Genomic DNA, 71,612 nt, shown 5'->3' on the forward strand with positions numbered 1-71,612 from the left:
ACTTGTTCTCAAATGCTAAGAGTTAAGAACAAGGCAACATAAAAAGTGTTAAGTGTTAAAGTCCTTCGTCCTTCGAAGCATTATGTCCCCTTCGGGAAATAATGAGTCTGGGACGAAGGTCATAAGAGAAATACCTTCGCAAACATAACAGATAATGACGAAGGACTTATATAAAGCATGAAATATAATATAAGCATCATCGCAGAATCATTTCTATTTTATTAACATGGAAAAATAGAAATGATTTCAAATTACAAATGTACCTTCGGTCCTGAGAGAAGGTAGAAAGTACAGGCGTGACGCAAAAGCAAATGCCAAGTCAGCGTGAACAGTACGGGAGTACTGTTCATCTATTTATAGACGCGGGACGCAGCCCACGTAAAATTACATCCATGTCCATTACATTTGTTAACGGCTTATGGAAATCTGTCGAGGCCCCCGAAGTCTTTTCATCTTTAAGTCGGTTCCCCCTTCTGCCATCGCGCCGAAGCTTCCCTGCGCACAGCTTCGGCTACACTCGACCTTCGTCTGGTTCAGGCTTCGTCCTGGCCGTGCTCCATATTCATAATTCTGGATCCGAAAATACCTGTTCACATAATCCACTCGGAAAACATTGTCAAATCATGTTTTTGAGGACCTTCGGAGGACGAAGGACCCCAACAGTATCGCAGGAGCATTTAATGCAAGGATCGCCTGACACCTTATCATGATGCACGCTCTTCAGTCGATAGAGCCGAAGTGACCGCAGTCACTTCGCCGCTCCACTGACCGACCTGACAAGAAAACAGTGCCGCCTGCGTCGCTCTGACTGTTGTGCCACTCAACAGAGTGAGGCTGACAACAGCTAAGTCCAGCCTCGGGCGCCATAGGAAGCTCCGCCTCGCCCAACCCCAGGGCTCGGGCTCAACCTCGATGTTGGACGACGAACTCCGCCTCGCCCGACCCTAAGGCTCGGACTCAACCCCGACGCTGGATGACGAACTCCGCCTCGCCCGACCCCAGGGCTCGGACGCAGCCTCGGCTCTGGAAGACGATGAACTCCGCCTCGCCCGACCCAGGGCTCGGACACAGCCTCGGCCTCGGAAGACGGTCTCCGCCTCGCCCGACCCAAGGCTCAGACTCGACCTCGACCTCGGAAGACGGTCTCCGCCTCGCCCGACCCAGGGCTCGGACTCAACCTCGACCTCGAAAGACGGACTCGACCTCGACCTCGGAGGAGCCTTCGCCTCGCCCGACCTTGGGCTTGGACCCGCCACGTCTCAAGGAAGGCCATCATTACCCTACCCCTAGCTAGCTCAGGCTACAGGGAACAAGACCGGCGTCCCATCCGGCTCGCCCCGGTAAACAAGTAATGATGACGCCCCACGTGCTCCATGACAACGGCAACTCTCAGCCTCTTACGGAAGCAAGGAGACGTCAGCAAGGACTTGACAGCCCCGACAGCTGTCCTTCCGCAGGGCTCCAGCTCTCCTCCGACGGCCACGACATTACATGAACAGGGTGCCAAAACCTCTCCGACTGCCACGACGGCATGTACTTAGGGCTCTAGCTCCTCTCTGCTAGACACGTTAGCACACTGCTACACCCCCCATTGTACACCTAGACCCTCTCATTACGCCTATAAAAGGAAGGTCCAGGGCTCTCGTACGAGAAGGTTGGTCACACAGGAGAACGGGCCGGCGCATAAGGCTCTCGCTCTCTCCCACGCGAACGCTTGTAACCCCCTACTGCAAGCGCACCCGACCTGGGTGTAGGACAACACGAAGGCCGCGGGTTTCCCCTTTGCCTGTTTCTTCCAACCTTCGTGCTCCGTCTCGCGCCGACCCATCTGGGCTGGGACACGCGGCGACAATTTACTCGTCGGTCCAGGGACCCCCCCCCCGGGTCGAAACGCCGACACTATGCTACTCACCATTCTTTTAGGTTGTTCCAAATGGATGTGAAGAGCGCTTTCCTCAATAGGCCAATCAAGGAGGAGGTGTACGTGGAGCAACCCCCTGGCTTTGAGGATGAATAGTACCCCAACCACGTGTGTAAGCTCTCTAAACGCTCTATGGACTTAAGCAAGCCCCAAGAGCATGGTATGAATGTCTTAGAGACTTTTTAATTGCTAATGCTTTCAAGGTTGGGAAAGCCGATCCAACTCTTTTTACCAAGACTTGTGATGGTGACCTTTTGTGTGCCAAATTTATGTCGATGACATTATATTTGGTTCTACTAACCAAAAGTCTTGTGAAGAGTTTAGCAGGGTGATGACTCAAAAGTTTGAGATGTCGATGATGGGCGAGTTAAGCTATTTTCTTGGGTTCCAAGTGAAGCAACTCAAGGATGGCACTTTCATCTCCCAAACGAAGTACATGCAAGACTTGATCAAGCGGTTTGGGATGAAGGACGCCAAGCCCGCAAAGACTCCAATGGGAACCGACGGACACACCGACCTCAACAAAGGAGGTAAGTCCGTTGATCAAAAGGCATACCGGTCTATGATAGGGTCTTTACTTTATTTATGTGCTAGTAGACCGGATATTATGCTTAGTGTATGCATGTGTGCTAGATTTCAATCCAATCCAAGGGAGTGTCACTTAGTGGCTGTGAAGCGAATTCTTAGATATTTAGTAGCTACGCCTTGCTTCGGGATCTGGTATCCAAAGGGGTCTACCTTTGACTTGATTGGATACTCAGACTCCGATTATGCTGGATGTAAGGTCGATAGGAAGAGTAAATCAGGGACGTGCCAATTCTTAGGAAGGTCCCTGGTGTCGTGGAGTTCTAAGAAACAAACCTTTGTTGCCCTATCCACCGCTGAGGCCGACTGGCCAAGTATGTTGCCGCAGGATAGTGTTGCACGCAACTACTTTGGATGAGGCAAACCCTCAGAGACTTTGGCTACATTCTGAGCAAAGTCCCACTCCTGTGTGATAATGAGAGTGCTATCCGCATGGCGGATAATCCTGTTGAACACAGCCGCACAAAGCACATTGACATCTGGCATCACTTTTTGAGAGACCACCAGCAAAAGGGAGATATCGAAGTGTTTTATGTTAGCACCGAGAACCAGCTAGCCGATATCTTTACCAAGCCTCTAGATGAGTCGACCTTTTGCAAGTTGCGTAGTGAGCTAAATGTCTTAGATTCGCGGAACCTGGATTGATTCATAGCAACATGTGTTTTATGCCTTGATCATGTTCTTTAATGCATTTTGTTGTTTATTTATGGTGCTCAAGTTGTACAAGCACTCCCCGGACCTCACAAGTCCATTTGCAAGTGATGCACATATTTAGGGGGAGATGTGCTACAACTTGACCCTTTGAGACTAACTGTGTGCTTGAGTTTGCTTAATTTAGTCTCAAAGGAGGTTTGAAAGGGAAAAGGTGGACTTGGACCATGCAAGACTTCCACTGCACTCTGATGAAAGAGTAACTAATTCCAAGTTCATCTTTGTACTCCTATTGCCTTTTTACTCTTAGTTGAAGATTTTGGTGAGGCAATGGGGTTAAAGGGCCAAAATTGATCCCGTTTTGGTGCTTGATGCCAAAGGGGGAGAAAATAAGGCCAAAGCAAGAAATGGATCAGCTACCACTTGAGAATTTTGAAAATAGTAGAGCTAGAGCTTTTGTTTGTCTCTTATTGTCAAAACATTGATCTCTTGTGAGGAGAAGGCTTGATTATGGGAAAAAGGGGGAGTTTTTGAATCTTTGATCAATTTCTCTTGAAATATCTCTCTTTATGTTTCAACAAGTGTGTTTGACTTAGGGATAGGAAATTGAGTTTGATTTGCAAAAACAAACCAAGTGGTGGCAAAGAATGATCCATATATGCCAAATTTGAATCAAAACAATTTTGAGTTCTCATTTGTATTAATGTTGCACTTCCTTTAGTTGCTTTCTGTTGTGTTGGCATAAATCACCAAAAAGGGGGAGATTGAAAGGGAAATGTGCCCTTGGGCCATTTCTAAGTATTTTGGTGATTGAGTGCCAACACAAGTGGACTTATGTTAATCTAGGCAAAGTGATGCACAAAGTGCAAATCAAGTAAAAAGGTATGTTTCTAAGACTTAGTACATTGTTTTGGAGACTAATGTATTGTGTCTAAGTGCTGGAAACAGGAGAAATCAAGTTGGAAAAGAGATGGCTTTGTTCAGCCAAAGACAGCTCGGTCTGCGTGCACCGGACTGTCTGGTGGTGCACCGGACAGTGTCCGGTGCGCCAGGCCGGCGACTGTCAACTGGCTGGTCTCGGGAAGCAATTAACGGCGTACGGCTATAAATCACCGGACTGTCCGGTGGAGCACCGGACTGTCCGATGAGCCAACAGTTAGCCGGGCCAACGGTCGGCCGCGGAATCCGCGCGCGACGCGTGGCAGAGCCAACAGTCAGAAGGGGGCACCGGACTGTCCGGTGTGCACCGGACAGTGTCCGGTGCGCCAACGGCTCCAATACTCCAACGGTCAGCTTCGCCAAAGAAGGAAAGAAATCCGCACCGGACAGTGTCCGGTGGTGCACCGGACTGTCCGGTGCGCCAGGCGACAGAAGGCAAGAATTGCCTTCCTGGAATGCTCTCAACGGCTCCTAGCTGCCTTGGGGCTATAAAAGGGACCCCTAGGCGCATGGAGGAGTACACCAAGCATTCTCTAAGCATTCCTAAGCACCAAGACTTCAATTCCGCGCATTCGATTCTTTATGATAGCAACTAGAGCTCCATTTGAGTAGAGAACTCTTTGAGTTGTGTTGAGAGCTCTTGTTGTGACTTGTGTGCGTATTGTCACTCTGATTTTGTGTCTTGTGTGCGTTGCTCATCCCTCCCTTGCTCCGTGCTTCTTTGTGAACATCAAAGTGTAAGGGCGAGAGGCTCCAAGTTGTGGAGATTCCTCACGAGCGGGATAAAGTAAACAAAGCAAAACACCGTGGTATTCAAGTGGGTCTTTGGACCGCTTGAGAGGGGTTGATTGCAACCCTCGTCCGTTGGGACGCCACAATGTGGAGTAGGCAAGTGTTGAACTTGGCCGAACCACGGGATAAACCACTGTGTTTATCTGTGATTGATCTTCTTGTGGTTATCGTGTCTTGCAAGAACTTCCCTCTAGCCACTTGGCTTTATTGTGCTAACTTCTAATCAAGTTTTGTCCATTAAGTTTCAAGTTTTACAGGATCACCTATTCACCCTCCCTCTAGGTGCTCTCAATTACCAAGTGAGTTAGTGTATATTTTGGACCCAAATTCCCCATCCATAACTAAGGTAACTAGATTTGTTGTATTTCTTGTTTTTAGATACGCGTATCTATTTTCCTGCATCTAGTTTTTACCTTTCATACTTAGTATTACAATTGGTATTTATTTTTTATTAAAAATACATGCATACTAGGTCTATCATATGGTGGGATTGCTCACTTTCAATTCATATTTTTAGCAAACCTACATGGTTTAAAATGTTTAGTTAAGCACGACACATAGCTTATTTAACACTCCTAAGAAAAATGACACATCAATTGATATTTTCATATGACATATACTACAAGTGGTATAATACTTTAATTATGCCTCAATTGGTATCATTTAACTTATATGCGCAAAAGCTCGGATTATAGATAATTTACCCCTCTTGATATCAAATCAAAGTGCATGTCTTCTAAAGTATTCAAAACTTGTATGCACACTTTCAGGGGGATGTTACTATATAATATAAGTCTTTGAGACTAATACCTGTTTTCAAGTCTATTATATGCAGTAGTCTCATTGAAAGGAAAATAGAGTCCCCCTCCCCGGAGATAGACAATAAGTTTCCACTACAAAATCTACAAGAATTTTTATGTCTTTCAAGCCTGCCATTGGTCTTCAATAGGATTTCAATTGGTATATTTGAGACTACATTGGGTATCACTTACATGTCTTCTCCAATATTTGATTAGACTTTATTACAAATCCTATACTTCCCATGTTGCTATAAATGCATATATTTTTAAATCATATTTTGTTACCTATGCATAAGGGAAGTTAGTCTATTTAAATCATGTCTTGCACCTCTGTTTCTCACATGCTTTTTCCTAAGTAGAAGATCTCTGTCAGGGCGAGTATTTTTCTTCGTCTCTAAATGGGGAGAAGTTTCTTCCAAAAAGGAGAACATTCATTTAGGGGGTAATATTTTTTACTGCTTCAATCTGAAAGGGAAATGTACCCTTGGGACATTTCTATAAGATTTTGGTGATTAAGTGCTCCACACAAATGCTTTGAGTAATATTTGTGCCAAAGACTTAAGAAGTGCAAATCAAGAGTAAAGGTATGTTTCTAAGACTTAGTACATTGTTTTGGAGACTAATGTATTGTGTCTAAGGGCTAGAAACAGGAAAAGACCAATTTGGAAAAGACTTGGCTGAGCAGCCAAGACTCTGCGCAGTCTGGGTGCACCGGACAGTGTCCGGTGCGCCAGGCTGGCTCTAGCGAACTGGCTGCTCTTGGGTTTCGTCGGCGGCGTACGGCTATAAATCACCGGACTGTCCGGTGAGCCAATAGTCGGCCGGGCCAACGGTCGGCCGTGTAATCCGCGCGCGACGCGTGGCAGAGCCAACGGTCAGAAGGGGGCACCGGACTGTCCGGTGTGCACCAGACAGTGTCTGGTGCGCCAACGGCTCCGAATCTCCAACGGTCGGCTTCGCCAAAGAAGGAAAGAAATCCGCACCGGACAGAGTCTGGTGGTGCACCGGACTGTCCAGTGCGCCAGGCGATAGAAGGCAAGAATTGCCTTCCTGGAATGCTCTCAACGGCTCCTAGCTGCCTTGGGGCTATAAAAGGGACCCCTAGGCGCATGGAGGAGTACACCAAGCATTCTCTAAGCATTCCTAAGCACCAAGACTCCAATTCCGCGCATTTGATTCTTTGTGATAGCAACTAGAGCTCCATTTGAGTAGAAAACTCTTTGGGTTGTGTTGTGAGCTCGAGTTGTGACTTGTGTGCATGTTGTGCTCTAATTTTGTGTCTTGTGTGCGTTGCTCATCCCATCCTTACTTCCGTGCTTCTTTGTGAACATCAAAGTGTAAGGGCGAGAGGCTCCAAGTTGTGGAGATTCCTCGCAAGCGGGATATAGTGAAACAAAGCAAAACATTGTGGTATTCAAGTGAGTCTTTGGACTGCTTGAGAGGGGTTGAGTGCAACCCTTGTCCGTTGGGACGCCACAACGTGGAGTAGGCAAGTGTTGGACTTGGCCGAACCACGGGATAAACCATTGTGCCATCTCTGTGTTGATCTCCTTGTGGTTATTGTGTTTTGCAAGAACTTCTCTCTAGCCACTTGGCTTTATTGTGCTAACGCCTAATCAAGTTCTGTGGGATTAAGTTTCAAGTTTTTACAGGATCACCTATTCACCCCCCCCCCCTCTAGGTGCTCTCAATTGGTATCAGAGTCATTCTCTTCACGTAAGGGACTAATCGCCCAAAAAGATGGATCCTAAAGGTAAGGGGATGGTGGTCAATGATAAGGAGAAGGAGTCCTTCGTCAATGATCCAAAAGATGACAAGCCTACTGACTCGGGCTCGAGCCACAAAAGAAAAGACGGGAAGAAGAATAAAACAAGGCGCATCAAGGAGATCGTCTACTACGACGACAGCGACGAGTCCTCTTCTTCCCAAAAAGATGACGACAACTACGAGAAAAAGAAAACGGTCAATTCAAACTTTTCTTTTGATTATTCTCGTATTCCGCAAAGTACAAATGCTCATTTACTCTCCATTCCACTTGGTAAACCTCCTCACTTTGATGGAGAGGACTACGGATTTTGGAGTCACAAAATGCGTAGTCACTTGTTCTCTCTCCATCCAAGCATATGGGAGATAGCAGAGAGTGGAATGCAATTTGACAGTACTGATAGTCCCATATTTATCAATGAGCAAATTCACAAAAATGCACAAGCTACTACTGTTCTTCTAGCATCATTGTGCAGGTATGAATACCATAAGGTGAGCGGCTTGGATAACGCCAAGCAGATCTGGGACACCCTCAAGATCTCGCATGAGGGGAACGACGTCACCATGCTCACCAAGATGGAGTTGGTGGAGGGCGAACTTGGGAGATTCACAATGATCAGGGGCGAGGAGCCAACCCAAACGTACAACCGGCTCAAGACCCTCGTCAACAAAATAAGGAGCTATGGAAGCACACGATGGACGGACCACGACGTCGTCCGCCTAATGCTAAGGTCTTTCACTGTCCTTGATCCACATCTTGTAAACAATATTCGTGAGAATCCTAGGTACACCAAGATGACGCCCGAGGAAATACTTGGGAAGTTTGTAAGCGGGCGGATGATGATCAAGGAAGCAAGATACGTTGATGATGCGTTGAATGGCCCAATCCACGAGCCTCAAACCGTTGCTCTCAAAGCAACGAGGAGCAAGGAAGTGCTACCTAGCAAGGTGGCACAAGTTGAGGCTGTGGGGCTCAATGAGGAAGAGATGGCCCTCATTATAAAGCGTTTCAAGACGGCGCTAAGAGGTCGCAAGGAGCATCCCAACAAGAACAAGGCGAAGGGGAAGCGCTTATGCTTCAAATGTGGTAAGATTGGTCATTTTATCGCTAATTGTCCCGATAATGATAGTGACCAGGAACAAGAGAAGAAGAGGGAAAAGAAGAAGGCCTACAAGAAGGCTAAGGGCGAGGCACACCTTGGAAAGGAGTGGGACTCGGATTGTTCGTCATCCGACTCCGACAACGAAGGACTCGCCGCCTCGGCCTTCAACAAATCGTCCCTCTTCCCCAACGAGCATCACACTTGCCTCATGGCAAAGGAGAAGAAGGTAAACACTCGAAAGACTACTTATGCTTCTTCTAGTGATGATGAATCTAGCGATGATGAAATAGATTATGCTAGTTTGTTCAAGGGCTTAGATAGAACTAAGATTGATAAGATTCATGAATTAATTGATGCCTTGAATGATAAGAATAGATTGTTAGAAAAGCAAGAGGATCTTTTGTATGAAGAACATGATAAATTTGTAGAGGCACAAAAATCTCTTGCTTTAGAAGTTAAAAGGAATGAAATGCTTTCTTGTGAACTATCTACTTGCCATGAGACCATTTCTAGTTTAAAAAGTGTTAATGATGATTTAAATGCTAAACTAGAAGTAGCAAATAGATCTAACTCTTGTGTAGAACATGTTGTGATTTGCAATAGGTGTAAAGATTTTAATGTTGATGCTTGTAGTGAACACCTAGTCTCTATTACAAAGTTAAATGATGAAGTGGCTAGTCTTAATGCCCAACTTAAGACTAGCAAGGATGAATTTTACAAACTAAAATTTGCAAGGGATGCCTACACTATTGGCAGACACCCCTCAATTAAGGATGGGCTTGGCTTCAAGAGGGAAGCCAAGAACTTAACAAGTCATAAGGCTCCCATTCCCGCCAAGGAGAAAGGGAAGGCTCCTATGACTAATAGTAGTCAAAAGAATCATGCTTTCATTTATGGTGATAGGAGTTGTAATGATTCAAATGCCATGTTTGCTTCAAGTTCTTCCTATGTGTATGGTAGAGATATGCCTAGGAGAAATGTCATTCACCATATGCCTAGGAGAAATGTTGCTAATGTTCCTAGGAAAACTAATGAACCTTCTACAATTTATTATGCTTGCAATGCTTCCTTTGCAATTTGTAGAAAGGGTAAGAAGGTGATTGCTAGAAAATTAGGGGCAAAATGCAAGGGAGATAAAACTTGCATTTGGGTCCCTAAGACCATTGTTACTAACCTTGTAGGACCCAACAAGAGTTGGGTACCTAAGACCTAAGCCTAAATTGCCTTGCAGGTTTAGGCATCCGGGGGATCAAGCTGGATTATCGACAGCGGATGCACAAACCACATGACGGGGGAGAAGAAGATGTTCACCTCCTACGTCAAGAACAAGGATTCCCAAGACTCAATCATATTCGGTGACGGGAATCAAGGCAAAGTCAAAGGACTAGGGAAGATTGCCATTTCATCCGAGCACTCTATTTCTAATGTGTTTTTAGTCGAGTCGCTTGGATATAACTTATTGTCTGTGAGTCAGCTGTGTAATATGGGATATAATTACTTATTCACAAATGTAGATGTGTCCGTCTTTAGAAGGAGTGATGGTTCATTAGCTTTTAAGGGTGTATTAGACAACAAACTCTATTTAGTTGATTTTGCAAAAGAGGAGGCCGGTCTAGATGCATGCTTAATTGCTAAGACTAGCATGGGCTGGCTGTGGCATCGCCGTTTAGCACATGTGGGGATGAAGAACCTTCACAAACTTCTAAAGGGAGAACACGTGATAGGTCTAACAAATGTTACTTTCGAAAAAGATAGACCTTGTGCAGCTTGTCAAGCAGGTAAACAGGTGGGAAGCTCTCATCATACCAAGAACGTGATGACCACATCAAGACCCTAGAGTTACTTCATATGGATCTCTTCGTACCCGTCGCCTATCTAAGCATAGGAGGAAGTAAGTATGGTCTTGTTATAGTTGATGATTTTCCTCGCTTCACTTGGGTATTCTTTTTGCAGGATAAATCTGAGACCCAAGGGATCCTCAAGCGCTTCCTAGGGAGAGCTCAAAATGAGTTTGAGCTCAAGGTGAAGAAGATAAGGAGCGACAACGGGTCCGAGTTCAAGAACCTTCAAGTGGAGGAGTACCTTGAGGAGGAAGGGATCAAGCACGAGTTCTCCGCTCCCTACACACCACAACAAAATGGTGTGGTATAGAGGAAGAACAGGACGCTCATAGACATGGCGAGGACAATGCTTGGAGAATTCAAGACACCCGAGCGGTTTTGGTCGGAAGCCGTGAACACGGCTTGCCACGCCATAAATCGGGTGTATCTTCATCGCCTCCTCAAGAAGACTTCGTATGAGCTTCTAACCGGTAACAAACCTAATGTTTCGTACTTTCGTGTATTTGGGAGCAAATGTTATATTCTTGTGAAGAAAGGTAGAAATTCTAAGTTTGCTCCCAAAGCTGTAGAAGGGTTTTTGTTAGGTTATGACTCAAATACAAAGGCGTATAGGGTCTTCAACAAATCATCGGGTTTGGTTGAAGTCTCTAGCGACGTTGTATTTGATGAGACTAATGGCTCTCCAAGAGAGCAAGTTGTTGATCTTGATGATGTAGATGAAGAAGATATTCCAACGGCCGCAATACGCACCATAGCAATTGGAGAAGTGCGGCCACAGGAACAAAAGGATCAAGATCAACCTTCTTCCTCAACAATGGTGCATCCCTCAACTCAAGATGATGAACAGGTTCATCAAGAGGAGGCGTGTGATCAAGGGGGCACAAGATGATCATGTAATGGAGGAAGAAGCAAAACATTGTGGGAACCAAGTGGGTGTTTCGCAACAAACAAGACGAGCACGGGGTGGTGACAAGGAACAAGGCACGACTTGTGGCAAAAGGTTATGCCCAAGTCGCAGGTTTGGACTTTGAGGAGACTTTTGCTCCCGTGGCTAGGCTAGAGTCAATTCGCATATTGTTAGCCTATGCTACTCACCATTCTTTCAGGTTGTTCCAAATGGATGTGAAGAGCGCTTTCTTCAACGGGCCAATAAAGGAGGAGGTGTACGTGGAGCAACCCCCTGGCTTTGAGAATGAACGGTACCCCGACCACGTGTGTAAGCTCTCTAAGGTGCTCTATGGACTTAAGCAAGCCCCAAGAGCATGGTATGAATGCCTTAGAGACTTTTTAATTGCTAACGCTTTCAAGGTTGGGAAAGTCGATCCAACTCTTTTTACTAAGACATGTGATGGTGACTTATTTGTGTGCCAAATTTATGTCGATGACATAATATTTGGTTCTACTAACCAAAAGTCTTGTGAAGAGTTTAGCAGGGTGATGACGCAGAAATTCGAGATGTCGATGATGGGCGAGTTGAGCTACTTGCTTGGATTCCAAGTGAAGCAACTCAAGGATGGCACCTTCATCTCACAAACGAAGTATACACAAGACTTGCTCAAGAGGTTTGGGATGAAGGACGCCAAGCCCGCAAAGACTCCAATGGGAACCGACGGACACGTCGACCTCAACAAAGGAGGTAAGTCCGTTGATCAAAAGGCATACCGGTCTATGATAGGGTCTTTACTTTATTTATGTGCTAGTAGACCGGATATTATGCTTAGTGTATGCATGTGTGCTAGATTTCAATCCGATCCAAGGGAGTGTCACTTAGTGGCCGTGAAGCGAATTCTTAGATATTTAGTCGCTACGCCTTGCTTCGGGATATGGTATCCAAAGGGGTCTACCTTTGACTTGATTGGATATTCAGACTCCGATTATGCTGGATGTAAGGTCGATAGGAAAAGTACATCAGGGACGTGCCAATTCTTAGGAAGGTCCCTGGTGTCATGGAGCTCTAAGAAACAAACTTCTGTTGCCCTATCCACCGCTGAGGCCGAGTATGTTGCCGCAGGACAGTGTTGCGCGCAACTACTTTGGATGAGGCAAACCCTCAGGGACTTTGGCTACAATCTGAGCAAAGTCCCACTCCTATGTGATAATGAGAGTGCTATCCGCATGGCGGATAATCCTGTTGAACACAGCCGCACTAAGCACATAGACATTCGGCATCACTTTTTGAGAGACCACCAGCAAAAGGGAGATATTGAAGTGTTTTATGTTAGCACCGAGAACCAGCTAGCCGATATCTTTACCAAGCCTCTAGATGAGTCGACCTTTTGCAGGCTACGTAGTGAGCTAAATGTCTTAGATTCGCGGAACCTGGATTGATCTATAGCATACATGTGTTTTATGCCTTTGATCATGTTCCTTATGCATTTTGTTGTTTATGTATGGTGCTCGAGTTGTACAAGCACTCCCTGGACCTCATAAGTCCATTTTAGTGATGCACATATTTAGGGGGAGTTGTGCTACAACTTGATCCTTTGAGACTAACCATGTGCTTGAGTGTTCTTCATTTAGTCTCAAAGGTGGATTGAAAGGGAATGTTGGACTTGGACCATGAAAGACTTCCACTGCACTCCGATGAAAGAGTAAATAACTCCAAGTTCATCTTCATGCTCTTATTGCCTTTTTACTCTTAATTGAAGATTTTGGTGAGGCAATGGGGTTCTAGGGCCAAGATTGATCCCGTTTTGGTGCTTGATGCCAAAGGGGGAGAAAATAAGGCCAAAGCAATAAATGGATCAGCTACCACTTGAGAATTTTGAAAATAGTAGAATAGAGCTTTTGGTCTGTCAAAAATCTCTTATTGTCTCTTTTGTCAAAAGTTGGCCTCTTGTGGGGAGAATGGTTGAAAGGGGAAGTTTTTGAAATCTTTGATCAATTTCTCTTTGAACAACTCTTTTTATGTCTCAACAAGCGTGTTTGACTTAGAGATAGGAAATTGAGTTTAATTTGCAAAAACAAAACCAAGTGGTGGCAAAGAATGATCCAAATATGCCAAATTTGAGTCAAAACAAATTTGTGTTCTCATTTGCACTGATGTTGCACTTCTTTAGTTGCTTTTTGTTGTGTTGGCATTAATCACCAAAAAGGGGGAGATTGAAAGGGAAATGTACCCTTGGGACATTTCTATAAGATTTTGGTGATTAAGTGCTCCACACAAATGCTTTGAGTAATATTTGTGCCAAAGACTTAAGAAGTGCAAATAAAGAGTAAAGGTATGTTTCTAAGACTTAGTACATTGTTTTGGAGACTAATGTATTGTGTCTACGGGCTAGAAACAGGAAAAGACCAATTTGGAAAAGACTTGGCTGAGCAGCCAAGACTCTGCGCAGTCTGGGTGCACCGGACTGTCCGGTGGTGCACCGGACAGTGTCCGATGCGCCAGGCTGGCTCTGGCGAACTGGCTGCTCTCGGGTTTCGTCGGCAGCGTACGGCTATAAATCACCGGACTGTCCGGTGAGCCAACAGTCGGCGGGGCCAACGGTCGGCCGTGTAATCCGTGCACGACGCGTGGCAGAGCCAACGGTCAGAAGGGGGCAGCGGACTGTCCGGTGTGCACCGGGCAGTGTCCGGTGCGCCAACGGCTCCGAATCTCCAACGGTCGGCTTCGCCAAAGAAGGAAAGAAATCCGCACCGGACAGTGTCCAGTGGTGCACCGGACAGTGTCTGGTGCGCCAGGCGACAGAAGGCAAGAATTGCCTTCCTGGAATGCTCTCAACGGCTCCTAGCTGCCTTGGGGCTATAAAAGGGACCCCTAGGCGCATGGAGGAGTACACCAAGCATTCTCTAAGCATTCCTAAGCACCAAGACTCCAATTCCGCGCATTTGATTCTTTGTGGTAGCAACTAGAGCTCTATTTGAGTAGAAAACTCTTTGGGTTGTGTTGTGAGCTCGAGTTGTGACTTGTGTGCGTGTTGTGCTTTGATTTTGTGTCTTGTGTGCGTTGCTCATCCCATCCTTACTTCCGTGCTTTTTGTGAACATCAAAGTGTAAGGGCGAGAGGCTCCAAGTTGTGGAGATTCCTCGCAAGCGGGATATAGTGAAACAAAGCAAAACACCGTGGTATTCAAGTGAGTCTTTGGACTGCTTGAGAGGGGTTGAGTGCAACCCTTGTCCGTTGGGACGCCACAACGTGGAGTAGGCAAGTGTTGGACTTGGCCGAACCACGGGATAAACCACTGTGCCATCTCTGTGTTGATCTCCTTGTGGTTATTGTGTTTTGCAAGAACTTCTCTCTAGCCACTTGGCTTTATTGTGCTAACACCTAATCAAGTTCTGTGGGATTAAGTTTCAAGTTTTTACAGGATCACCTATTCACCCCCCCTCTAGGTGCTCTCGCAATCGGTATCATTAATAAATCTTCTATGAGGGCAAGTTTTATTTGCTTCCTATATGCTTTTAATGTCTTCCTTTTCAGTGGTTGATGCCAAAGGGGAGAAGTTGTAGGGACCAAAGCAATAAAAAAGATACCAAACACCACCAAATTAAAATTTTCACCCTTCAAGTGGTTTTGGCTCTTTGGTCTAAAATAGGAAGAAAGTGAATTATGGGGTTAGGGGGAGACTTAAGTCCATAATTTCACTTCGTGGGGACAAACATGCATCCTAGCAGGTATTTTGCATATTTTCATTCAAATGTTTGTTATATTTGCTTGCTTTGGTTGTGTTGTCATCAATCACCAAAAAGAGGGAGATTGTAAGGAAAATGGACCCTAGACCATTTGGCTCAATAGGTTTTGGTGTTTGATGATCAACATAACCTGTGGACTAATGTGTTTGCTAGTGTTTATGATTGCAGTTCATAGGATGCTAAAGTTACTTGGACTAAGGCATTGAGGAAAGCAACACCTCAAAAGAAGACACTATGAAGATCACAAGTGAAGATCAACAAGTATCAAGCAAAGTCCAAGAAACGAAGAATACTGTTGCGACGACGGACTGTCCAGCTGAGAGCACCAGACTGTCTGGTGCCACACGCCAGACTGTCCGGTGCACCAGGGAACTGTAGCCCAACGGCTAGTTCCTGGTGGCACTGGTGGAGAGAAGCCATCGGACAGTCCGGTGTAGGGCTAGACGAAAAACTCGTGGCTCGATAACTCGCTCGACTTGACTCATTAGTGGCTCGACTCGACTCGGCTCGTTTGAAATGAGTTACGAGTTGAGCCAACATTTTAGCTCGGTTCTTAACGAGTCAAACTCGAGCTGGCTCGCGAGTTACTCGCGAGCCTAACGAGTTGTATAGCTGGCTTGTGGCCTAGCGATGCCTAATTACACAGCAACATAGACACATGCTCAAATCGTTGCGACCCATACCAAATGTCCAGTCCCAAACCAATTGTCCAGGCGGCAGGTGCCCAGGCCACAAGCCCAGCCCAACTCCCGTACGGATGGAGTCTCCACCAGGGCACCAGATGACCAGTCACTAGACGTTGGTCAAGCCGCCAAGGGCCAACTCGGGTTCGGCAACTCCCAGTACTAAATCGAAAACCTAGACTGTTAATGCTGACGCCGTCACTCAAGCTCATGCGTCACTGGTCACGCTGCAGTCGCCACTCGACAGTCCACCATCGCCGCCAGCCTGCCATAGCACCATCCGTCCCCGGCTAGGCGTCCACGGTCCATAACTCCAATGGCTTGCCGTGCAAGCTCAGCAGCGCGCTCCACCGCATGCAGAGGCCACAGCGGGCATCCCCTCCTCCTCCAGTTCGGTGACTTCAGTCTCCCGTCGTCGGCTTGTCGCCATGTAGGCCCAAGATCCGGAGCCAGAGGTGCACAAAGGGGAAGGGCGATTGCCAGGACTGCAACCTCGATGTTGGAACTTGCTCTCGGTAGCAAGGAGGCCAACAAGGATGAACGGTGGTGACAACAGGGATACGTGCTCGTGGGCAAATAGCTCTGTTCATGTCTAGCCTCTCACGGGCACTGTGCGGGGGTATTTATAGGTATCTGAGTGCCCAGCGCCTTGTGTTAAGGACGCATGTGCTCTCGGACACCTGGTTTATCCCCAGAATATTCCCATAAAGCAGGGTTACAAGCTGTACTTACAAGAATGCCTTTACAAACTAGGCCCGTAACACAAAGGCGGTCACGCGGGGCCCGTTACAATGGGCCAGATCACACGTGGGCCTCAGAGCAGGACGAGGTCGGGCTGCGGGGAGACGTCACCGCAGGCCTTCGTCTGGTGCTGAATGAAGCGAAGGGTGTCCCTGCCCGTTTTGTCTTCGTCAAACCAGCGACTGCAGCGAGAGGCGACGAGCGAAGGGTGGCGTCTCTGCCTTCGCCCCAACATTTGCCCTCCGAGGGACCAGTTCGACAAAGTCACCTGGTGCCGAAGACGTCGCTAGATGGCGGAGACGCTGCCCTCGCTCGAAGTGGTTCCGCGGGGGTTTTCGATGTGACCGTTGATGGACGGCGTACTGTTGGATTGCGGGTTTCCCGAAGCGCCGCGCCCTGTCGGATTGTGGGTTTCCCGAAGAGCCGCGCCCTGCCTATAAAAGGGGGCAGGGGTCGGTGCTTTTTGAACTTTGCCTTCCGCGCACCGCGAAAACCCTAGCCGCCCGCCGACTTGCTGTTCGTCTGCCCGCCGTGCTCTTGATCGCCGGAGATCTGGCTCGAGTGAAGCAGACCGCCCGCCGCCGCCGACGGTACGTAGCAATGTCGTCCTCTTCTTCCTCCGCCGACACCACGCCGCCGGCGGCCGCCTCGTCTGAGGAGACGTTGAGTAGCTTGGTGGTGGAGGAGTTGCGCGCCGGCGACTCTGTTGATTTTGGTGTGTCACGGATGACGTCAGCCCGCGTTGAAGATATGCAGCGGTTGGGCTACTTTGGCGGCGGAGTTGCTCGTGCTCCGGGGACGGAGGAAGTCCCCGAGCCGAAGGGTGAGTTGGTCGTTTTCGAGGCGTTCTTCGCCGCCGGTCTCCGCTTGCCTGCGCACCGGTTTGTTGGCGAAGTCCTGCGTAGATTCAATGTTCAAATACATCAGCTGACACCGAATACCATGGTGGCGCTGGCGAAGTATGTCTGGGCGACGACTTCGTACGGCGGTCAGCCGTCTGTTGAAGTTTTTGCGAAGAATTATTGTTTGCATTGGCAGAAGAGGATGGTTGGGGACGGAGTTGCCCAGTTCGGGTCATGCACATTCACGCCGAAGACCGGCAAGACCACAATGCCAGTAGTGGAGTTGGTTCCGTGCGCCCGTAACAAGTGGGGCAGTTGGAATGAATTTTGGTTTTACGTTGCTGAGGGTACTGTCGAAGGCCATGAGGGACTCCCCGTGTCTGAGATGTGCTCTCATTATTATTCTGCGTATCCGCCTTTTAAAGTGGCAGAAGAGGATGCAGACGAAGGGGCCCTCCGATGCGCCGCCGGTCAGAGCAGTGGGCGTGATTTAGTTGAAGAGTTCGTGGCGTACGGGGTCTGGCCCTTGGCGCACGGCTGGGCGCTGGGCGAAGTGTGCCCTCGCCAGATGCCTTTTCACGGTGGAAGGGTGGTGCGAAGTCCTGCCTTCGCACTGAACTTGCGAAATCGTGACCCGACCGCCTTTGTGCGTGAAGCGGAGGACTTGGCGGTGCGGCTCGTGGGACGTTACGTGCCGAGGACTGAAGGCCAGCGCAGCTTTGATATCCGCGGGTCAAATGAGCGCTTGAACAGGGTCTTCGAATTAAATCAATTGCCGTACGACGGCTATCCTGGTCAAGACGAAGCGGACCGCCGTGGGAAGAAACCGGCGGTGGAGACTGGAGGCGACCCTGTGCTGGCGGCCGCCCCCTCCTCAAAAAAGAGAAAATTAGGTACTGCGATGGGGGGACTTGGGGTGTCTGATAGTTTTGCTAGAGAGTTAATGAGGACGTGTGCGGCCCCGGGGGAAAGGATGTCTTCGCCCGAGCTCCGGGAGTCTTCGGCTCGGATGCTGAGGGTTACCGGGGGTTGCTGGCCGAAAAATGTTCCTATCCCCTGCGCGGCTGAGGAGGACTGTTTTACATCTCGTATGGTTCATCGGTGGAGAGTTTTTCCTTACGGGCGAAATATCGGTGCTGTTGTGTGGACAGTGATGGACAAGGATCGCCAAGGGGCGGCGCAAAAACGCCAGGCGACTGTCAGGATTCACGAAGCTCGGCCGAAAAGGCAGCGGGGAACTGCGAAGGCTGTGGCCTCCGGCGGAGGTAAGCCGCCGCTGGCGGCGAAGGCGGGCGCCTCTGCACCTAGCAAGGCGCCGGAGGCAACGGCGGGCGCCGGAGGCTCCAAGGCAGCGAAGGTGGTGCCCCCGGCCAGCGGAGTGGCGGAGGCTTCGAAGGCGGCCCGAGCGCTGCCGCTGGCGGGCAAACGTGTTCCCGACTTCGGCACCGACATTACTATGGATGACTATCTTGGTGGTAAGTCGCTGGCCTATTATTGTTATTGTTATTATTTTTTTCTTCTTCTTTTTTTTTATTCGAAGATGTGTTGCAGGGTCGGACGAGGGCCAGCTTGCTATGGTTGCGCCTGGCGCGGAGATCGCGACGGCGGCCATAGTGCCGAAGGCGAGGGGCGAGGCCCTTGACGCCGGAGGCGAGGTGTCGGCCCTCGCCGTGGTCAGGGGCGAGGCGGGCGCAGCGACCCGCCGGCTGAAGGGAGTGACGGAGGCGCTGAGTCAGGCGACGGAGGCGCTGAGTCAGGTCCGTTGAGCTATACTCTCTCCCCCACCTCTTTTGGGGTAACGGCCTTACGTACTGCGTCGCGGCCCTGCAGGTGGCTGACTTCGCCAGCCGTACTGCGTCGGGGGCCCTCACGGCGGCTGTGTCTGCCGAAGTCGAGAGACTTCGGACACAACATGCTGACGCTGTCCGTGAGAAGTCGGCCTCCGACAGCAAGTGCCGTAAGCTGACGGACAGGGTGGCCGCCCTGGAGAGGGAGAAGGCTGACCTCCGGCGCCAACTGGCGGCGGAGAGGAGGGAAGCTAACGAGGCCGTCGCCAAGGGGCAGGCTGCGCAGGCGGAGGCCAAGCTAGCGCGGGCGGAGGGCAATCTTGCCAAGGAGCTCGCCGGACATCTGCAAGAGCGGCTCACCGCCCTGGAGAGCCGCGCTAAGGAGGCCGAGGCCGCAGTGCATGCGGAGGCCGAACGGACGCGCACGCAGCTTATGGATACATATCGTGAGCTGGGTGCGCGGACCGGCGGCTTCGAAGTGCCGGACCGAGAGCCCGGCCTTCGCTGTCTGCAGTGGGTGCAGGAGGAGCTGCTGGAACTTCCAGCCGTCGTGGGGGGGTTGATGTCGTACGCCTCCCTGGTCACCTGCGAGGGGGTGATGAACGCGCTCTCTCGCGAAGGGTGCCGGCACTTCGAGGCCTTCGACCAGGCGGATGAAGATTTTGATCGAGATATCTATAAGGTAGAAGACCCCGTAGTGAAGGAATCCGCCGGGGCCCTCTATGACCGGATGTGGGGTCTGTACGGTCGTGAGGTGGTCAGGGAGCGGGCCGAGGCTGCGAGGGCTCAGGTAACGTCGTTTGTTTGGCGTTTGCTGTATGCGGGCTGTGCGTGTGTTCGCTGAATTTTTGTGTGTGTTGTCTTAGGCGGAGCGTGGCGAGCGGGTGGACGACTTCGGGGCACTGAACAGCGCGCTGCCTGGCCCGGAGCCGACCCCTGCGGAGGCCGCGACTGGAGTCGCCCTGGAAACAACCCTGGAGACTGCGGAAGACGCGCCGGGCGTCCCCACCTCTGCTGTGGCCGGCGAAGGCCTGCCCCCAAAGGTGGCCGAAGGCGCGCCTGACGCCCCCGCAGCTGCTGCGCCGAGCGCTGAAGATTCCGCGGCGGTGGTGGCGGAAGCAGCGGCGGAGGCGACAGCGGAGGCTCCCGCAGCGGCAGGGCCTTCGCAGGTGGCGTAGTGGGTGTTTAGGGTTGGGGACTTTTTGGATGTTGTACTGAATTTTGGTTGCTGCGCAGGTTCAAGAGTTTGGGCCTGCGCACGCAACCGCTACTACTGAGTTTTTGGCGGCTTCGACCGCGGAAGGTGGAAATGAATATGGTGGGTCTGTATCTGAGTTTTTTGATTTTACTGACTCTGGGAGCTCGGTTGAGTGGAGTGAGGAGTCGTCGGAGGAGGACTTGGATTATTTTGCGGCCTTGGACGTGGCTGCGGCGGAGGCTTCGCCACACGCTGCGGACGCGCCAGACGTGCCGGGTCCTAGCACCGGGCGCCGACGACGAAGGGCGGTCGCAAAGCGTAGGGTTAGCGCGGAGGAAAGGGCTCGGCTTCGCGTGAGTAGGGTTGGTCGGCAGGAACTGTTGTCTTTGCCGGCCGCCGCGAGCACAGGGGAAGGGGAACTGCGAAGTCTTTTTGCGGGTGAGGAGCTTAGGATAATGTTATTTAATTATAGGGAGATGGGGATTATTCCTAAGGTGGAGCCGATGTAGAGTGTGGTGCCCTCGCTTGTATATGTGTAAAGGGTTGTAAGATGAAGTTGTGTGCCCTCGCGTGCCTGTGCCTGCGAGGGCGCTGCGTACTTTGTGTGACATGGTTGGCTATGCTGTGCTGGTGTGATTATAGTCGGTCTTAGCGCGGATGGTTTGATGCTGTCGCTTCTGCTTTTGTTGTACTAGTTTGACCGCGCCCTGAGGCGGCTTCTGCGCGGAGTCTTCGCGAGAGACATCGGAATTTCTCGCACTTGTTGTGCTAAGTCCGGCTGCACCCTTAGGCGACTTCTGCGCGGAGTCTTCGCGAGAGACATCGGAATTTCTCGCACTTGTTGTGCTAAGTCCGGCTGCACCCTTAGGCGACTTCTGCGCGGATAGTCTTCGCGATAGACGTCGGAATTTTTCGCACTTGTTGTGCTAAGTCCGGCTGCACCCTTAGGCGACTTCTGCGCGGATGGTTTTCGCGATAGACGTCGGAATTTTTCGCACTTGTTGTGCTAAGTCCGGCTGCACCCTTAGGCGACTTCTGCGCGGATAGTCTTCGCGAGAGACATCGGAATTTTTTCGCACTTGTTGTGCTAAGTCCGGCTGCACCCTTAGGCGACTTCTGCGCGGATAGTCTTCGCGAGAGACATCGGAATTTTTTCGCACTTGTTGTGCTAAGTCCGGCTGCACCCTTAGGCGACTTCTGCGCGGATAGTCTTCGCGATAGACATCGGAATTTTTTCGCACTTGTTGTGCTAAGTCCGGCTGCACCCTTAGGCGACTTCTGCGCGGATAGTCTTCGCGATAGACATCAGAATTTTTTCGCACTTGTTGTGCTAGTCCGGCTGCACCCTTAGGCGACTTCTGCGCGGACTTGTCGCACGCGAGGGTGGCTAGCGCTTAGCCTCGCGGTGACTTCGAATTGGTCGAATGCCGAAGACCGGTGTCGCGGTCTTCTTTCGACACATGTTTTTGCGGGGGATTTTTCTCACATATATTGCATGGCTCCGCCTCGTTAAAAACCTCACCCCCCGGGAGGAAAAGAGTGCGGGCCGGTACAAGAGTGTTTGTGGTGAATTACAAGGGCGAAATCAGCCCTAAGTGGATCAAACAAAAAATTTGCGAAGGTTGTCGATGTTCCAGGAGTGCTCCAGGTCCTCGCCATTTGGCGTTGTGAGCCTGTAGGCGCTGGGGGAAGCTTTTGTTTTGACTATGAAGGGGCCCTCCCACTTGGGCTCCAACTTGCCCTTGGACTCCGTCCGAGCTGTTCGGATGAGTACGAGGTCCCCCTCGCTGAACTCCCTCGGGATGACTGCGTGGTCGCGCCATGCTTTGGTCTGGGCTTGGTATTTGTTTAGGGCCTGTAGGGCGAAGACCCGGTCTCCGTCAATGAGATCTTTTGAGGTTGGCTCGTCCACGTCAGGGACGGCTGACGGAACTGTACGCGGGGACCCATGCTTTATTTCTTGCGGGGTCATTGCCTCCGATCCGTATAGAAGGCGGAAAGGAGTGAACCCGGTCGCCCTGCACTCAGTTGTGTTTAGCGCCCAGACTGCCTTCGGTAAGAAATCGGTCCATCTGCCTTTTTTTCATCGAGGAGCATCTTCTTGACAGCTGTGAAGATTTTCCCATTGGCACGCTCCACGACCCCGTTGGACTGCGGATGATAGACTGAAGCGAAGGCAAGCTTGGTGCCGATGGAGAAACAAAAATCCTTGAAATCTTGGCTGTCAAACTGCTTGCCGTTGTCAACTGTTAGCTCGGACGGTACTCCGAAGCGGCAAACAATGTTCTGCCAAAAGAATTTTTGGGCAGTCTTTGATGTGATTGTGGAAACAGCCCTCGCTTCAATCCATTTGGTGAAGTATTCGACGGCTACGAAGGCGAACTTAAGGTTCCCCTGAGCGGTGGGCAGGGGCCCGACAATGTCCAGGCCCCAGCGTTGGAGAGGCCATGTATGGGCGATCAGCTTTGTATATTGCGAGGGGTTGCCTGACCGAGGAGAGAACTTCTGGCAGGCTTCGCAGGACCTTGTGACTCGATTTGCGGCGCAGATCATTGCAGGCCAGTAAAACCCTTGTCGGATCACCTTGGCTGCCAGGGCCCTTGGCCCTGCGTGCGAGCCGCACGTGCCACTGTGGACTTCGCGTAGGATCTGCATGCCTTCGGTTTCGGTGACGCATTTGAGCATTGGCTGACTGACCCCTTTCTTGTATAGTTGGCCCTCGATCAGAGCGAAGTCCCAGCTTCGATGTCTGAGGCGCTTTGCCTCACTGACGTCGGCTGGATGATAGTACCCCTGTAGGAACAGGGTTATTGGTGCCCTCCAGTCTTCGGTCATGATTAGGTTGACTATACGGTGGCCTTCGCTATCATTAGTTATCTGGAGCCCTTCGGGGCTCCGGACGGCTGGCGTGTCGATGGTGTGGAAAAACACGTCGGAGGGCAGGGGCTCGCCCCTGGCGGCGGCCTTGGCTAAGGCATCGGCCTCCTCGTTCCTGGCCCTATCCACATGCTGCAGGGTGAATCCCTTGAATTGTTTCTCGAGACTTCGGATAGCCGCGAGGTATTGCATGAGGGCAGGGTCTTTTGCTGCATAGTCTTTCTCGACCTGTCCGGCAACTATCTTGGAGTCTGTCTTGATGATACATGTGGTGACTCCGAGGGCCCTTAGCTTGCGGAGGCCGAGGATAACCGCTTCATACTCTGCTATATTGTTTGTACATTTGTCGGATTCCAGAGCGAAGTTGAGGCGTGCTGCATATCTGTGTTTGACTCCGGCTGGAGAGGTGACGACTGCAGCGACGCCTGCCCCCGCATGGCACCATGCGCCGTCGCAATGGATGGTCCAGATCTTCTCTGTGGACGGGTCCGGCTGTGTTGCTGGCCCAGTCCAGTCGACGATGAAGTCTGCCAGGACTTGCGACTTGATGGCTGTCCTGGGCTCGAAGCTGATGTGGTAGCCGGAGAGTTCGGCTGCCCACTTGGCAATCCTCACTGATGCCTCCGGGTTTCTGAATAGTTCGCCGAGCCCCCTGTCTGAGGTGACTCGGACCTTGAATGCTTCAAAGTAATGGCGCAGTTTGCGCGAGGACATAACAACTGCGTAGGCGATCTTCTCCAGCTCTGTCATGTTGCATTTGGACGGTGTCAGGACTTCGAAGACATAGTAAACAGGGCACTGTCTGACTGCGCCTTCGACTGTCTGCTCCTGCACTAGTGCCGCGCTGACCGCGTGCGGCGAAGCCGTGACATAGAGCAATAGGGGGAGCGAGGAGTCGGGGCTGGTGAGGATGGCCAGCTCCGACAGGTACTGTTTTAGTGAGGCGAAGGCCGCTGCTTGCTCCGGTCCCCAGGCGAAGTCTTTCGCGCCGCAGAGTGTTTTGAGGAAGGGGAGACTTCGCTCGGCGGACCTGGAGATGAATCTGTTGAGAGCGGCCAGTCTGCCTGTCAGACGCTGGACGTCCCTGGCGGACTGTGGGGGCGACATGCCGACGATGGCCTGGATCTTGGTTGGGTTGGCCTCGATGCCGCGGTGCGACACCAGGTAGCCCAATATCTTGCCCTGACGAACACCGAAGACGCATTTTTCCGGGTTTAAGCGGAGTCGTGCATCTCGCATGTTCGCGAATGTCTCGGCCAGGTCGGCGAGATGGTCCTCCTTATTCTTGCTGGCGACGACGATGTCGTCCACATATGTAAATATATTTCTGCCGACCTGCCCTTCGAGTACTGTTTTGGTGAGTCTGGAGAAGGTGGACCCGGTATTCTTGAGACCCTCCGGCATTCTGACGAAGCAATAAGTGCCGAAGGGTGTTATAAAGCTGGTGCTAGCCTTGTCGTCCTCCTTCATGTATATCTGGTGATAGCCGGAGAAGCAGTCGAGGAGAGACATGACCTCGCATCCGGCCGCGCTATCGACTATTTTGTCGATCCGTGGCAATGGGAAATTGTCCTTTGGGCAGGCCTTATTGAGACTGGTGAAGTCTATGCACATTCGCCATTTCCCGCTTTTTTTCTGCACCATTACAACATTGGAGAGCCACGTGGGGTAAGCCACTGGCTCGATGAATTTAGCCTCCAGGAGGCGGTGCACCTCCGCCTTGGCGGCCTCTGTCTTTTCGTCTGACATTTTGCGAAGCCTCTGCTTTTTGGGTCGCACCGAAGGGTCAATTCCCAAGCTGTGCTCGATTATGGATCGGCTGACTCCGACCAGATCGAGGGCGGACCAGGCGAAGACATCTTTGTTCTTGGCCAGGCAGCAGAGAAGTCTCTCTTCTTCAAGTGAGGTGAGGTCTTCGCTGATAGTGACTGTCTGCTTGGGCGTGGCCTGATCGAGGGGGACAGTCTTGGTCCCGTCCTGGCTCTGCAACTGTGCCTTGTCGTGCTGCTTATCGGTTGGGCTGGCGGGCGCGGGGACCTCGCGCTGGGTCGTGAGACAGTGTACGTTCCTCTGGCCAGGCACGAAGTCCCGCTCTATGTTGCGCGCCGTCTGCTGGTTGCCGTAGATTGTAATGGCGCCTAGCGGACCTGGTATCTTCATATATAGGTACAACCCGTGGATGGCAGCTTCGAACTTATTGATGGAGCCCCGGCCCATGATGGCGTTGTATGGATATACCATGTCGACAATGTCGAAGGTTACTTGCTCACTTCGGGCATTGGGTGCTACACCGAAGGAGAGGGGCAACTCTATCTTGCCAACTGGAAAGGTGCCCTTGCCGCCGAAACCATACAAGGGGTTGTCCGAAGGCTTCAGCAAGCTGTGGCTTATACCCATGCGGTCGAAGGCATGGAGGAAGATGATGTCCGCCTGACTGCCGTTGTCGACTAGGACTTTGTGTAAGTCCCAGCCTGCCACGCTGCAATTGATGACCATAGCGTCGATGTGGGGGGCGCTGCGTAGGTCGACGTCTCGTGCGTCGAAGGTTAGCGGTATGTGGGACCACTTCGTCTGCACGACTGGGCCAGTGACGGCGACGTGGTTGATGCTGCGGTAGTGGTCCCGCTTCTGCCGCTTGGTGTCGAAGTCGGTGCTGGAGCCCCCTGTTATCATGTGAATGACCCCGCGATATGGTTGATCGGCGAAGTCTTCCTGCTTTGGGGCATGGGGGATGTTTTGATGTTGCTGGTGTGGCGGTGGGGGTGGAGGAGGTACGATTTGTACTTCCTGATGGTGTTGGTAAGCGTGGTGCGGTGGATGCGGAGCGGGAGCGTGGATGTATGGTGGAGGGGGTGGTTGGTAATTATGCGCGACAATTCTAGGATTGTCGGCTGGCTGCGCCCGCGCCATTCTGTCTCTGGTGGCCTTCGTTTTGGGGCAGTCTTTGGTTTGGTGGGCGCAGTCTTCGCCGTGGAAAAGGCAGTAGAACCGGCGCGGCGGCTGCGCGCGCCCTCGGCCCCTGCCGCGAGTTCCGTTTCCGCGGCCCTGGGGGGATATTCCTGGCGACGAGGGGGGTCAGCAGCAGGCTGCTGGTTGGCGATGTTGTGCACTTGCTGTTGACTGCGGCCATCTCGACCGGAGTCTGGTTGCGGAGTCCTCGTCCACGTGCGGCTAGGCTGCGGGGCATCTTTGGGTTTCCGCTGCGACTCAATCTTGCGCTGGTGGAGCTCTTCGGATTTGGCATATTTTTCAAAGAGCCGATATAGCTCCTGGAGGTTTTTGGGTGGATCTCTGATACAATGACTGTAGAGGACGCCGGCACGAAGGCCACTGATGGCGTAGTGGATAGCGATCTGATCATCGACGGAGGGCAGCTGTGACTTGAGTGTTAGGAATTTGCGGTAATATTCCCGCAGAGTCTCCTTTTCCAGCTGCTTGCAAAGCGAGAGCTCGGCCAGGGCGTCGGTGTCTGGGCGGTACCCTTAGAAGTTGAGCAGGAACTTGTCTCTGAGACTTCTCCATGAATCAATGGACAGCGGAGGCAATCTGGTGAACCAGGTGAGTGCTGGGCCCTCTAGGGCGATGATGAAAGACTTCGCCATTGTGGCGTCGTCCCCTCCGGCGGATGCAACGGCGACTTGATAACTCATTATGTACTGCGCCGGATCGGTGTTGCCGTTGTACTTGGGATATGCCCCTGCTCGGAAGTTAGCTGGCCAAGGCGTCACTTGGAGGTGTGGCGCCAGGGGTCTTCGCTCGTCGAGGTAGTTGACCCCTTGGAATGGCGCGCCGTGCTGGAAGGCGTGGTCATGCTGGGGGAAACGCGGGTTCTCCGGCTGCGCCCGGTGTTGCAGGGGTGGGTCATGCTGCAGGCCGAGGTGGTCTTCGCGCGTGTCTTCCGGTTGTGCGCGCTGATGGAGCGGTGGCCCTTGCTGTAGACCGAGGTGGCCTTCGCGCTGCATCAGCGCGATCTCGCGCTCGAGGTCTTGGGCCTTCTGCTCCTCGTCGCGTATCATTTGCCGCACCTTGGCTAGTGCGGACACACGCTGGCGCTTGGCTTCGAGTATCTCTTTCTGCCTCTGGAGATTGCGGTTCTTGAGGCGCAGGGCGCGCAGCTGTAACTGCTCTTCTGTTGAGACGCCGAGGACCTCACCGTCCTCGGTGAGATCCGCGCCCTCCAGTGGGGCGAAGCCTGGGGGCGGCTGCGATTGTCCTTCGGGCCCGCAGGTGCGGAAGGTGTCGTCTTCGCGGGTGCGGGGAATGTTGTCTTCAGTGGGCTCTTGGTGGGTGGATTGGGTGAGGACGAGGGCCTTGCCCTTTCTCGCGGCCAGCAGTGCTGCCTTCGCAGCCTCGTCAGCCTTCGGGTTAGCTCTCTTGGGTGCCATCGCGGGTGGTCTTGTCGTAGCACGAACGGTGGGCGCCAAATGTTGGAACTTGCTCTCGGTAGCAAGGAGGCCAACAAGGATGAACGGTGGTGACAACAGGGATACGTGCTCGGGGGCAAATAGCTCTGTTCATGTCTAGCCTCTCACGGGCACTGTGCGGGGGTATTTATAGGTATCTGAGTGCCCAGCGCCTTGTGTTAAGGACGCATGTGCCCTCGGACACCTGGTTTATCCCCAGAATATTCCCATAAAGCAGGGTTACAAGCTGTACTTACAAGAATGCCTTTACAAACTAGGCCCGTAACACAAAGGCGGTCACGCGGGGCCCGTTACAATGGGCCAGATCACACGTGGGCCTCAGAGCAGGACGAGGCCGTGCTGCGGGGAGACGTCACCGCAGGCCTTCGTCTGGTGCTGAATGAAGCGAAGGGTGTCCCTGCCCGTTTTGTCTTCGTCAAACCAGCGACTGCAGCGAGAGGCGACGAGCGAAGGGTGGCGTCTCTGCCTTCGCCCAAACACTCGACAAAGTTCTTGCTCCGGTTCTGTGAGCAGGCGCACAAAGACCCTGCATCCAAGAAGAAGTCGGCGACATGTTGGGAGAAATTTGATCCTATGTTTGTCAGTTTGTGAGTGGAAGTATCCAATTATTTTTGTTTGTTTGATTGAATGAGCTGGTTTCTATTTTGTAAAGTGATTATATGAATTTTCAGTTTTGTGTTTGTTTTGATATGGAGTTGGCTCACGAGCTAATCGAGCTAGCTCGAGCTGCTAAACGAGTCAAGCGGAGCAGCTTCTTTAGCTCGTTTTGTTAACGAGTCGAGTTGAGCTGGCTCATTATCATAACGAGCTAAAACGAGTCGAGTCGAGTCGAGCCAGCTCGATATCCAGCCCTAGTTCGGTGTGATGTCCAGACTGTCCGGTGTAAAAGCCTGCAGCGCCATCGGTCACCTGCGGTGTCAGATCCAACGGCTAGGCGCACCGGACAGGGGCACCAGACTGTCCGGTGTGCCGCAGAGAGCAGCATCTTTTCTCCAATGGCTAGAATTGTGTTGGAGCCTATGAATACTCCCAACCGACCATTTCAAGGTGTGGGAGCCTAAGCAACATACAAAGGCATAATATAGGCATTCCCAAGAGCTCATACACAAAGTGCTTAATAGAATCACTCGGTGATTAGCGTAGGTGCTTTGTGAAGTGCTTAGGTTAGTTAGACCGCTTTAGCGCTTGATCTAGGTGAATCCTAATTAGCTGAGTGAGTTTAGAAAAACCACACAACCCTCGGCTCTTGCGCGAGCCGTTGTAATTGTACCGAGTGAGGCGAGAGTCTTGCGAGACAGTGACAACCGCATTTGTGTCACGGCCGCCACCGTGCACCGGAGAGAGCGAGGCCCGTGACTTTTTGGTCGGAAGCTCAACAGTGGAGACAACGGGGAGCCGGAAGCGGAGCCGGAAGCGGAGCACCACTTGCGCGCGGAAAAGGCACATGGCTCTCTACGGAGTTACTCGACCGTGGTGCTTGACCCTCGCGTGGGCTACCCTTTGCGTAGGCGGATGAACCCTGATCCCTTATTTTTTTTGACCCCTAGACTCTTTCTTGACTCTAATTCACCGGATAAGTGAACTAGGGACCCTTATGTTGTCTTCGATGCCATTGATATAAAACTTAGAGCATCTCATCTTAAGTCCCTAATTTGCCAATTTGATGCTACCTTGATGATGGCAGGAGTCCTAAAACCTAATATGAGGGTTAAGGGGAATGATCTCTTACATACCTTCTTGTTCGAGGGGGTGGCATCATTGGTCATCGCGGTGGTGTCCATCACTGGTGCACCATGTCCCTTTGATCCTTCTCCAGTGTTGTCCCGACCATGTGTAGTTGACGAAAGAGGGGGCTCCTTAGTGTCTGGCCTCGTGGGTGGCCGAGCTTTGTGGACGTCATTGGTGGCAGCTCTTCCGGTCGCTGGGAACACTAGGTAGATTAGGACCTCTGAGTAAATGTGGCGGTTAGGATTTGTCGGTGTTACAACGTGTTGGTTTCCGTGCCTTAGCTTCCCTTTTATATTGTGTTCCTGTAACTGGAGGTCGCAATCCATGGAAACAACTCACCCTCGATCAATGTACAATTGAGTTGGATAAACTCCGACACAGTCATCTTGACCGAGCCATAGAACAACCCTAACAAAGATGACCTTATGTACTAAACCAAACACAACCTATACACATAGGTGTTAGGCCATCACCACATAAAAAAATCACACAAAGAAGGATGTGACAGTGACTAAACTTTAGTTTTATGGAACCAAACACTCCTACATAGTAGGAGTAGAAAACCACACAAAAATAGTGGAGTTTGGCCCATAAACCCTCCGCTACAACAAAACGAGTTTCGATTATCTATTATCATCATCGTTATATAATCAACCAGTCTAAATTTTACAAAAACAACTCAACCAAATCACTCCCACACTCATAACCTCTATTAAATCTACAAAATAAATTACACCCAGACGTAACACATCATTAAAACTAATGATTTAAACAATTGAATAACTCCATCCCTACTCAAATTTAATGGATAATATTATTTGAATCATCTCTTATCTCTCCCTCACCAGTGACCCGCCACTCTCTACTTCTCATTCATGCCGTCGCTACCGTTGCCCTCTTTTCACTTCTTTCTTTATTATGATCATAACATTAACATAAACTATATACTATAAAAAACAGAAAACAAAGGCTATATACTGTAAAAAAACAGAAAACAAAGGCTGGGACAGATACGGAGATGGCCATGTGGCAGCAAAGCCATCTCCGGGCTCCGGCTATGGTGACTCCGTCCACATACCCAGCCTCCTTGGCTGCTCTTTAAACGCGCACCCCGCTCCCCACGACGCCCGCAGGCCACCGCTTCATCCCTCCCACGCCGCGCCCTCGTGCGTCCAGCGTCCTCGCTTCTTTCCACCGAACTACCAGCCCCCACCCCCCTCCCCTGTCAAACTAGCGAAGTCGCACGCTCGGCTCGACGGCTCGAGTAAATAATACTTCGTAAAAAATAAACTACTAAAACGCGCACAAAAACCATTCCGAGAGGAGAACTAAAAAAATATAAAAAATCCCCAAAGCTACCTTTCCTCCTGCTCTCCCTCCCACGCCTCTTCTCCTCGCCGCCGCCGCCGCCGCCACCGCTGAGAGAACTAGGACTACGGGCGGGCGAAGCACACTGGCTTCCTGCGGACCCGCCGCCGCTCCACGGGCACAGGCGTTAGCCGTCGCGCGGTTGCCCTGTCAGCCCTGATCGGTGCTGGGCGGGGGTCCGCGGCGGGCTGGTCGACGGGCGGTGGCGGGCGATGGCGCCGGCGAAGAGGAAGCGCGCAGCAGCTGCCGCCGCGGCCGCGGCCGCGGCCAAGTGGAAGGTGGGCGACCTCGTGCTCGCCAAGATGAAGGGCTTCCCGGCCTGGCCGGCTATGGTGAGTGCGTCGTCTCGGCAGCTCCTTCTGCTCTGTTCGCTGATCTGTGGCCTGGGCAGCCTGGGTTCCGAGGATTCTTGGTCTGGGCGGGGGTTTCTCGCTTAGGGTTTGGCGGCGGCCGTGGAAGCCGGTGTCTGGGGCCTGCCCAGCGGTCGGTTTGGTGAAATCTTAGGTTTTTCACATGTTCTTCTACCTCGATTTGGCCATTTTAGCTATGAATCTGCGCCAGTTTTGTCCTCCTGATGCTGCATATAGCAGGAACGTTGTGCGAGTAGGGATTCGGCTATCACACGCTTAAAAAAGATAGTATCTTTAGTAAAAGAAATCCCTTTCCATTGCTTTCTGCTGAGCTTTAGGGAGTAGGGGCTTACTTGGCCTAGCTTGTTTCATTTCTTGGTGATTTGTTTGTTTAGATGTTGGGTTCTTGTAGAGATCCGGTGCTACTTCTGATTTATGGCATGGGGGCTGGGTAGGATTTGGGTGATTACTGATTAGGGGCCATCTTCCTTGTGTTTGGATGTGCAGTAAGATTTCACCCAATTTGACCTATGGATTTCATAGCTTAGTAGTGGTTATGGATATGGACATTGTTTTAAGGATCTGGCTCTTTGTGACAAGTACAAATGCCAGGATATCTGATGTTTCCTAGCTTCCACAAGGCGGTACTTTGTCTTCTCATTTTTATCACTTCTAAAGTAGCATAAGATTTGTTGTTTTTTGTTTATGGTGTTCATATTATGCGGAATATTATGATAATTGTCTGCAACTAAGTGCCTGTTAAATGTTCTCTAATGTTTTGTTTTATATTCGGTTCAGGGGCTAAATAAGCTAAATGTTGTCCTCGTTTTGTATCGGTATACACCACAAGTATTAGTGGCTTCATGTAGATTCTTCAAAGTTTATAGAGCTCTTCTGACTTTGCATATGCCTGTTTGGTGATACAAAAGATCTAATTTTATTTTCTAGTCGTCCATATATGCCTTTTTGGTGAAACAAAATATCTAGTTTAATTTTCTAGTCCTCCATATAGGTTCTAGTTTTTGCTGGGGTTCCTTTTCTTTATAATTTTCTCCTCCACTTTAAAACACTTCTCATTATCATCACATTTGTTAAACCACTTTGTAAATATTCTTGATCCTTCTAATCGCAGCACCCTGATTGAAATCTTGGACATATAATTGTTGATTTATTCCAGTAAGTTTTCTGTTTGGTTGCTGGGATGGAATGTTTTGGACTTTTGGTAATGTGCTATTTCTGTATTCTGTTCAATTGCATGAAAATAAATATGTTAAATATATTTCACTGGGCAGACTAGTTTTTGAAGTTGATTTGAACAAAACATATGGCTAGTAATTTGTTTTTTTACTTGCTTGGTACTAAAAGGCTTAGTTGTTGTAAACTGACACTACTTGCCACACAGGTCAAAATATTGCACATAAGGGATTGTAAAGGACTACAAAAGCTTGTACTGCATGTATTGTTCTTTACTATGCTTGTAGAGTAAGCTAAATGTAGGACCCATAATGCTGTGACTTAAGTGTGTGGGTTTGGTTAGAGATGTTTGGGCAGAGATGTTGGAAGGCCTGAACTTGAGAGCACATTGGTAGTTCTCAGTCTTACGTATGTGATATTTTTGGGCCATTGCCAACTTGGCATTGATTCTACAGTAATGTCAGGGGATGTATTTAAGCCAGTGTTTGCTGAAATGACCAGTATTTAGGATGGAACCAAATGCACCATCTTCTGTGCTGTGCTGTGCTGTGATGCCAAATGCAGCCATGATTCCTTACCTGAACAAATAGAATGGGCTCAAGAAGCTTGGTTGCAACAACACTACTTGTTATATGTCAGCTTTGCCATTCTTATGTTGAGAAGCACACTGGGTGACTTTGGACAAAGAACACTTACAAATATACTGTTCATTATTGATATGGCAGTTTGCTTAGATTAAGTGATGGTATTCGTTGCAATAGTTTGTTATTATTTTGTTTGCATTCAGCCCCCTAACTATTAGCTAAAATGCTTAAGTGCTTCCAGTCAAAACTCATGTTACAATGACATCCTTGCAAAATTTTTCTCATCCTGTATTCACTGAAAAGGCATACTGTTAGCTTTCTGTCTGCTCTGTAGCTGTTGTAGACACTTTCTTAAGGGTGATTATGGTTCCCAGTATATTCATTTTCCTTTGGCGCTTTATTTTTAAGTTCAACAGGTATACTTGCTCTTGTCATGGATATAAGCCTATTTGGACATCGACATGTTCTCCAATATGACATTTATTCGAAGATTTATATACCATGAATACTTTTTCATAAGTAACGTTGTAATGCCAAATCCATGTTGTCACTCTATAAAACTATAGAAAAAAAACTTGACGTGTGGGAGGTAAGACAACCCTAGGCATTGTGTTAAGAAGAAGACCTTCTAACCTTCTCACATAGGTCGAGAAACCCCTGCCCCATCCATACACAACGATACCGTAGCTCATGTGAGAACGACCGCAAGTCAGCGACCAAGGCCATGCCTTAGACTTGTGCTTTGTTGTGGGACAAACAAGTGGATATTTTAACCGCACCCTAGAGTTTGCTCCCACGACGAACTCAAGACCTGAGGAGTGCTACTCAGACCACCTAATCAACTCAGCTAGAGACCCTTTTGCTAAAACTATAGATATTGATGGTCGTCAAGCATCGGGAGTCCTATACGACAAGAGAGTGCTACAGAAGTCGAAAGGCAAGTTCTACAGGGCAGTGATTAGGCCTGTTATGTTATATGGACTGAGTGTTGGCCTACTAAGAGACGACATATCCAACAACTAAGTGTCGCAGAGATGCGTATGTTGCGTTGGATATGTGGGCACACAAGATTGGACCGTTTAAGAAACGATGGCATACACAATCGGCTAGGAGTAGCACCAATTGAAGAAAAGCTTATTCAACACCGGTTGAAATGGTTTGGGGGCATGTCCACCGGAGACCCCCAGAGGCACCGGTGCATATAGGGCATCATAAGACGGGACAATAATGTGAAGAGAGGTAGAGGTCGACCAAACTTGACATGAGAGGAGGCAATCAAAAGGGACTTGAAGGAATGGAATATCCCAATGGAGTTGTGTTTGGATAGAAGTGCTTGAAAAGAAGCTATCCACGTGCCCGAACTGTGATTAGGCCTTTTTCCTTTTAGTGCTCTCAAAAGCTTTTCCCTCCCCTTTCTCTTGTAAGTAGAGGGACTCTAACTCTCATCATAGGATGACACTATGAGTTGAGGCAATTTTCTGTTTATTTCTTCAAACACTACACAATGTCATGCCCTTAGAGGGGCTGGGGACACATATTTATAGCCCTAGGGGCTGCACTACCACACCTTCTCACACACACTACACAACAGGATTGTCCTCTAGATGCTAAAGAGACTACAGAGGACAGTCAAAAGCGACTGTTGTCCTCTAGATGCTAAAGCGACTACAGAGGACAGTCAAAAAGCGACTGTTGTCCTCTAGATGCTAAAAAGACTACAGAGGACAGTCAAGCTGTCCTCTAGATGCTAAAGGACTACAGAGGACAGTCAAAAGCAGGCTGTCCTCTAGATGCTCAAGACTCAAGACTTATTCCATCATCTCTCTCGTTCCCCTTTTGGTGACATCTTGTTGGGTTTCAACTCTAGCCTACTCCAACTTGCTTGGGACTAAAAGGCTATGTTGATGTTGTTGATGATGATGATGAGACGAACTCAAGACCTGAGGATTGCTACTCAGAGCACCTAATCAACTCAGCTAGAGACCCTTTTGCTAAATGCCTAAAACTATAGATATTGATGGTCAATGTTAAAAGAAGTCTTATGAGTTAGGAGAAGCCTAAATCTGTACTTTTTTGTGAAAGGAGATGATTTATGAAATGCCACAAGATCATTCTTGCTATTTCCCCGTACTTTAGATCTGGGCTACCCTACTACCCTAGTAGGAACTTAGTATTCAACTATTCATGTGAGCGTATGCTTGTATGAAATTTTATTTTATGCTTTCAGAAGTTAATATTTTTCATGAGGTAATATGGAGAAATTCATTTTGTGAATATTCATGCTTTTGCAGATTAGTGAACCAGAGCAGTGGAAGATGCCTTCTACTAAAAAGAAACCGCTGGTTTATTTCTATGGTACTAAACAGATGTAAGTGCTATTTTTCGGTTTATTTTTCTTCTGTATGTTCTTAACATCATTTTTTAGAAACATGTGAGTGTTGTTACTTTTGATTAGCTTATAATAGCGACTATTGGTAGTTCCTTCTCGAAAAGTAACCATGTTTTAGAAGTTAGAACTATCTTCTCCTAATAGGGATCCTGCACCAAACCATGGGACCTGATAGGGCCATGTACCCCGTTAGCTCCCTAACTGTTGGATACAGCAAAAATGCGATATGGACCGTTAGATCGGGGCTGTTGAGGATCTCTTATCTGATAATTCGAGAACCCGAACACTTGTGAATGGTCGTGAAACCACTAGGCCCGGGCCTGTTCTCTCTGCCTCGGGCTGCATTGCTGCCTGACATAAACTCGGCGGTGGCTGCTGAGCCTCGTTCTTTCTCGAAGGCCTATCAGCCTCACCCACCTCGCTCGCAAGTTGCAAACATACCGCTGCCACACCCCTCCCTTTCGCGCCATGATCCGCCTAAATCGTTGTGAACTCGCTCGGATTGGTGGGACGATCGGCGAGGCCATGCGGGGGTTGCCAATCGTTCGAGGGCGGTGAGGCACGTGTTTCGAGTACGGGTGAGCATGGTCGCCAGGGACCATGTTGTGCTGCTCATGGCGCTGTTAAGCATGCTTGAACTAGATGCACCACCTGCTAGCTTCTTCCCTTCGTACGTCTTGCCGCTTGCACCTCCCTTCGCCACGGCCCTCATCCTAGCCTGACACCTTCGACCTTTCCACTGTGATGCAAGGTGGGGGCCATCCCTGAGCCACGAGCAGCAGACACACGCATGGAAGGAGTTAACGGCAGGCCCGTAGGACGCACACACGGCCTGACCGCCGCCACACCCACTGTGTCTCCCTCCTCGACGTTTTTCAGGGATCCCTCAGCGCCACGATGCAGATTTGGATGGGGCTGACATGCAGATTTGGTCCAACAGCGAGTAGATCCGTCCGTGCTATTTGGTGCTTGACAAGGAACACATTTTTGCTCGCTTCAAAAAATAGGAACAAATTTTTGCAGCTGAACTCCATGATCTTTCCGTCCTTCAGTAGTCACTCAAAGATTTGCTTCCTTGTATTGTTTAATTTTTTTTTCAATCGGATGTCCTGTTCTTGCACTTGCAATTTTGCTATCTTCGCAGTTCACCCTGGTGAGACAAACTTTGAAAGTCCAGTTGTCTGCAATGAGTAAACAATTTCTAGTAGTTCACATGATCTGTATGTGCAAGTGCAACTAGTATATTTTCAGGTTTAAAACAGCTGGTGTCACGGTGTTAGTACAGTTCATGAACTCAATGTTTGGTTCTGCCAAGCTTTGTCACCTCTTTATGTCAACAACATTAGAGATCTCCAAAAACAGTATTTTAGCAGATATCTCTATTGAACAGACATTCAGCACAACAATTTGTTTCCACCTTAGAGAATCACAATGCTTGAGCACTTAATTGTTGGCTTCATGTTTTCTTTGCAGAGCCTAGCATAGGCTCTACATATACAATTGGACTTTTTTCCAGTAGGTTTTACAGCAAGCTTATTAATGGAATCAGAGATTTTAAATGACAACATTCCAAAACAAAGGAAGCATATTCAGGCCAAAAACATCAGTACCAGTCAGCACATTTGCTTTTCCTATATTAATTATAATTGTACTATTGCTATTTATTCCCTACAAAAGCTTCTGGCAGGGAATGATCCGTGATCTGTTGGTTTTATTCTGATCTGTTAACACATTATGGTTAGATAATAACATTGAGATATTTGTTCAAAACTGGCTTGCCGGGCTTTGTTTTCTAGTTTCAAGTTTTCAACCTGTAAGTTATTTGTGACTCTTAGTTCTTTCTATTGCAGTGCTTTCTGCAATTATGCTGATCTCGAGGCATTCACCGAAGAGAAAAAAAGATCCCTACTTGCTAAAAGACATGGTAAAGGGGCTGATTTCCTGAGAGCAGTTGATGAGATAATTGAAGTTTATGATTCTCTAAAGGATATAGGTAGCAACAAGGTTGACTTGCCTGCCGAAGAAGTAAAGCCAGGTGTAGAAAAGTTTGCTGAAAATAATAGCCGCATGGATACTGAAGATCTGGTCAGTAGCTCCTATATGCACAATGATAGAAAGATAGAAGATCATTATGTCACTACCAGGAGTCATGACATGGTCAATTCTGACAGGCCTTCAGTTGACGAGCGATGTGTTGTAAATTCTGCTCCTGATGAGCCTATTGAAAATGTATCCATCCTTGATGAAATGAGGGATATTTCTTTGCGTACTAATTCATTTTCAAATAAGCAAAGGGATGCACAGCCACAAAATTGCTACACACGTACTAGGGTTCCATCTCTGCGGAAGTCAAGAAGTTCATTAAGTCTGGAATCAAGAAAGGCTCAAGGTTCTGGTAATTTTTTTGATCATACCAATTTGGCTTCTATTAATTTGGTTCCTGGTGAACATAAGGAACCTTCTCATCATAGGCATGAAGATGACAAAGCTAACTCAAGTTCTGTTTCTACATCAGATAATGTCTGGTTGCATTCTGGTGAAGGCACTTCCAACCAACCTGTAACTTTGGGGGCTAGTAACGGCAACAGAATGTTGAATACTCCTGCTGAAGTGGATAGTACTAGTAACCGTGAAGCATCTGAAAATGGAACTACAGAGACAGAACTGAAATCAAATGGCACATCAGATCTTCCCATGAACACAGCAGTAAATTTCAAGAGAAAAAGAAAATCAGATAGAAAACCTGGACCTCATTATAGAGATTGTACAACACCAAATAAAGATGACCAATTATGTGCTGAGTACAGTGAAATCCTTCCAGATTCTCCGAATTCAAAGAATGAAGTAAGCAAGTCAGATGGAGATGAGCACTTGCCATTGGTCAAAAGGGCAAGGGTCCGAATGGGAAGGTCTCAGTTGGAGGATTCACCAGTTGATGAAATTGATGTTTCTAATAAGAAGCCAGAGCTTGCAACAGCCTTGGACCAATGTGATAGGAATGGTAAACCTGCAAGTCCCGCCAATGATTACTCAGCTGATCAGGTGTCTGCAGTCGTAAGTTCTGCTCCTAATCTGTCCTGCAAATTGGACACAACTATCTTGTCAAAGGAAGGTCATCTTCCTTGGAAGAATAAAGAATACCATCCAAAAATTTTAGCATTAGATGTGGAAGCTGCTTTGCCTCCTTCAAAACGCCTGCATCGCGCCTTAGAAGCGATGTCTGCTAATGTTGCTGAGAATACCAAGAATATACCTGAAGTGACAGGACCAAATGAAATGACTCTAAATGGCTCTTTGTTGACAGCAAGCAGCCTTTCTAATAAATCTGCAGATGCAGTGGTCACAGTATCTAATAGACCTGTAATAGTTCAAAGCCCTGAACCTTCTTTAGACACACAGTTTGTGCATAACCCATCAGGCAAATGTACCTCAGAATCAATTCTACAAAATAACAGCATTCCTGATTCTGCTTCAGTTCCTTCAAAAGAAAATGATCATATCGTGTTAAAAGGTGATATTTGTGAAGAAACCCTCATGGATACTAAAACTGCTAATGGTTCTTGGGATTGTAGTGAACTAAATAATGATTCCTGTGGGAAAACTTCAGCCCTTTGCATGAAATTGAATCGGCCTGCACTTAATGTTACACAAGCCACATCTGTACCTGACCGATTATCTTCGTCTTTGGAGAAAGCCAGTGAAAATGTGGCCGCAAGTGGTGTCAAAGAGACAAAAACATTTGGCTCAGCTGTTTGTGATGTTGACAGAAGTGCAGAACCAATTGACCGTTCAAACAACAATGTGACGAGCAACACAATGCGACATAGTGAGACTATTGTAGCGGATTCAGTGAACAATGTGGGGGATACAGCAAGCAACTCTTCACTGGCTACTAAATCATCCAGTATACAATCTGATGCAGACACCCGGACGTCTGAATTGTAAGATCGAAGATCTTATTTTTATGCTGATGTTACCATTAAATTTTTTGTTTAACATGAATGCATGATGTATTTTGTACCTACATATCTATGTCTGCTATTCTGTGATTTTAGTACATGTGCCATTTCTATTTTTGACATGCATCTTTTCCCAAGTCGTGTTATGATGGGACTTCTCATTTTTCTGGATGACCTGAGATGATTATTTTTGTCAAAGATGTCTGCTTTTGAAATCGCATATGCAAAACTGGGTCTATGTGATGACTTAAGACCTAGAAGAATACATGCAACATCTTTCTGCTGGCATGTGAGTAGGGCATTGACTCTAAAAACTAGAATTTAATTCTCCATGTTTTCTACAAATTATAGGCAAAGTGCTTGGGTTATGATAATTTTGGTGATGTATATGTGGACTATTCACTTATGCTGCACAATTCTCTCTTAAAAATATGAAATAGCTGGGCGCTGTTTTCAACTTCTGTGTGCACGTGATGCTCTATCTGGACACTGTTAATTGATTGGTTTTTTGAGCTGGTCGAGATTAATTCTGCAGAACATAAATTTGTTGTTATTATTGGGACATGCTTGAACCATGATAATATCCATTGTTTAGGGCTTTAGGCTCCCTTTGGAACAAAGGTTTTACAAAACACAGGAATATCCGAGTATGAAAAAGGTACGACTGAAATGCCTTAACACTTCAAATCCTACAAGATTTCAGAAAAAAGGAAAGTTTAGCCAGATGCCTTTGGAATAGACCTGTTCAAACATCGGGTTGGGTCGGGTTCGGGTCGGGTCGTGGGTCATTTAGCACGGCCCGTACCTGACCTGTGCCTAGTGTCGGGTTGGGTCGGGTTGGCCCGTGCGTGTTAGGTTGGGTTTTTTTTCGGGTTGGGTCGGGTTTTTTCGGGTTGGATCGGGTTTTGGGTCAAAATCATGATCTGTACCCGACCCATGAATTATTGCAGATTAAAAATTACAGCCCATATTTGCCCGTTGCATTGGTCGGGTCGGGTTGGGTTTTTTTTCGGGCGGGTCGGATCGGGTTGGTGGGGTCGTGTGGCTCATGATCAGGTCTACTTGGGAAGCATTATAGGAAAAAATAGGAAACAAAACAATTAGGTTGGGCCCTTGGAGCTCATGTTTTTTTTTTCTCGAACACGTAGGAGAGCTGCACATCTTTATATTAAGAAGAAGATAAAGAGGTCCAAAATAGACCGGTACAAAAATCCCTATGGCTTAACCCATAGGAATTTAAAAGGAATTGTTGGGAAGCATTCCTTTCTTCCAAAGGCCTTCATTGGAATTTTTCTATAGGAACTGATTCCTTCAAAACTCCAATGTTTTTGGAGCTCTTGTGGGTGCTGCTATTAAGCATGATGCTTATTCTGCGTGAGTGGAAAGTACAGTATTAACGTTTATATTCACTTATGGTTTCCTAAGATCGTGATTCTTCTGTCCTACATATTAGATTGCCATCCACTTACTAAAATCTAAATTTTATTATCCTAAAGGTGTACTTCCATATTTTTTATCTGAACCCAACATGTGCACAAAGAAAACACTAAATCTAAGGGGAAAATAATAGAAAATGACTACACATTATCCTATTTGATATGTTTTTTCTTAAAGGGAAAATACCAACCTGAATACTTTTTTTACAGGGATGTGGAGTGGAGTTATTGCAGTCATTGCACTTCATTTTTTTCTTTAAAAATATACAAACATTTTTGTGATGGACAAACATTTTGAGACACTGCTTCCTGAAGATTTGAGTTTTGACAAAATTGTAAAACGCATGGAGGGTACAGAGTAGATTTTGTAGTTCATTTCAATCAAACTGTGAACTTGTGAAGCATAAGCTAAAGTTATTTTTCTAAGTAAATCTGAATGAAATATCACAGTTCTATGAAGTACTTATTGCTTCACTTTGTTTTGCTATTTTTGCACATGGCTTCAGGTGAAATAATGTTTGTCTTTGAAGGATATGACTTATGGGAGTTTAGTTATTGCAATACTTCCACTCCCTTCCCCTAACTAAATGATTTAATAGAAGAGAAATGATTGTATCATAACATTTACTATGGGCACAGATAGTCGTTTCACATTTTTTTCTTGGATCTGTTACTTATTTAGTGCATCTGGTCTGCTGTGGATAAATATAGTGAAACAGAGGTCATATTGTAGATTAGGTTCCTGAACATGCTGCTGTCTTGGTGTTGTGATCTTCTGTTGCACCTTCCAACTTGGCGCTTAAATTTACAAAGCAGCCTTCTGAGACGGCGTGACTGTACTTATTTGTCTTGCAGGCATACATTCTCATCTTTGGCATTGAAAGAACTGAACCATAGAAAAATTAAAGACAGGAGCACTTCTCCAGATTCAATGCCAATGAAAGAACTTATAGCTGTTGCACAAGCTAGAAGGTTTTCTCGATCAACTTCCTTTCCAGATAACTTCCTAAATGCCAAGTATATTCCTGAAACATCAATAAATATACCTTCTAAGGAAGGCCCACACAGGCAGTTGTCACCCTCAAATCGGATAATCAGGTCTACTTCTGGAAATGATAATGTTAATTCTAGGAGTCCGTTTGATAATATTCAGCAGAAGAAATTAGCAGCACATGGAGCCAATGCAGCGCGAAGGTCTTTCAAAGATTTCCTCAGTACATTGACAAGAACCAAAGAAAGTATATCGCGCGCGACACGTCTTGCTATGGAATGTGCTAAATTTGGCATTGCTGGTGAGGTTAGACACTCTGCATGTCCCTCCTTTTGTTTTATGTGTTCACTTAAAAACTGTTTTCCTATGACTCGTATTTATTTATTCATGCTATGTGACTAGGTGTTTCTTTTGGTATTGTCTTGATTTGTTTGCTTCTGGATTTTTTTATGTAGCTGGTTTGTTTGATATACTGGATTGTTGGTGGATTGATTAGTGTAGATTTTGTTTCCTGTTGTTCTTTGGCTATGACGTGTTTTATATACCTTACGCTACTTGAGGAGCAAGCATTTCATTTTTTATGTATGTAGCTTGTTACCTAAGAGAGCCACCTCTGGTATTTTTCTACTTGCTTAGACATAGTATGAGCAACCATATCATACATAAACTCCAGGGTATAAAATGAGTATTGGGTATTGGGTAGATGATATTCAGGGTGAAATGTCCTTTGGAGCTTTATGGGAATATCTTGAGTTGTGGGATACTGGGATACCCTTTCTACGTGAATCTCCAGCAGGGCATCCAAGAACCAAGATAGGCATATCTGGAGACTATCTTCATCAGGACAGTACACAGATAATTCTGCCTATGATGCTCAGTTTCAGGGCGCCATCTTGTTTGAACCTTGTGAACGGATTTGGAAATCTAGGGCCCCTCCCAAATGTAATTTTTTCATGTGGTTGGTGGCGCACAATCGCTGTTGGACAGCAGATCGGCTGGAAAAACGTGGCCTCCCACACCCAGCTCGATGCCCACTCTGTGATCAGGTGGATGAGAATCTCCAACACCTACTCATCAAGTGTGTCTTTGCTAGGCAGCTCTGGTTCTCCATTCTGCAACACACAAGGGGTGTTTGTTTTGGCTTATTTCCAGCTTCTGTCCGCCAGAAGCTGCTGCAGACTGCCAAACACCCAGCTTTTCAGCTCGCTTTTGTGAGAATCGTTTTGGTAAAAACGCCCAAAATCAACGTGAACATAGAATCGATTGAGTCATCACAAAAGTAGGAATCCGTCACTTTCTAGATCTTAAACCCTATTGACCCCTTTATCTTTCTCTGCACGTAATCCTCACGATACTCAGATTCTCCCCACAACCAGATTCTCATAAAAGCTCGTCCGAAAAACCCTAAACAAACAGGTGGGATTGGTGGGCGAGAGTATAAAATGTTGTAGCTGGTGTTGTGCGAAAAGCCTTGAAAACTCTTGTCATACTTGGCATTGTAATGATTGTGTGTTTAATGGGGCTTCCCCCACGGTTGCTACAGCTCTGACACTTGCCAAATATGACACCCAACTATGGAGCATGTCAGGTGCCAGGGCCTCCCCCTACGTCCTGTCCCAGGGGGCTGTTTTAGCGCAATGTGCTAGTGGTCTTTTGTTCTAGCGTGTGTGCATGCGTGTTTGTGCCCGTGTGTTTGGGTCTCTTGGCCCTTTCTTCTACTATTGATACAATGATACACAGCTCTCCCGCGCATTCGAGAAAAAAAGAACTTGAGGACTTGGAAATAGCAAATGATAATTCTGTCAGACATGCCACTTACAAATTCTAGTTTACTTTGTGGAATTTACATGAACGTGAATGCTGCCTGCATCCAGCTTATGAAGATGATCATATAGCCCTTATTTCTTCAACCAAAGTGCTATTGGTCAAAATTTTCTGATGCCTTTTTTTGTTTGATTGATTAGGCAATTGACATTATCGTTGAACATCTGGAAAAGGAATCAAATTTGTATAAGAGGGTGGATCTCTTCTTTCTTGTAGATTCAATAACACAATGCTCCCGCAATCAGAAAGGTTTGTGTATAGCCTTCCCATTTTTGGTTCATTATTTTTGTACGATGGTAGAAGGGTAGGCCCGGTGCAGTGGTGAGAAGCTGTCTCACTGAGTCATTAGGTTACGGTTTCGAAGCAGCCTCTTCTGCATTTGCATGCTTGCCTCAGTTTATCCCTTCCCTAGACCCCACTCATGTGGGAGCCTCCGGCACCGGGTCTACCTTTTTTTTTGTATGGGCGGGCCTGGTGCAGCGGTAGAGCCTACCGTCTGTAACCGGAAGGTTCCGGGTTCGAGCCCCAACCTCTGCATATTATGCGGGTAAGGCTTGGCGCTTAAAGATACCCTTCCCCAGACCCCGCACAGTGCGGGAAGCCTACGACACTGGGTTCATCATAGTATTTATGATTACGTTATAAACTATGCAGGCGGAGCTGGAGATGTATATCCCTCTCTCATTCAGGCAGTTCTACCTCGAATACTCTATGCTGCTGCACCTCCTGGAAACTCAGCTTGGGAGAATCGAAAGCAATGTCTCAAGGTAAGCACATTTGATGGTCTTGATGGAGTAGACATCACATGCTGCGGACTTTTGTTTTGCTTACAAGTTTGCCAATTGATCATTAGGTTTTGAAACTTTGGCTTGAAAGGAAAACACTTTCAGAATATATCATCCGTCACCATATTAGAGAAATTGAGACTATCAACGAGGCATCATTTGGAAGTTCTCGCCGTCCTTCAAGAACAGAGAGAGCTCTAAATGACCCTTTGCGTGACAATGAAGGAATGCTTGTTGATGAGTATGGGAGGTATGGTGCTATCCCTTTATTACGTTCCTGTAGTGAAAATGGTTAAAGCTATATGAGTGAGCGTTACATGTTTGTGTCATTTGCATGTTATCATGCAATAAGCACTAGTTTTCTATTTGTTGCTTACAATACATAAGAGAACTGGAGGTTTGGTACATATTTTGGAATTGAAAACTGGTTTTATGCTATATGCTATAGTGTCTTATGTTTGCAACCTCTATTATTTTCTCTATATGTAATAATCTTTTATTTGTTGTATCCTAATGCACAATCAGGACAAGAACTATATGATTCACTGCCCATAAAATGAAAACATGCGCTATAGCCCTAGGTAGGTTTGATGAGGGTATCTTTGTCTACATTCTCATGTCCATGTTTTTGCTCATACAAACCTGTTAGGTCATTCTTTTGTAATTTTGTAAGGCCCCGTTTGGTTTTATGGACTAAAAATTAGTCCCTCCATTTGTCCCTAAATTGCCAAACGGTGAGACTAAAACAGGATTAAACTGTGTTAGTCTCTAGTCCCTCAAGGTGTGACTAAAAGAGACTAAACCATATTAATTCCACCTTTTGCCCCTCCTTTATTTCAGTTGCACTAATGGCGGGAGAATACTAAGGGGTATTTTGGTCCTCTTATGATTCATTTAATTGTTTTTGAATACTTTTAGTCCCTAGAACCAAACAGAGTAGGGACTAAACTTTAGTCTTCTAACTAAACTTTAGTCCTTGGACTAAAGAAACCAAACGGACCCTAAGCTGTTTTGTTATAAGCTATGTGCTATTTTGGCTTGTTGGTAACTGGTACTAGTACCGACAAAGATTTATTAAATATTTGGGCAAAAATCTCCAGTTAAATTGTTTTTTGCTATACTATTGAACTTATAGATTAGATAAAAAACGTGACAGAACTATCACTGAAAATACAAGGGAACGATTAGAAAAGTTGCTTAAGAGTTCAGACTGAACAATACCCATAAAACAACCTTTCTATAATAGATATAGAACACATATGGCAGAAAAAAAGTGATGATGTGTTTAGGATAATGCATGATACATGCAGTGCTGCATGTGTGGCATCCTGGGTCCTAGCGGGCCTTTCAATTTGACCTATTTTAACAAATCAGTCGTGCACATAGGACATGTAACATCATCTTTTGTTGAGTGTATCTCCTGCTTTCGTCTATTTGCCTGATGGTTGTGTGTTTCACTGTTGTCAACAGTAATGCTGGTTTTCAGCTACCCAACTTAATTTGCACAAAAGTACTTGAAGAAGAGGAAGAAAACTCTTCTGAAGGCAGGAGCTTGAGCTTTGAAGCTGTTACACCTGAACAGGATGCCCCATATAATGATGACAATGAAGAATCTCAAATGCCTGTTGAGAAGCATCACCATATTCTGGAAGAGGTTGATGGTGAGCTTGAGATGGAGGATGTAGCTCCACCATCTGATATTGGGGCAACCACCAAGTGCCAACCAGAGCAAAGTGACACCAATCGTGCACCATCTGACCAACGCCCTTCAGATGCTGGCCCTCCACTTCCTGTGGACCGGCCTCCATCTCCTCCGCCATTGCCATCATCTCCTCCACCTGTCCCCGTTCCTCAGAGTGCACAGATGCAGCCTAAATTACAAATGGCATCTGATCCCATGGCGCCACATCCTCAAAGAGCTACATATGTATGTGTATTTTATTCCTGTGCAAGAGATTATGCGACCATAATGTCGTGTACTTAATGCGTACTTCTTTTTTACAGAGTGTTCAAAGTCAACAACAGCATTCTATTGCAGAGCACCCAGGTAACATGAATTCTTCTGTTGCACCATTGCCACCCCCACCGTTTAACAGTTCAGGATATGGAGGGCAACAAAATCAGATACCACCTCCCCCACCAATGGCACCACTCAATCCTCCTGGTCCCCATGGCAGTTTCCCTGCTCCCCCAGCACCTTACCATGGGAACAACTATCATCGGCCTCCAACCACATCCATGCCTAACGAGGGATATCATCAGCAACCACCACCCCCTCCACCGCCTCCAAATCAATTCCCTTCTGTGCCACCAGAACACCAACATAGGCCACATCACTGGGGTAATAACTGTCCACCGTATCCCGAGAGATATCGGTACAATGGACATGATCGAGGTAATCACAGACATGATAGAAGGCATCATGGACATGACAGACAACACCATTATGATGATAGAGGATACCACTACGATGATAGAGGATATCACTATGATGATAGAGGCCATTACTTTGATGATAGAAGACATCATTTTGACGATAGAGGACATCACTTTGATGAGAGAGCTATTAGGGGGCCAATGCACAATGATGCCGCTGACCAGGGAAGATATTCTTTTCCTCCAGGTACATTTCTTGCCATGGTCATGAACCTTTTCTTACTTACCATGGTTATCATGCTGTAAGATACCTTAACAACAATAGGATATGCTAGTGCCTGAGCTATTGCTTGTTATATAATCATCAACATCCAGCACTGAGTTTCTTTGTTTTTGTTGTTGAGCCATGTGCAGGTCCTCCTCGGATTCCTGACCATTTTGAAGCTCCACCAGCCCCAATGCACTATGGGCGACCATCAGATCCTCCGCCAAGGCCTTGTGCAGGCTGGTCTAGGCCGCCTAGGATATCTGATAACTATTCTCCCTCGAGACATTCTGTGGAGCCTCCAGTTTCACATACAGCTGGAGGTATGTAACATGTTATGTCGATATATATGCTTTTTAATGGAAGTTGCTTTCATTTTTTTGAGGACTTGTTAGTTTTTGGGAAGGTCTTGTAAGGAATTGCTATTTTCCAAAATATTGAGGACTTTTGGTTTGTCCCAAGTCAAACTATACAAGTCTATAAAAAAACAGTAATATTTATGATATCAATTCAGCATTACTAGATCCATTAACCATTATGTTATATATTTCACAGCTTACTTTGATCTTGTAGATGTTAATACTCTTCTCTATAAGCTCGGTCGAACTTAAGATAGTTTGATTGATTACAAATAAAAAAAATCCTTATGTTTTGGGATGAAGTATAGTTTTGTTACAAATCTAGAGGATTCTGAGGCTTAATTCATGAGCTTCAGCTTATAGTCAGGCGGGAACGACGTGGAAAAAGAGTGCCGTAGTTTTGTTGACTAGGATTGGAATCCTGTTCTCCATTTTATGTTTACTTTGGAAAAGTAGCCTTTTGTCAGCAGTCCATTCACTGTAATCCCTGTTACTACTTGTTAATTACAAAGATGTATTTATTCCATTTGCTTGGCGTTAGATGTTAATATAACGGCCACTGGGTATTTTATGAAAGGAAGTTTCTCAGACTCTCTTGCTTGGCGAGTAAAAATTGTGGATACTCAAATCTACCTTTCACACTGCAGGTCATGGTGGATGGAGACCTAGATAACCTTTTTCGGTATCGAAGCGGTAGGCCGTTTGTTACATTGGCAGTGTTTTTTTTGTTGAGGTTTATTACAAAGGTGTTGTCTTTTTCTGTTTCATCTGACCACCCCGTTTGTTTCAGGTGCTCTGATGCTTTCCTTGGTCTGTGGGGGCTTAACCTGTGGGAGAGTCTGTCTGGTGTCTCTGCTTCAGGTTGAAGGCACCCACGGAGGTGGAGCACTCCAGGAAAGTGGGAGCTGGTACCTGCCTCCTTGTACAGATGTATCTCATGGATTCTACGGCGGTCGGGCTGCCTGAACTGCTGTTTGTACCCTAGTAGGGGTTTAGACTGCGCGACCACACGCAGAGCTGAGTTGTAGGGGTGTAGGGTGTCTTCTATCAACCGATCGTAGTCTTACATTGTACTGTTTGTTAGTGCAACAGTCCTCGATTCCATTGCTGAATTCCTCCTGGCCTCATCAGACGACAGCCAGCTGCTCTGATGTCTTGCCGAAACTGTTTGAGCACAGCGTACATATATGCCTAAAAAAGAGAAATATAAATCATTTTGCCCGTTGCACCTGCTTATATATAAGAGCATGGTCGAACTAAGGGGTGTTTGGTTTCTAGGTTCGCTCAATTTTATTTTATTTAATATGGAAATTTTAGTTAACCTAGAAATTAGTCTCTAGAAACTAAACATCTTCTAATGATGACTTGTGGTTGATCATTTCTGTTTCTCTAGAATAAAAAAATACAAATCTTATCTGATAATGTATCTGCAATCACAAGTATAGTTCCATTTAGTTTATGACTTGTGTTGGTCGAACAGCACTAAGAAAAAAAAACAAGTGAGTTGCATGCACGACCAAAGAGCCACTGACCTCTCACCAGCAGCAACCAGTACGTAAACAGGGTGGCCATGCATGCCGCTGGTATGAAGCACCTAATTCACCGATGCTCCGCTCACTCCTACTCGTCTGGTTACGGAGGAAGCACCTAATCCAGACCGTGCAGCGGCTGACCCAACTACTTGAAAATAAACAATCCACGTCTTTATATAAACAAGTCGCACGCCGCCAGCGATCTAGGGAGGCTTCACAACGGCGGAGCACGCTAGCAGCTAGGCCACGAGACGATGGCGGCCCCGGCGCCTCACGTCGCGGTGGTCGCCGCCGTCCTGCTCCTCCTCCCGTCCCTCCTCGCCGTCGTCGCGCAGACGCCAAAGGGCGCCAAGGCGTTCTGCATTAGCCAGTTCGCCATCGCCAGCCAGGCCTGCTCCATCCTGCCGCCGAGTCCACCCGACGAGCACCACCACGACGACGAGGATGATGACGATGACGACGACGGCGACGACGAGCATCATGACCGCGACCGTCGCAGCCACCACGCGGCGGCCATGAGCTTCTCGGCACTGATGGCGAGGAATAACGGCAGCCACGGGGTCGTCTCTGGGAACCGCACCGTTGGTCACCACCAGCACCAAAGCAACCGCACCCGCGGCGGGCGCGGTCGAGGCCGTGGGCGTGGCCGCCATGGGCGTCTGCGGGACGACGGCGACAACCACAACGCCGACGATCCTGATCACGACGACGATCATGACGACAACAACGATGACCATGACGACGACGACAACGACCACCATGACACTGACGACCCGGACCACGACGATGACCACGACGACGACGACGACGACAATAACGACGATGATAATGACGACGACGACGACCATGACCACCACGATGAAGAGCTCCGCGCGTACCGTGACTGCTGCCGATGGCTCAAGGAGGTGCAGAAGGACTGCGTCTGCGAGGCGCTGCTGCGGCTGCCCCCCTTCCTCGTCAAGCCGCAGCACACTTACGTGGTCAGGGTCGGCAGGACGTGCAAGATCACCTACCGCTGCGGCGGCGTCTAGCTAGCCCCATGTCGCCGCCCTGCCACCACCGTCTAGACGTCCATGCAGCTGCCGTTCATGGCTGGAGTTTAATTAACTGCCGCGCGCCTGCTTTCTTCACGATTACGTACAAGCATATCTGGTCGTTTTGTTCACGTAGGTAATATATATAATTATTAGGTAGACACGGGGTGTGTTATTCACATATGTGTTGCAGTGCTGGTTGTCCACGCCCAGTAGTTTTGAAGTATAATGTAGCCCTCACAATTTTTTTTCTACATGTCTCCTTGTCCTTGGTACCTATTTACTCTTATTTTTGGTAAATGTTAATACACCCTTATTTTAAACCTGATCAAGTTTATAGTAAAGATTATCAATATTATCATGAATATAATCTTATTAATACGCACAATATGAAGACCCAATAAGAATACAACTTAGCACAGTATAGAGGTAAAATTCTAAGTATAAGACCCTATTCTCACATCTGTTGTCTCTCACATCCCACCCTGCCTACCCAACCTAAGCCAACATGGCGGGGCCTCACCTTGAATAGTTGAATCCCATCACTCTCCCTCCCCTTCCCTCCCCACCACCCATTGGTACATCCTTCCCTTGCTCGTACTTCCACTGCACAAGCATAACTGTACCTTAGCCCGACAAGGTACATCCTTAGCAGGACGAATGGTTCATCTCTATATCCAATCAAATTGAGGTCAGTGGTGGGCATTCCATACCTGGTTTAACTATTACGTCTCTTGTATTTGGCTTCATCCATTGACAACAAAATAGAGGGATCTTTAAATAAGATCCATACTCTAGTTTCTATATCTCCTCTTTATAACTATAGTATGAGTACTCGTTTCCATCATTGTTTGTGGCATTTATATGAATGACACTATTTTGGTTAGTGTTGTTGTCTTGTGCTCTTGTGTAAAATATTTATCCATTTATCTCGTATCCTTCGAATGTCAAGATCAAGAAAGATAGACCCCAAGCCAACCATGCTAGTTGATTATCAATACCTAGGGGTGGTAATGGATCGCGATCCAAATGCTTCTTCACAAAATGGTAGGGCCCTAAATAAATTTTAGTTCAAAAATGAATAGAAATAGAGTCTGATCCTAATCCGATTCGATCTTTAAATCTTATAGTGTAAAATTTAGAGCTCATTGTCACATTTATCAATACCCCATCACCTTTCAGGTGTTGTTGCAATCAACATGCAAAAGTATCAATGTGTTGGCATATAATCTAGGGCTCATACTTCCTGGGGTTCTCAAAATATAATAATTTATTATGTTGCTTGATATTTGGAGCCACTAAAGAAGACTATTGCATACCGTGTAATATGTTTTATCAAATAAAATTTATCATTAGTCTATATCGACTTCTTTCCAAGTGATACTTTTCCCACTAGTCTCCCCTCGTGGCGTGACAACGAAACACCAATTGACTTAAGTTCATCAATATAGTCAACAGAACACAATCATTTCTTTTGTCTTGTAACCCTTAGCAATGCATCCTTAAGGGCTAGAACGTTAACGAACATACTTCTTTATAATTTTCATGCATCTCTTTAATGAGAACACATTATGTAGAAAGATAGGTCCAAGATGTCATTTTCTTTGATAATGTGAACCATGAGATATGTCATAATATCAAAGAACGATGGAGGAAAAAATAGCTCAAAAGTGGCCATGCATTACATAACGTCGTTCTGTAATCTCTTTAGGTTGCATGAATCGATTACCTTTTGTGATATTAGATTCAGGAAAGTGCATAACTTTATGATTATTTTTCTAACATTGTTTGGAAGGACACCCCACAACATAATTAGAAGTAGTTGAGTGATCAGCATGTGATAGCCATCATACTTTATGTGCACAAATTTCTTCTCCTTCATATTTATTAGCATTTTTACATTAAAGGAGTAACTAGCTAGAACTTTGATACTATTCAAGCATTCCAACATAATGTCATTCTCTTTCCCTAACTTTTGTGTACAGGGCCTCTCGTTGTTTCATAGCTTTCAAGTCCTCTAATGATTCTAGTGTATATTTGTCCTTCTCATACATGCCTAGGAAACCACCCTATCTTATGGGTGCATGGCCTCTCGTTGTTTTATATTTTCAAGTCCTCCCATGATTCTAGTGTATCTTTGTTCTTCATATATGTGCCTAGGAATCTATGTAGGTTCACACAAATATTCTTTGTGAGGTGCATCACGTCGATTGCATAAGCGAACATCTAATACTTTCTAGTAAGGTAGATGCTAAAACGTTTTTCTTTCAATTCGGTGCCTTTCTATATTCACTCAGAATAGGTTGGCCACCAAATCTCCTTCCAATGACTACACTCAAGTTCTTTACCATATGGAATACAAGATTGCCATTTCGGTGAATTGGCTTGGCATGATGGTCTGCTTGCCCATTCCAATGCTTACATTTTTTTCTTACTTGGTGTTTGGCCACAAGAAATCAATGATGGCATATGTAAACAATGTTTCTATAATGATATAGATATATGTTGTCAGTCCCATCTAAATAAGGGGTACATGCCTTGAATCCTTTATTGGATTGCCGAGATAGGTTTGAAAGTGAAGCCAATCATTGATTGTTACGAACAACAAAGCACATAGGTCAAAACCCTCCTTTTTGTGCTCATCCCACATATGTACACCTTTGGACTGCAACTGTAAAAGTCCATCGACCAGTAGTTTTAGGTACACATCGATGTTGTTGATATGTTACTAGGCCTTGGATAAGCACCAACATCCATAATGAACTTCTACTTTAAGCATAGCCATGAAGGTAGGTTGTATATGAAAGGGAAATAGACTTACACCTTTTCCTAAATTAATTTTGGTAGTTGAATTGCCCAACACAAATAATTGGACTAACTAGTTTGCTCTAGTCTATAAGTTTTACAGGTGCCAAAGGTTCACAACAAGCCAATAAAAAGACCAAAGATGAGTTCAAATAAAGAGAGCTAAAGACATCCCAAAAGGCACCCTGGTCTGGCGCACCGGAGTGTCCGGTGCACCACCGGACAGTGTCCGGTGCACCAGGGAACTTGACGATGAACTCACTACCTTCGGGAAAATGGGAAGCCGCTCCGCTATAATTCACCGGACTGTCCGGTGTCACACCGGACTGTCCGGTGTGCCAGCGGAGCAACGGCTACTTTGCACGCAGCGGTCGACTGCAACGCATTTAATGCGCGCCTGCGCGCGCAGAGGACAGAGCACGCGCAGAAGGCGCACCGGACAGCCCAGAGGCCCCACCAGTCAGAGCTCCAATGGTCAGAACCCAATGACCTGCTGACGTGGCTGGCGCACCGGACTGTCCGGTGCGCCATGCGACAAACAGCCTCCCAACAGCCACTTTTGGTGGTTGGGGCTATAAATACCCCAACCACCACACATTCAATGGCATCCAAGTTTTCCACCTTCAACACATTACAAGGGCTATAGCATTCATGTCTAGACACAACCAAAGAGATCAAATCCTCTCCCAAGTCCAGAATCACTCCAAATCAAATAGTGACTAGAGAGAGCGACATTTGTGTTTATTTGAGCTCTTGCACTTGGATTGCTTATTTTCTTTCTCATTCTTTCTTGTGATCAAAGTCAATTGTAATCGAGGCAAGAGACACCAATTGTGTGGTGGTCCTTGCGGGAACTTTGTGTTCCGTTTGATTGAGAAGAGAAGCTCACTCGGTCTAAGTGACCGTTTGAGAGAGGGAAAGGGTTGAAAGAGACCCGGTCTTTGTGACCACCTCAATGGGGAGTAGGTTTGCAAGAACCGAACCTCGGTAAAACAAATCATCGTGTATCACTCCTTATTTGCTCGCGATTTGTTTTTCACCCTCTCTCGCGAACTCGTTTATATTTCTAATGCTAACCCGGCTTGTAGTTGTGATTAAGTTTATAAATTTCAGATTCGCCCTATTCACCCCCCCTCTAGGCGACTTTCAATTGGTATCGGAGCCTGGTGCTTCATTAGAGCTTAATCGCTCGAAGTGATGTCGGGAGATCACGCCAAGAAGATGGTGATCGGCAGTGAAAAAAGCGCTACAAGCCACGGGAAGGCTCCATCGGGGGAGTCCGCCAACAACAAGAAGGATGGATCCTCCTCACGCATTCGATCGCACAAGAGTGGCGAGAAGAAGAAGAAAATGAAGAAAGTGATCTACTACGAGACCGATTCTTCCTCGCCCTCTACATTCGGATCCGACGCCGCATCCGTCACTTCTAAGCGCCAAGAGCGCAAGAAGTATAGTAAGATCCCCCTACGCTACCCTCGCATTTCCAAACGTACTCAATTACTTTCCGTCCCATTAGGCAAACCACCCATGTTTGATGTTGAAGATTATAATATGTGGAGTGATAAAATGAGGCATCATCTAACCTCACTCCACACTAGCATTTGGGATGTTGTTGATATTGGAGTACAGGTACCATCACCGGGGGATGAAGACTATGATTCGGACGAGGTCACCCAAATCCGGCACTTCAACTCTCAAGCCACCACTATACTCCTCGCCTCTCTAAGTCGAGAGGAGTATAACAAGGTGCAAGGATTGAAGAGTGCCAAAGAGATTTGGGACGTACTCAAGACCGCGCACAAAGGAGATGAGGTGACCAAAATCACCAAGCGGGAGACGATCGAGGGGGAGCTCGGTCGCTTCCGGCTTCGCCAAGGGGAAGAGCCACAAGACATGTACAACCGCTTGAAGACCTTAGTGAACCAAGTGTGCAACCTCGGGAGCACCAAATGGGATGACCATGAGATGGTCAAGGTTATTCTAAGATCCCTCATTTTCCTTAACCCTACGCAAGTTCAATTAATTCGAGGTGATCCTAGATACACGCTAATGTCTCCCGAGGAAGTAATAGGCAAATTTGTGAGCTTTGAGTTGATGATCAAAGGCTCAAAGAAAATCATCGAGCAAGACGGCCCCTCCACGCCCGAAGGACAACCGGTCGCATTCAAGGCAACGGAGGAGAAGGAGGAGTCTACCTCAAGTAGACTACCCATTGACGCCTCCAAGCTCGACAACGAGGAAATGACACTCATCATCAAGAGCTTCCGCCAAATCCTCAAGCAAAGGAGGGGGAAGGATTACAAGTCCCGCTCCAAGAAAGTGCGCTACAAGTGTGGTAAGCCCGGTCATTTTATTGCAAAATGTCCACTATCTAGTGACAGTGACAGGGGTGACGACAAGAAAGGCAAGAGGAGAGAAAAGAAGAGGTACTATAAGAAGAAGGGCGGCGATGTGAAAGGGAATTAGGCTTACACCTAGTCCTTAATTATTTTTGGTGGTTGAATTGCCCAACACAAATAATTGGACTAACTAGTTTGCCCAAGTGTATAGATTATGCAGGTGTAAAAGGTTCACACTCAGCCAATAAAAAGACCAAGTTTTGGATTCAACAAAGGAGCAAAGTGGGAACCGAAGGCCCTCTGGTCTGGGATCACCGGACTGTCCGGTGTACACCGGACAGTGTCCGGTGCACCAGAGGACTCCAGCTCAAACTCGTCACCTTCGGGAATTTCCAGAGGCACTCGCGCTATAATTCACCGGACTGTCCGGTGTACACCGGACAGTGTCCGGTGCGCCATGGAGAAGCGGCCTCAGGAACTCGCCAGCTTCGGGAAACTCCAACGGCTAGTCCGCTATAATTCACCGGACTGTCCGGTGTGCACCGGACTGTCCGGTGCGACTCCGGAGCAACAGCTAACTCGCGCCAACGGCTACCTGCAGAGCAATTAATGCGCGCTCTGCGCGCGCAGAAGTCAGGCGCGCCCATTCCGGCGCACCGGACAATGAACAGTTGTTGTCCGGTGTGCACCGGACACCCAGGCGGGCCCACAAGACAGAAGCTCCAACGGTCAGAATCCAACGGCAGTGATGACGTGGCAGGGGCACCGGACTGTCCGGTGCGCCATCGAGCAGACAGGCTCCCAACGGCCACTTTTGGTGGTTGGGGCTATAAATACCCCAACCACCCCACCATTCATTGCATCCAAGTTTTCCACTTCCCAACTACTACAAGAGCTCTAGCATTCAATTCTAGACACACCAAAGAGATCAAATCCTCTCCAAATTCCACACAACGCCATAGTGATTAGAGAGAGTGATTTGCTTGTGTTCTTTCGAGCTCTTGCGCTTGGATTGCTTTCTTCTTTCTTGATCCTTTCTTTGCAATCAAACTCACTTGTAATTGAGGCAAGAGACACCAATCTTGTGGTGGTCCTTGTGGGAACTTTGTGTTCCAAGTGATTGAGAAGAGAAAGCTCACTCGATCTGTGGATCGTTTGAGAGAGGGAAGGGTTGAAAGAGACCCGGCCTTTGTGGCCTCCTCAACGGGGAGTAGGTTTGCAAGAACCGAACCTCGGTAAAACAAATCCGCGTGTCTCACTTACTTATTCGCTTGCGATTTGTTTTGCGCCCTCTCTCGCGGACTCGTTTCTTTATTACTAACACTCACCCGGCTTGTAGTTGTGTTTATATTTGTAAATTTCAGTTTCGCCCTATTCACCCCCCCTCTAGGCGACTATCAATTGGTATTAAAGGCCGGTGCTTCATTAGAGCCTAACCGCTCGAAGTGATGTCGGGAGATCACGCCAAGAAGGAGATGGAGACCGGCGAAAAGCCCACTACAAGCCAAGGGAGCACTTCATCGGAAGAGTCCCGCACCAAGAGGAGGGAGAAGAAGAAGATCTTCTCCAACAAAGGGAAGGAGAAGAAATCTTCTTCTCACCACAAAGAGAAGAAGGAAAAATCTTCTTCCCACAAGCCGCATCGGAGTGGGGGCAAGCAAAAGAGGATGAGGAAAGTGGTCTACTATGAGACCGACACTTCATCAACATCGACCTCCGGCTCCGACGCGCCCTCCGTAACTTCTAAACGCCAAGAGCGTAAGAAGTTTAGTAAGATCCCCCTACACTATCCTCGCATTTCTAAACATGCACCTCTACTTTCCGTCCCATTAGGCAAACCACCAACTTTTGATGGTGAAGATTATGCTAGGTGGAGTGATTTAATGCGATTTCATCTAACCTCACTCCACAAAAGTATATGGGATGTTGTTGAGTTTGGTGCACAGGTACCATCGGTAGGGGATAAAGATTATGATGAGGATGAGGTGGCCCAAATCGAGCACTTCAACTCTCAAGCAACAACGATACTCCTCGCCTCTTTAAGTAGAGAGGAGTATAACAAAGTGCAAGGGTTGAAGAGCGCCAAGGAGGTTTGGGATGTGCTCAAAACCGCGCACGAGGGAGACGAGCTCACCAAGATCACCAAGCGGGAAACGATCGAGGGGGAGCTCGATCGGTTCCGACTTCGCAAAGGGGAAGAGCCACAACACATGTACAACCGGCTCAAGACCTTGGTGAACCAAGTGCGCAACCTCGGGAGCATAAAGTGGGACGACCACGAGGTGGTTAAGGTTATTCTAAGATCACTTATTTTCCTTAACCCTACTCAAGTTCAATTAATTCGTGGTAATCCTAGATATACAAAAATGACCCCCGAGGAAGTTATCGGGCATTTTGTAAGTTTTGAGTGCATGATCGAAGGCTCGAGAAAGATCAACGAGCTTGACGAACCCACCACATCCGAAGCTCAACCCGTCGCATTCAAGGCGACGGAAGAAAAGAAGGAGGAGGCTACACCAAGTCGACAACCAATAGACGCCTCCAAGCTCGACAATGAGGAAATGGCGCTCGTCATCAAGAGCTTCCGCCAAATCCTCAAGCAAAGGAGGGGGAAAGACTACAAGTCCCGCTCCAAGAAAGTTTGCTACAAATGTGGTAAGCCCGGTCATTTTATTGCTAAATGTCCCATATCTAGTGACAGTGACCGAGGCGACGACAAGAAGGGGAGAAGAAAGGAGAAGAAGAAGTACTACAAGAAGAAGGGCGGCGATGCCCATGTTTGTCGAGAGTGGGACTCCGACGAAAGCTCAAGCGACTCCTCCGACGACGAGGACGCCGCCAACATCGCCGTCACCAAAGGGCTTCTCTTCCCAAACGTCGGCCACAAGTGCCTCATGGCAAAGGACGGCAAAAGGAAGAAGGTAAAATCAAGATCCTCCACTAAATATGAAACCTCTAGTGATGAAAATGCTAGTGATGAGGAGGATAACTTGCGTACCCTTTTTGCCAATCTTAACATGGAACAAAAAGAAAAATTAAATGAATTAATTAGTGCTATTCATGAAAAGGATGACCTTTTGGATTCTCAAGAGGATTGTCTAATTAAAGAAAACAAGAAACATGTTAAGGTTAAAAATGCTTATGCTCTAGAAATTGAGAAATGTGAAAAATTATCTAGTGAGCTAAGCACTTGCCGTGAGATGATTGACAACCTTAGGAATGAAAATGCTAATTTAAATACTAAGGTTGATTCACATGTTTGCAATGTTTCAATTCCTAATCCTAAAGATAATAATGATGATTTGCTTGCTAGGATTGAAGAATTAAACATTTCTCTTGCTAGCCTTAGAGTAGAAAATGAAAATTTAATTGCTAAGGCTAAAGAACTAGATGTTTGCAATGCTACCATTTCCAATCTTAGAGATAAAAATGATATTCTTCATGCTAAGATTGTTGAACTTAATTCTTGCAAACCCTCTACATGTATTGTTGAGCATGTATCTATTTGTACTAGATGTAGAGATGTTGATATTAATGCTATTCATGATCATATGGCTTTAATTAAACAACAAAATGATCATATAGCAAAACTAGATGCTAAAATTGCCGAGCACAACTTAGAAAATGAGAAATTTAAATTTGCTCGTAGCATGCTTTATAATGGGAGACGCCCGGGCATCAAGGATGGCATTGGCTTCCAAAGGGGAGACAATGTCAAAATTAGTGCCCCTCCTAAAAGATTGTCTAATTTTGTAAAGGGCAAGGCTCCCATGCCTCAGGATAACGAGGGTTACATTTTGTACCCTGCCGGTTATCCTGAGAGCAAAATTAAGAGAATTCATTCTAGGAAGTCTCACTCTGGCCCTAATCATGCTTTTATGTATAAGGGTGAGACATCTAGCTCTAGGCAACCAACCCATGCTAAGTTGCCTAGAAAGAAAACTCCTAGTGCATCAAATGATCATAACATTTCATTTAAAACTTTTGATGCATCTTATGTTTTGACTAACAAATCTGGCAAAATAGTTGCCAAATATGTTGGGGGCAAGCACAAGGGCTCCAAGACTTGTGTTTGGGTACCCAAAGTTTTTGTGTCTAATGCCAAAGGACCCAAAACCATTTGGGTACCTAAAGTCAAGAACTAAACTTGTTTTGTAGGTTTATGCATCCGGGGGCTCAAGTTGGATACTCGACAGTGGGTGCACAAACCACATGACTGGGGAGAAAAGGATGTTCTCCTCATATGAGAAAAACCAAGATCCCCAAAGAGCGATCACATTCGGGGATGGAAATCAAGGTTTGGTCAAAGGATTGGGTAAAATTGCTATATCTCCTGACCATTCTATTTCCAATGTTTTTCTTGTATATTCTCTAGATTACAACTTGCTTTCTGTTTCCCAATTATGTCAAATGGGCTACAACTGTCTATTCACTGATATAGGTGTCACTGTCTTTAGAAGAAGTGATGATTCAATAGCATTTAAGGGAGTGTTAGAGGGTCAGCTATACTTGGTAGATTTTGATAGAGCTGAACTCGACACTTGCTTAATTGCTAAGACTAACATGGGTTGGCTCTGGCACCGCCGACTAGCTCATGTTGGGATGAAGAATCTTCATAAGCTTCTAAAGGGAGAACACATTTTAGGACTAACAAATGTTCATTTTGAGAAAGACAGGATTTGTAGTGCATGCCAAGCAGGAAAGCAAGTTGGCACTCATCATCCGCATAAGAACATAATGACGACCGACAGGCCACTAGAGCTCTTACACATGGATCTATTCGGCCCGATCGCTTACATAAGCATCGGCGGGAGTAAGTACTGTCTAGTTATTGTGGATGATTATTCTCGCTTCACTTGGGTATTCTTTTTGCAGGAAAAATCTCAAACCCAAGAGACCTTAAAGGGATTCTTGAGACGGGCTCAAAATGAGTTCGGCTTAAGGATCAAGAAAATTAGAAGCGACAACGGGACGGAGTTCAAGAATTCTCAAATTGAAGGCTTCCTTGAGGAAGAGGGCATCAAGCATGAGTTCTATTCTCCCTACACGCCACAACAAAATGGTGTAGTGGAGAGGAAGAATCGAACTCTACTAGACATGGCAAGAACCATGCTTGATGAATACAAGACTTCGGATCGGTTTTGGGCGGAGGCGGTCAACACCGCTTGCTACGCCATCAACCGGTTATATCTTCACCGAATCCTCAAGAAGACATCGTATGAACTCCTAACTGGTAAAAAGCCCAACATTTCATATTTTAGAGTCTTTGGTAGCAAATGCTTTATTCTTGTTAAGAGAGGTAGAAAATCTAAATTTGCTCCTAAGACTGTAGAAGGCTTTTTACTAGGATATGACTCAAACACAAGGGCATATAGGGTCTTTAACAAGTCCACTGGACTAGTTGAAGTCTCATGTGACGTTGTGTTTGATGAGACTAACGGCTCTCAAGTAGAGCAAGTTGATCCTGATGAGATAGGTGAGGAAGAGGCTCCGTGCATAGCGCTAAGGAACATGTCCATTGGGGATGTGTGTCCTAAGGAATCTGAAGAGCCTCCAAATGCACAAGATCAACCATCCTCCTCCATGCAAGCATCTCCACCGACTCAAAATGAGGATGAAGCTCAAGTTGATGAAGAAGAAGATCAATCAAATGAGCCACCTCAAGATGACGGCATAGATCAAGGGGGAGATGCAAATGATCAAGACAAGGAGGATGAAGAGCAAAGGCCGCCACACCCAAGAGTCCACCAAGCAATCCAACGAGATCACCCCGTCGACACCATCCTCGGCGATATTCATAAGGGGGTAACTACTCGATCTCGTGTTGCACATTTTTGTGAACATTACTCGTTTGTTTCCTCTATTGAGCCACACAAGGTAGAGGAAGCACTCCAAGATTCGGATTGGGTGGTGGCGATGCAAGAGGAGCTCAACAACTTCACTAGGAATGAGGTATGGCATTTAGTTCCACGTCTTAACCAAAATGTTGTAGGGACCAAATGGGTCTTCCGCAACAAGCAAGATGAGCATGGTGTGGTGACAAGGAACAAAGCTCGACTTGTGGCCAAGGGATACTCCCAAGTCGAAGGTTTGGATTTCGGTGAAACCTATGCACCCGTAGCTAGGCTTGAGTCAATTCGCATATTATTAGCCTATGCTACTTACCATGGCTTTAAGCTTTATCAAATGGACGTGAAAAGTGCCTTCCTTAATGGACCAATCAAGGAAGAGGTCTATGTTGAGCAACCTCCCGGCTTTGAAGACAGTGAGTTTCCTAACCATGTCTATAAGCTCTCTAAGGCACTTTATGGGCTCAAGCAAGCCCCAAGAGCATGGTATGAATACCTTAGAGATTTCCTTACTGCTAATGGCTTCAAAGTCGGTAAAGCCGATCCTACTCTATTCACTAAAACTCTTGAAAATGATTTGTTTGTATGCCAAATTTATGTTGATGATATCATATTTGGGTCTACTAATGAATCTACTTGTGAGGAATTTAGTAGGATCATGACACAGAAGTTCGAGATGTCTATGATGGGGGAGTTGAAACATTTCTTAGGATTTCAAGTGAAGCAACTCCAAGAAGGCACCTTCATTAGCCAAACAAAGTATACTCAAGACATTCTAAGCAAGTTTGGGATGAAGGATGCCAAACCCATCAAGACACCCATGGGAACTAATGGGCATCTCGACCTCGACACGGGAGGTAAGTCCGTGGATCAAAAGGTATACCGGTCGATGATAGGTTCTGTACTCTATTTATGTGCATCTCGACCGGATATTATGCTTTCCGTATGCATGTGTGCAAGATTCCAAGCCGACCCTAAGGAAGCTCACCTTACGGTCGTAAAACGAATCTTGAGATATTTGGCTTATACTCCTAAGTTTGGGCTTTGGTATCCTAAGGGATCCACTTTTGATTTAATTGGTTATTCGGATGCCGATTGGGCGGGGTGCAAAATCAATAGGAAGAGCACATCGGGGACTTGCCAGTTCTTGGGAAGATCCTTGGTGTCTTGGGCTTCAAAGAAGCAAAATTCGGTCGCTCTTTCCACCGCCGAAGCCGAGTATATTGCCGCAGGCCATTGTTGCGCGCAATTGCTTTGGATGAGGCAAACCCTGCGGGACTACGGTTACAAATTAACCAAAGTTCCTTTGCTATGTGATAATGAGAGTGCAATCAAAATGGCCGACAATCCTGTCGAGCATAGCCGCACTAAACACATAGCCATTCGGTATCATTTTCTTAGGGATCACCAACAAAAGGGGGATATCGAGATTTCTTACATTAATACTAAAGATCAATTAGCCGATATCTTTACCAAGCCTCTTGATGAACAATCTTTTAACAAACTTAGGCATGAGCTCAATATTCTTGATTCTAGGAATTTCTTTTGTTAAATTGCACACATAGCTCATTTATATACCTTCGATCATATCTCTTTCATATGCTATGACTAATATGTCTTCAAGTATATTTCAAACCAAGTCATAGGTATATTGAAAGGGAATTGGAGTCTTCGGCGAAGACAAAGGCTTCCACTCCGTAACTCATCCTTCGCCGTCGCTCCAAGAAATTCTCCATTCTTAGGGGAGAATGCATGAGCATCAAAGAAAAAGACCTTGTCTTTGGGGGAGAAAGTGAGAGCCCAAAGCAAAAGAACCGGACTTCGTCTTTGGTATAATCCTAACTCATTTATTTATGACCAAAGGGGAAGATAGCACTTCGAGGGCTCTAATGATTCCGTTTTTGGCGATTCATGCCAAAAAGGGGGAGAAATGAGCCCAAAGCAAAAGGACCGCACCACCACCAAATTCAAAAACTTAAGTATTGAATATTTTCAATTAGTATCCTATTGTGTTCAAAAGGGGGAGAAAAATGATATATCAAAACCCTCTTGAACACTAAGAGGAGGATCTCTTTTAGGGGGAGTTTTGTTTAGTCAAAGGAAAAGCATTTGAAACAGGGGGAGAAAATTTCAAATCTTGAAAATGCTTTGCAAAATCTTATTCATTTACCTTTGACTATTTGCAAAAGAACTTTGAAAAGGATTTACAAAATAGTTTGCAAAAACAAAACTCGTGGTGCAAATGTGGTCCAAAATGTTATATAAGAAAGAAACATTCCATGCATATCTCGTAAGTAGTTATATTGGCTCAATTCCAAACAACCTTTACACTTACATTATGCAAACTAGTTCAATTATGCACTTCTATATTTGCTTTGGTTTGTGTTGGCATCAATCACCAAAAAGGGGGAGATTGAAAGGGAATTAGGCTTACACCTAGTCCTTAATTATTTTTGGTGGTTGAATTGCCCAACACAAATAATTGGACTAACTAGTTTGCCCAAGTGTATAGATTATGCAGGTGTAAAAGGTTCACACTCAGCCAATAAAAAGACCAAGTTTTGGATTCAACAAAGGAGCAAAGTGGGAACCGAAGGCCCTCTGGTCTGGGATCACCGGACTGTCCGGTGTACACCGGACAGTGTCCGGTGCACCACCGGACAGTGTCCGGTGCACCAGAGGACTCCAGCTCAAACTCGTCACCTTCGGGAATTTCCAGAGGCACTCGCGCTATAATTCACCGGACTGTCCGGTGTACACCGGACAGTGTCCGGTGCGCCATGGAGAAGCGGCCTCAGGAACTCGCCAGCTTCGGGAAACTCCAACGGCTAGTCCGCTATAATTCACCGGACTGTCCGGTGCGACTCCGGAGCAACGGCTAACTCGCGCCAACGGCTACCTGCAGAGCAATTAATGCGCGCTCTGCGCGCGCAGAAGTCAGGCGCGCCCATTCCGGCGCACCGGACAATGAACAGTTGTTGTCCGGTGTGCACCGGACACCCAGGCGGGCCCACAAGACAGAAGCTCCAACGGTCAGAATCCAACGACAGTGATGACGTGGCAGGGGCACCGGACATGTCCGGTGTGCACCGGACTGTCCGGTGCGCCATCAAGCAGACAGGCTCCCAACGGCCACTTTTGGTGGTTGGGGCTATAAATACCCCAACCACCCCACCATTCATTGCATCCAAGTTTTCCACTTCCCAACTACTACAAGAGCTCTAGCATTCAATTCTAGACACACCAAAGAGATCAAATCCTCTCCAAATTCCACACAATGCCATAGTGATTAGAGAGAGTGATTTGCTTGTGTTCTTTCGAGCTCTTGCGCTTGGATTGCTTTCTTCTTTCTTGATCCTTTCTTTGCAATCAAACTCACTTGTAATTGAGGCAAGAGACACCAATCTTGTGGTGGTCCTTGTGGGAACTTTGTGTTCCAAGTGATTGAGAAGAGAAAGCTCACTCGATCCGTGGATCGTTTGAGAGAGGGAAGGGTTGAAAGAGACCCGGCCTTTGTGGCCTCCTCAACGGGGAGTAGGTTTGCAAGAACCGAACCTCGGTAAAACAAATCCGCGTGTCTCACTTACTTATTCGCTTGCGATTTGTTTTGCGCCCTCTCTCGCGGACTCGTTTCTTTATTACTAACACTCACCCGGCTTGTAGTTGTGTTTATATTTGTAAATTTCAGTTTTGCCCTATTCACCCCCCCCCCCTCTAGGCGACTATCACGATGCCCATGTGTGCCACGAGTGGGACTCCGACGAGAGCTCCACCGACTCCTCCTCCGACGAGGACGCTGCCAACATCGCCGTCACCAAAGGACTCCTGTTGGGGTCGTGCTTCGGTGCGCCGAAGGTCTCACACGAAGAAGCAGCTTCGGCTGAAGTCGTCTCCAAGAGATGGCCGAAGGTCCCTTTTCATGGAGCTTCGGCGTTTTAAACCGACATAGAGATAGAATGACCTTTTTATACATATAGGTCTGAGTCAATGCTGTAAACTTTCGCAAGGGGCATAATTGTAATTTGTCACAGGCTGCGACCTGTGCCTATAAATAGATGAACAGTACCTCTGTACTGTTCACGTGAACTTGTCATTTGCTTTCGCGTCACGCTTGTATTTTTGCCTTCCGCAGGACCGAAGGTACATTTGTAATTCAAAGTCATTTATATTCATTAGTACAAGTAGAGATAATTCTATGACAATATTTAAATGTTTATTTCATATTCTATGATTTATGTGAATGCTTCATTCTTCGTTGTTATGCTTACGAAGGTATGTCCTTCGTAACCTTCGTCCGAGATGCTTTATATCCCGAAGGGATATATCGTTATGGAGGACGAAGGACCTTAACACTTAACATTTTTTGTGTTGCCTTGTTCTTAATTCTTAGCATTTGAGAACAAGTCACCAACATTGGCGCCCACCTCCGGTCAACTCACTTCCACCTTTCTGAGCTGATGGCTTCGTTCAACACTCAAGCTGGAGCTGCTTCGGCTTCGAAGCTGGTGCTCCCGATAACAGGCGGTTCTTGCTCAGAGCCAGCTAACAAAAAGCAGAAGAAGGAGGCTCAGAGAAGGGTGCAGCATGTTGGAGTGCAGGGACCCTTCATTAAGTCAAAATGGTCTCACATTCCAATTACCTTCTCTCAGGAAGATCTTCAGCTCAAGGACTATCCCCACAATGATGCTATGGTCATTTCTTGTGTGATCAAAGGGTTTCTGGTTCACAATGTCCTAGTTGACACAGGCAGTGCAGCTGACATTATATTTGCCAAAGCCTTCAGACAGATGCAAGAGCCTGAAGACAAGATTCATGATGCTACGCACCCTCTTTGTGGCTTCGGAGGGCGGCAGATTGTGGCACTCGGGAAGATTACCATGCCGGTAACCTTCGGATTTGTTAATAACACAAGGACTGAGCAAATTGTGTTTGATATTGTTGACATGGAATACCCCTACAACGCCATCATTGGTCGTGGTACCCTAAATGCTTTTGAAGCAATTCTTCACCCAGCTTATCTCTGCATGAAGATACCTTCGGACCAAGGGCCTATTGCTATTCATGGGAGTCAGGAAGCTGCCAGAAGGGCCGAAGGAAGCTGGACTGATTCCAAGGCAATCCATAATATAGATGGAGCTGAAGCTTGTGAACAGTACAAGTTCAGGAGGGAAAAAGCAGCTTCGGCTGATCAGCCGAAGCCCATGCTGCTGTGTGAGGATATAGCAGAGCAGAAGGTGCTATTGGGCTCGCAATTATCTGAAGATCAAGAGAAAACCTTGATAAGGTTTTTATTCAACAATAAAGATGTTTTTGCATGGTCAGCCAATGATCTTTGTGGAGTGAATCGGGATGTTATTGAACATTCGCTCAATGTTGACCCATCCTTCAGACCCCGCAAGCAGAGGCTTCGGAAAATGTCTGATGACAAGGCCGAAGGGGCTCGCAACGAAGTAAAAAGACTCCTAAGTGCAGGAGTTATCAGAGAAGTGAAGTATCCAGAATGGCTAGCTAACACTGTTATGGTGAAGAAGGCCAATGGAAAGTGGAGAATGTGTATTGATTTCACAGATCTCAACAAGGCTTGTCCGAAGGATGAGTTCCCGCTGCCAAGGATAGACTCTTTAGTTGATGCAGCAGCTTCTTCGGAACTCATGAGTCTCCTGGATTGTTACTCAGGCTATCATCAAATCTGGATGAAAAAGGAGGATGAGCCGAAGACTAGTTTCATAACCCCAAGTGGTACATATTGCTATCTTCGGATGCCTGAGGGGCTTAAGAATGCTGGAGGGAGTTTCAGCAGGATGACTGCGAAGGTTCTCCAATCTCAGATAGGCAGAAATGTGTTGACCTATGTTGATGACATTATTGTAAAAAGCACGAAGCAAGAAGACCATATTGCTGATCTGCAGGAGACCTTCGCCAGCTTCAGACAAGCTGGTCTGAAGCTGAATCCAGAAAAATGTGTCTTCGGAGTAAAGAAGGGTAAGTTCCTTGGATGCTTGGTTTCAACAAAGGGAATTGAAGCTAACCCAAATAAAATCGAAGCTATACTTCGAATGGAGCCACCAACCACAAGAAAGGGGGCCCAAAGATTGACAGGAAGACTGGCATCTCTTAACAGATTTATATCCAGATCAGCGGAAAGAAATCTACCCTTCTTCGAGGTGCTAAAATCAGCTGAAGTCTTTCAATGGGGCCCAGCTCAGCAAAAAGCTTTCGAAGAACTCAAGCAATACCTGATAGATCTAACAACATTAACTCCACCAATGCCAGGGGCTCCTCTGTTGTTGTATGTGGCAGCTTCGCACTCAGCAGTAAGTGCGGCACTTGTGCAGGAGAAGTTTGATGGACAAATCAAGAAGCAGGTCCCAGTATATTTTGTATCTGAGGTCCTTAGTGTCTCAAAGAAAAATTATACAGAACTGGAGAAGGTGTTGTATGCCGTTCTAATGGCATCCAGGAAGCTTCGGCATTATTTTCAGGCATATAATATTATTGTTCCTTCTTCGCAGCCGTTGAAAGATATCATGAGAAATAAAGAAGCTACTGGCCGAATTGGAAAATGGGCTGCGGAGCTTAATGAATTTTACATTGATTATGTGCACAGATCCTCGATCCAGTCTCAAGCATTGGCAGATTTTATTGCCGACTGGACGCCAGGGGCTCAGGGCGAAGAAGCGAATAAAGATGCCGAAGCATGGACAGTGTTTTGTGATGGCTCCTGGGGAACCTTCGGAGCAGGAGCAGCTGCTGTTTTGGTTTCACCGACCAAGGTTAAAACTTGCTATGCAGCAAGACTGGACTTCAGCTGTACAAATAATATTGCTGAGTACGAAGCCCTGCTCCTGGGACTTCGGAAACTAAAGGCGATGGGGATCAGGAGGGCGATTCTTAAAACTGATTCTCAGATTGTTTCGGGTCATATTGACAAAAGTTGCAAGGCTAAAGACCCGAAGCTTGAAAAATACCTAGACACAGTCCGAAGGATCGAAGCTTCCTTCGAAGGATTTTCTGTCAAGAATATCCCTCGAGGGCAAAATGAACATGCTGATTTGTTAGCCAGGTCTGCAGCACAGGGGCTGCCGCTACCTTCGGATGTATTCTTCGAAACAATAAAGGCACCTTCAGTGGAGTTACTTGAAAGAGCAGTTCTTACTATTTCTCCTGTGTACAGTGAAGATTGGAGAACTGAAATAATTTCTTACCTTCAGGGCAACTTCCTATCAGATGACGAAGCTTATAATAAAAGAATAGAGGCAAGAGCTCGTCCGTATATCATTATAGAAGGGGAGTTATACAAGCATGGAGTTTGTGCCCCGCTGCTCAAGTGCTTGTCTAGAGCCGAAGGTATAGAGTTGATGAAGGAGATACATGCAGGCCTTTGTGGATCCCACATCGGATCCAGGCCGTTACTTGGAAAAGTGTTCCGTCAAGGATTTTATTGGCCGAAGGCAGCTTCGGATGCAGCTGAGTTAGTTCAAAAGTGCGAAGGTTGTCAGAAATGTGCAAGAGATCAAAAACAACCTTCGTCTTTGACACAGCTAATACAACCCATCTGGCCATTACAAAGGTGGGGCCTCGATTTGCTGGGCCCATTACCACCGGCTCAAGGCAATCTGAAATATGTTGTAGTTGCTGTGGAATATTTCTCCAAGTGGATTGAGGCGAAGCCATTAGCTACAATAACTTCGGCCACTGTCCAAAAATTTTTCTGGCAGAATATTGTCTGTCGCTTCGGAGTGCCGAAGGCTATAACTGTAGATAATGGAACACAATTTGACTCCGAAGAATTCAGAAATTTTTGTGATCGAATTGGCACGAAGATCCACTTTGCGTCAGTCAGGCACCCGGAGTCGAATGGGCTTGTTGAAAGGGCCAACGGCATCATTATGACAGGAATAATGAAGCTAATCTTTAATCAACCAAGGGGAAAGTGGCCAGATCAGCTTACCAAAGTGGTATGGAGCCATAACACAACAACATCAAGATCTACAGGCTTTACCCCATTTAAGTTGTTATTTGGTGACGAAGCAATAACCCCGGAAGAAGCCAAAGCTGGATCAATAAGAGTGGTAGCTTCGGCAGAATCAGGTCCCGAAGATACTTGTCTCGTGGAAAAAGATGCTTTAGAAGGGATCAGGCTTCAGGCCGTGGAGAATATCAATAAGTACCAGGCTGAAACAGTTAAATGGCGAGATAGAAAGGTCCGGCTAAAAAATATTGAGCCAGGACACTTGGTGCTTCGGAGAGTGGCCAATCCGGATACAGTGGGCAAATTGCAACTGAAATGGGAAGGGCCTTTCTTAGTAGCATCTTCGTCAAGGCCTGGTTCATACAGACTGAAGGACATGGATGGCAATGAAATTCCAAGATCTTGGAATGCGGATGAGCTTCGGCGGTTTTATGTATAACTCGATGTAATTTTGACTTTTCTTTTCTTTTTCATGGCACCCTTTTCCTTTCTAAAGGGGGAGAAAGGTTTTTAATGGGGCCATCTTATGTAATTTCCTTTTTAGTTTTATAAGAGCAAAATCCCCCAAAGAATGTAAATGTAAAAGCTGAGAGCGCACCATCGAGTGCCGAAACTAAAAAAGAGAAGAAGCTCCAAAGACGTCCCTAAGGGGATGCAGAGCTCACAGCGAAAAGTCAACGCTGATTCCGCCGAAAGTAAAAGGCGAAGAAGCTCCAAAGTCGTTCCTAAGGGAATGCAGAGCTTATACCGTCTAAGTAAAAGACGAAGAAGCTCCAAAGACGTCCCTAGGGGGATGCAGAGCTTACAGCGAAAAGTCAACGCTGATACTGCCTAAGTAAAAGGCAAAGATGCTCCAAAGTCGTTCCTAAGGGAATGCAGAGCTGACGTGTGTTTTGCTCCTAAGAAAATGATGGATGAGTGTGGCTTCGGATATACGCTTCGGACATTCATTTGCACATTACATTACATCATGGCATTTGCATACATAAGCATTCATTCATAGCATTTATGTACCAAAGTGGTTGCTTCGGCAAAAAAGAGAATTGGTTTTTTATGAATCGTTGTGTAAAAGTAAAAGCTTCGGCAGAAGGAAGAAGTAGTCTTTTATGTTTTGCTATGTAAAAGCTTCGGCAGAAGGAAGAAGTAGTCTTTTATGTTTTGCTATGTAAAAGCTTCGGCAGAAGGAAGAAGTAGTCTTTTATGTTTTGCTATGTAAAAGCTTCGGCAGAAAGAAGAAGTAGTTTTTTATGTTTTGCTATATGAAGAAAAGCTTTGGCAAAAAGAGGAAGCGGCCGTTTAGGCTTCGTTGTGTACGAAAAGAAGGGAAGGTGTTTTTTCGCCTTCGGCTCAAAATACTGATTTCGTCCACATCAAAGCGACTCAATCGAAGGGTAAGAATATATTACAAGGTATGTACAAAGTTCCTTGAGAACAGTTCAATTGTATTTACAAAACTTGTTACAAAAGTATCCTGAGTTTTTTCCTATAGTACATTTCTACTGATCTTCATTAAGCTTCAGCTTCGGCGACAGTTTCGGCGACATAACTTAGGCATCATTTTCACCTTCGTCATCCTACATAAATCAAGGAATCGTGAGTAAAAATCAAGTGCAAAGAAAAAGGTAAGTACGGAGTATTATTTCTTACTGGTTCAAGATGACTTCGGGCTTCGTCTCCAGCTTTCTCTCGACCGCCCTTTGTCCATACCATTTTTATAAATCTATTGGAGATACTTCGGGCGAGGTCGGGCATATCATCCAGGATTGATGAAGATAAGGTGAAATTGGGCCTGTTGACAACCTTTCCATGTTCGCAGCCAGCTTTCAGAAATGCAGCAGCGGTACCCTGAGAAGCTACCCAGGCACAGAAGTCGCCGTGCCCGGCTATAACTTCGTCAAGCTCTTCGATTTCAGCTTCAATATGATCGAAGGCCTGGGGTAAATTTTCCGCCGAAGGGTTAAATTTCCCACTGCTGGCTCCAACAGAGTAAAATATCTTCTTTAATCGTCCAATACAATTATTGCCAAAGTTCAAGCATTTGTCTTGAAGGCTTGTTAATGCTTTCTTCAATTCTGAGCTGGTCTGGACTTCGGCTTTAAGCTTCGAATTCAGTTCTAGCTTCTCCTGATCAAATTGTTTTGATTGATTGATAAGCTTCGAATTTAACTCTAATATTTTAGCCTCAGTTTCAGCCAGCAAGCCTTCGGTCGATTGGAGCTCGAAGTCTTTCTTTTCAATGATGGCAGATTGCTCTTTTATTTTGCTTTCCAAGTTTTCAATTATAGCTTCGTGCTTTTTGTCCTCCAAGTCTTGTTGCATCTTCAGAGCTTTGCTCAGTAGCATGCTCTGAACAGAAGCAACTTATGTTAAGTAATATTTTCATTGTTAACGGCAATAAAAACTAGAGAAAAAGGTTGTTTACCTTGAAGTTAGAATAAAACAAGCTGCCGACGATATGTTGTCGTCGGTAGCGGCTGATGTCTGTCTCTAGCTTCGGAAAACCGATACTCTTCGATAGAGTACCGATTACCTTAGCTCCAGTCTGGTCTCGAATACAGCCTAGTTTTTCATCATCTACACCCCCAAATAGGAGGGCACCTGACTTGTAGCCGCAAGACTTGGCGTAGTCTTTAAGTTCTTCTATTTCGTCCTTCGTCAGTTTTTGCCCAACTAAGTTCTGGAAAGAGTAGGCTTCGTCGTCCGAAGGGTCTTCGGCTATTTCTTTTCCTTTCTCAGGCACTGTGGCCATGGTTTTTTCAGTAGTAGCACCAGCTTCTTCCGCAGCCATGTCTTCCAAAATCTTGTTGATATTCTTAATCGTGGTTTCTAAGTTTGTATCTTCGGCTGTAGCGGCTTCGGCACCCGCGGCCTCCGAAGCTACGCCTTCGAC

The 71,612-nt window shown here is 46.8% G+C and overlaps 2 protein-coding genes across 7 annotated transcripts; both read left to right on the forward strand.

Annotated features, from left to right (window-relative positions):
- The first annotated feature begins 30,378 nt into the window (after positions 1–30,378).
- Positions 30,379–48,451, forward strand: LOC103639119 (protein HUA2-LIKE 2). Of its 6 annotated transcripts, none has more exons than XM_035962674.1 (14): positions 30,379–31,011; positions 35,099–35,175; positions 37,047–37,281; positions 37,368–37,591; positions 37,712–39,137; positions 41,447–41,888; positions 43,547–43,655; positions 44,061–44,173; positions 44,260–44,441; positions 45,662–46,118; positions 46,196–46,814; positions 46,982–47,155; positions 47,839–47,884; positions 47,982–48,451. In XM_035962674.1, exons 4-13 carry the CDS (start codon positions 37,444–37,446, stop codon positions 47,862–47,864), a joined length of 3,696 nt encoding a protein of 1,231 aa, XP_035818567.1. In that variant the 5' UTR covers positions 30,379–31,011; positions 35,099–35,175; positions 37,047–37,281; positions 37,368–37,443; the 3' UTR covers positions 47,865–47,884; positions 47,982–48,451. The 6 variants fall into 6 exon arrangements, with proteins under 6 accessions (XP_035818567.1, XP_035818568.1, XP_008660137.1 ...); XM_035962675.1 differs by having other exon boundaries at positions 37,368–37,585; XM_008661915.4 differs by having other exon boundaries at positions 37,047–37,585.
- A 490-nt stretch (positions 48,452–48,941) lies between these two features.
- LOC100273069 (uncharacterized) lies at positions 48,942–50,031 on the forward strand. The gene has a single exon (NM_001147518.1). It carries the CDS (start codon positions 48,978–48,980, stop codon positions 49,752–49,754), a length of 777 nt encoding a protein of 258 aa, NP_001140990.1. The 5' UTR covers positions 48,942–48,977; the 3' UTR covers positions 49,755–50,031.
- Positions 50,032–71,612: the final 21,581 nt, after the last annotated feature.

This window comes from Zea mays, chromosome 9, assembly GCF_902167145.1.
Source record: "Zea mays cultivar B73 chromosome 9, Zm-B73-REFERENCE-NAM-5.0, whole genome shotgun sequence".
Lineage (NCBI taxonomy): Eukaryota > Viridiplantae > Streptophyta > Magnoliopsida > Poales > Poaceae > Zea > Zea mays.

Bases quoted from the DNA above. Each gene is read 5' to 3' on its own strand.
- LOC103639119 (XM_008661913.4), top strand. From the start codon at position 30,892: ATGGCGCCGGCGAAGAGGAAGCGCGCAGCAGCTGCCGCCGCGGCCGCG. The intron at 39,138-41,446 runs GTAAGATCGAAG...TTTGTCTTGCAG, and splicing joins GACACCCGGACGTCTGAATT to GCATACATTCTCATCTTTGG. The intron at 41,889-43,546 runs GTTAGACACTCT...TTGATTGATTAG, and splicing joins AATTTGGCATTGCTGGTGAG to GCAATTGACATTATCGTTGA.
- LOC100273069 (NM_001147518.1), top strand. From the start codon at position 48,978: ATGGCGGCCCCGGCGCCTCACGTCGCGGTGGTCGCCGCCGTCCTGCTC.